The sequence below is a fragment of the Sphaeramia orbicularis genome, chromosome 21 (assembly GCF_902148855.1).
Source record: "Sphaeramia orbicularis chromosome 21, fSphaOr1.1, whole genome shotgun sequence".
Lineage (NCBI taxonomy): Eukaryota > Metazoa > Chordata > Actinopteri > Kurtiformes > Apogonidae > Sphaeramia > Sphaeramia orbicularis.
This window is the reverse complement of record NC_043977.1, coordinates 31087667-31159755: the sequence shown is the minus strand read 5'-3', so window position 1 is coordinate 31159755 and position 72089 is coordinate 31087667. Positions and strand designations below refer to the sequence as shown.

At 38.9% G+C, this 72089-nt stretch overlaps 4 protein-coding genes across 14 annotated transcripts; 3 read left to right on the top strand and 1 right to left on the bottom strand.

Annotated features, from left to right (window-relative positions):
* Positions 1–13957: 13957 nt before the first annotated feature.
* col8a1a (collagen, type VIII, alpha 1a) lies at positions 13958–16575 on the top strand. The gene is made up of 2 exons (XM_030125139.1): positions 13958–14249; positions 14639–16575. Exons 1-2 carry the CDS (start codon positions 13958–13960, stop codon positions 16573–16575), a joined length of 2229 nt encoding a protein of 742 aa, XP_029980999.1.
* Positions 16576–19111: 2536 nt separating this feature from the next.
* jagn1a (jagunal homolog 1a) lies at positions 19112–20892 on the top strand. Its single transcript, XM_030125833.1, has 3 exons — positions 19112–19196; positions 19742–19840; positions 19933–20892. The coding sequence occupies exons 2-3, from the start codon at positions 19752–19754 to the stop codon at positions 20393–20395; spliced, it is 552 nt and encodes a 183-aa protein (XP_029981693.1). The 5' UTR covers positions 19112–19196; positions 19742–19751; the 3' UTR covers positions 20396–20892.
* A 160-nt stretch (positions 20893–21052) lies between these two features.
* tfg (trafficking from ER to golgi regulator) lies at positions 21053–34039 on the top strand. 2 transcript variants are annotated; one of them, XM_030124712.1, is made up of 8 exons: positions 21053–21187; positions 23346–23559; positions 23781–23864; positions 25734–25880; positions 27793–27960; positions 28120–28266; positions 32615–32707; positions 32836–34039. In XM_030124712.1, the coding sequence occupies exons 2-8, from the start codon at positions 23376–23378 to the stop codon at positions 33234–33236; spliced, it is 1224 nt and encodes a 407-aa protein (XP_029980572.1). In that variant the 5' UTR covers positions 21053–21187; positions 23346–23375; the 3' UTR covers positions 33237–34039. The 2 variants fall into 2 exon arrangements, with proteins under 2 accessions (XP_029980572.1, XP_029980570.1); XM_030124710.1 differs by having other exon boundaries at positions 32833–34039.
* Positions 34040–34610: 571 nt separating this feature from the next.
* Positions 34611–64057, bottom strand: abi3bpa (ABI family, member 3 (NESH) binding protein a). Of its 10 annotated transcripts, none has more exons than XM_030124699.1 (23): positions 63711–64057; positions 56540–56719; positions 55748–55816; positions 55478–55610; positions 52721–52902; positions 52359–52399; positions 51687–51735; positions 50935–51000; positions 50658–50735; positions 47229–48569; positions 46784–46861; positions 46181–46369; positions 45445–45510; positions 42846–42908; positions 41818–41982; positions 41377–41466; positions 41040–41249; positions 40327–40432; positions 38457–38536; positions 37511–37540; positions 37244–37402; positions 36526–36648; positions 34611–35707 (listed from the first exon to the last, which is right to left on the bottom strand). In XM_030124699.1, the coding sequence occupies exons 1-23, from the start codon at positions 63811–63813 to the stop codon at positions 35592–35594; spliced, it is 3717 nt and encodes a 1238-aa protein (XP_029980559.1). In that variant the 5' UTR covers positions 63814–64057; the 3' UTR covers positions 34611–35591. The 10 variants fall into 10 exon arrangements, with proteins under 10 accessions (XP_029980559.1, XP_029980561.1, XP_029980562.1 ...); XM_030124701.1 differs by having other exon boundaries at positions 51687–51732; XM_030124702.1 differs by lacking the exon at positions 45445–45510.
* Positions 64058–72089: the final 8032 nt, after the last annotated feature.

Here is a 72089-nt window from a genome sequence, read left to right as displayed (position 1 = left end):
AACAAGTAGTTGAAATTTTACATATTTACCCAGTTACGATATGTATTTTATTAAGTATTTTTTGTTATGATCAGTTTCGTTTACTTTACAAAAAAAGGTGAATCTGCCACTGGGGGGTTACCTACATAGTGGCAATAAAAATAACTTTGAACTCTAAAATATTTCTACCAATGAGCAACATCATTTTGTAAGAATGAAAGAAAAGCTGAGAGTTGTAACAGAAGTAACATAATGAAAAATTACAAAGGTAACATAAATAGAAAATATTTTGGATACAATACTGGACAAACGTTACTTTTTGACATTTTTGTTGCCGTGTTCTTACAAGTGTGATTTGTGTACATGGTGTATATTTCGGATGTAGTTTGAGTTTCTAAGTTTACTGCCCTCCATTGTCTCTGTATTGGTTATCTTAACGTGACCTAGGGTCAAAAAAAAAGAAGGTCAAGGTTCACTTTCCTGGGCAGTGGGTGAAAAGTTCAAAACAGTAAAAGTCTAAAAAGAGAATTAGCTAGCATTGTAGTCATAATCTAATTTATGATTTTGTAGCTGGAGGAAATGAAAACCCAGGTAAAAATATGGCCAACCATGGTGAAAACATCCCAAAAGCACCATGTGGATGATCACGCTGTCCAACAAGCGATCTGAGTTTTATTAAGATCGTTTTGCAAAATTTTTTTGGCTAATATAGAGGTGCAGATGCACTCTGCTATGTGAACTGGCAGTGGCTGTTTATTTTAAACTTTCTTCATTGTTAGCAATGACTTTTCTATACAGTATAGTTTTGTCTAGTTTTGCTGCAGTTGTTAGTGCAGTGGGAGTTCCCTTGTGGATGTGGGATGACATTATTTGAGGTTTGCATTACACAAGTATCAGTTTGTGTGCCTTTTGTTGGGTTTATTTTGTATGTAGTTCTGGTCATTCACTGGCATTGCCTCTCAGTGGTATGCCACACTCTTCTTTTACTTTACTTTAGTTTTTTTTTCTTTTTTCTAAAGAATTGTTAGTGACCCTCATTTGCAATAAGTCAGCCTGTGGGGTTGTTACTGAGGTAATGGAAGTGTTACAGTTAACTTTATATTTGAAGAAATGGTCGTGCACCTGCTGGAAGACCAAAGACAACATGAAGGGGTTAACTCAAAGATCAGAAACTGTCAAGATGGCCACCTTTTAAGCACAGGTATTCATGCAGTTCAAGGATGCACTTTATAATAAAATGAGCAAAGACTGAAGGTGCCAGCTGCATGATTAATGACAACAGACATGTTATATAGTAAAAGCCATGTAACCTGTTAATCCATCCAAAAACTCATAAATCACTGGTACGCTGAGTTGCTCTCGGGCAGGGCTAAATTCCACAGTGCACTGTTCCTATGAGTGAGGTGACACGGATGCTTTGGGATGTTTGCTCCTGTTTGCACAGCAAATTCCAAGATTGCCTCATGGTGAAGAGGGACAGAGTTAGGAATGTGGAATCCTTACAAACTCAGATGCCATAAACTCATCTGAAAATGTGACAGAACCACGGGACAGCAACTCTTTAACTATTAACAGATTCTTAACAATGAGTTACTGTGGTGATGGCTTGATTGTTTCACTTTATGACTGTAAAATGTAAACTCACACATGCAAATATTTATAAATGCATGTTCAGTTGCCACGCTGCACCGAAGAAGAAAGGGCAGTGAGTTTCTGAGTGGATATGGTGAACCTACAGGACACAAAACGCATGCGCACAGAGTTTTATGGGTGAAGGTCACAGAAAATAGGCTGTGAAAGTTTGAGACTGAGAGCAAGCTATGGACAGTGACAAATGGCAGACTGGTTGCAGATTGCTCCGCACATCTCATGAACCAAATAAAATACTCCATTAATAATAACATGCTCCCACAAACTGATACACATGCTGTATATTCTGTCCAAATGGTGTTATGTCTGTTTAACCATCTGGGACCATTAATAAGCAGCCAAATGAGTGTTTTTGATCACCCTCTGAGTTGTGTTCCACCGGAACATTTAGACAAAAACACAAATACCCAGTCTTTCATCACATGGCTCTGGACAATGTCATACATTTCTAATGTGCATCATAAACTTTCTCAGGACCCAAAGTAGGCTTGCCAGCTTGTGGGAAAACAAAGCCTCTCTATCTACAATTCTATGTTTGGTTAAGTGTATGCAAAATATGTGGATGATGTGTGTGGAATATTTATGTTTGAGTCCCAGGTTAGGAGTTGGCTGAAGTCTGTCTTTATTTTATTCCCATAGAGTATTTCTCAAGGGGACCCACACATGCTTCTAATTCCCAAGCAGTAGCCATGTGGGAAACAAACTGCACAACTTCATTTCTTTAATGTGATAATAAGGTGCTGAGACCTCTCCCTCTCCTCAAAACTCCATAGCAAAGCAAAAAGTGGCACACCCTGTGGCATGAACCTTTCCATCATTTGTCCTGCACTGACAGTGATTCAGTCACAAAATCTACTGGAAAAAAACAAACAGAAATGGAAATTCATTTTATACTGTTGCTCATAAATAAATACATTTGAATAACATATTTGTACCACTTCTCATGAAATGATTGTGACAATGTGATTTATTCTTGATAGATGAAGTGTAATCAGTGAACCTGGTAAAAGGTGATTACAGCTGTATATAAATAGCAACAAAAAGAGGAATATGTCTGAAAAAAAAATAAAAAAAATTCCAACTTCATTGGCTATTATGAGCCAGTTCCACCTACTGTATACTGGATACCACTGGCAGATTGTCACTTAAAACCATTAACTACATCAAAGGTTTTTTTTTTTGCATATTTTATGCTAAATACTGCAATACATCCTATTTAATGATGCTTAATTTCTATAAATGCGGCCTGAACTGACCTGTAGCATTGGCAAAATATCACTTTATAAAGTTGACATGATTGTTTCACAAACCTGGGACACATTAAGTAGCTATAGCTCAAAATGTAATTTGATTTTTTTTAACCTACTGGTGAATTTCAGTCTGAGGGGAAGAAGCAAAATGAAACTAATCGACTTCATTAGGTGAAAGAACAACTGATGTGTTCAAAGAGGGACGTGTAACATGCCGTATGTTAATAACGGAGCAGAATCTGTACACAGGGTATACGTACTTTCACATGCAGCAGTGTACAACAGGTGCACGCCGGATGGTTGGAGGCATTTGCAAGGCCTATTGTAGCCTCATTAATGGTACAGGAAGAGAATTGAAGCACAAGGGCAAACACACACAGCTCATTACCCCCTGGCTAACGTGTACCTTTCACACCGCAACTCAAAGTGTGTGCCTGTCAGTGTGTATGTGTGAGTGGTGCTTTTATTGCATTTGTATGAGTTTTGTGTTTAAGTGGGTGGGTAGAGAACTATTACAACCTATGCTCCTTAAGGATTAAAACTGCATTAATAGTATTTAAACATGACATTAAAGGCTTTACTGCATATACGAGCATTATAATGAGACGGTGAGAAATGATGTTTCAAATGGCTCTGACATGAGTGTTTAATAGTATAGTATAACGGATATGGATGTGATAGACATATCTGTTGGGTTGCATACACCCATGGGAGCTAAGTTTGTGAGGATAATGAGAACATCATCACATCACCACAAAAGGCTGACAGTCTTCAGTTACTGAATCAGACTGGACCCAGTAAGCTGACTAAGCTAACACTTAGCTGTTGTAGATGGGACAGGACATCCACCCTTTTACACCTCTATGTTATTTTAGAGCTGCACGCACCCCCTGCCGCCATGTATATACACTCATACACAGACATGCACGCACGCATTTAACCACCCTTAGCCCAGAATACACTGTTAGCTTCTGTTTTCTAAAATCGTCAGAGAAACATGCACATTTACCCAAAGTCTATCACTGGGCTGTACTTTATGTGCATACTGGGTTGGGTTAGTGAGTTCTTATAGACAGGTGTTGAAACTGGCCTGGAAAGTGTCTGTCATCAAAGAACGTCAGAAACAACGTCACAGAAAATGATTAAGCAGACACTGCCTTTTTGTACTTCAACCAAAGCTGAGTAAAAATCTCTTTCTAGTGCTGTGACAAGTGTAAAAACAAGGGTGTTGTTTTTCCTCGTGCTTCTCTACAAATTCAGCTATTGAACCTGACATAACATAGCCTCAGCAGAATTAATTTTACTTTTCACTCGGGGCTGGATGTGGTTCAGCAGGTAAAACAGAAGGTTGGTGGTTTAATCCTTAGTTCCTGTTCACATGTTGAAGTGCCTTTTAGAAGGATGCTGAACCGTCAGGTTACCCACTGCGGCTGACTATACAACTGACTAACCAGTATTCTAAAGGAGCGATATTTTGCATTTTTAAATGGAATTAGGCATTTTAAAACATTTCCCTGTGGTCTACATAAACTATAAATACTATGTTTTGGTCTGAATTCTTCATTAATTCAACTCCACAGGTTCATCTTCAACCTTATTACTGAGTAATGACACCAAAAAGGTCGTTTTGAGCATTGGCCCTTTAAATGCAAATGAGCCACTTCACGCCCCACCCCCTCCAGGCTGCTGGCTGTGCTGTTCTGTCCCGTTCAACCACTTGTGTTCGTTAATACAACCAACAGCTGAACATTTTAGGTAATCGGCTTGAAGTTTGGACATATTTTCAGTATGGAGTACAACTGCTGCTGCTTACAAACAGTTATGGCGTACTCGGAGAAATGTTCGTTGGAAGTCTTGACCTTATATGTGCAAATGTCATGACGTAACTAGTTGTAAAACGTAACAAATTAAGAAGGAATTAAAACGTGTTTTAGAAATCCTCTCAATTTTTGCTGGAATGAATATAAAGATAGCTTTGCAGCACCTGGAGGGTTCAAATTCAAACTTTTGGAACTATTAGGGTCCAAATACACAAATAAATGTGCCAAAGACTAATAAAAGTGGGTTTAGCAAAATATGACCCCTCTGAAGTAGCTGTTCAGCGTTGCACCTGTGGGCTTGGTCCAGCCACAGCAAAGCACAAAGCAATGTGTTATTTTAGTTTTTAATGCTAAATATGAGTTTTAGAATCACTGTTGGCACAGGTAGCCATGCATATTTATGATTACTGCAAGCACTGTGATTTCTGCTAAAATGGACAGAATGCAGTAAAAGCATTCTGTATGCTCTATTTAATTATTCTCTAATTGTTAAAAAATGTGTTTTGACTCTTTTACTGTTTTTCCCATGTGTTTGCCAGGACAGGTGACAGGACAGGTCACCACCAGAGCTTACAGTCTCACCAGAATAATGAATTACTCTGCATTTACGACATTCAGTAGCCAGCGGATCGCTACTATAATGAGGGAAAAATTCCTCTTTATCATTGTCATCGACTGTGGGCTCTCAGCAGGGGTATGTGAGCATGTTTTGCCACTATAAATTATGGCATAACGTTTTGCTCACTTATTTACTCTCAGTCAAGTTCCCAGTCCTCCATCTCTCCCCCTACCTCTCCTTTTCCCACCCACCCCAGTGGCTCCACCCTCCACTAGATATAAGCTATGTTCACAAGGTGTGCATCTGTTATGAGCACACATCCAAGGGTTCCCTCTGTGTGGTTGTCTGTCTGCCTGCTATTCTGTCTTTGAGGCTGACTGCAGTGATTATTTCCCCATAATCGGCCAATAAAAAGGTAAGAAGTCGTGTTCTCATTGGATTCAATGTTTCAGAGGTGATGATGATGTACACTCTACCAGTATTTTGCATTATACATCTGTGAGAACACTTATACCATGGCATGTTGTACATTCTTTGAGTTAATTGTTGTTATACTGTACATCTTACATAGGTTTTTATGAATGACGGGTTTTCATTTGCATTGGAAAAACCAATGCAAGACAAAAAGGCAGCATTATTTATTACATGTGACTGTTATTACACATCATAAATGCTGAATAATTCTCTTAATTTTATCCAAATTTACAGAAATTTTGCATCTGTGCTAGCTCTTTAAGGCTGTGGGTTCACATTAGGGTACAAATATGCCTGTTAGCTATAGAGTTTGGCATCATTTCTGCACATCATCATCCTGCAGAGAAGCAAGCAGGACATGTCCTCAGCTGGGGTGGTGCAGGCTGCTGCATGTATAGAATCCATAGATAGATGCTTGCATTTAATTAGTTTTCAGGGCTCCTAAAAGCTGAAGGATTTGCAGTATAACCATCTGTTAAAGAATGCCCACACTAAAAGTAAATATGCATTCACATGTACTGTGTGCATGTGTATGTGCATCCAGAAAGCTGAAGCCAAACTGTCAGATGCATGTGATGGGGAAAAGAGCAGCAGTTTGGTGAGAAGAGCCTCCAGAGCAAACATTATCTTCTGCTCTAAACAGCTCTGTCTCTCAGGGTGTTTTATCTCACAATCTTCTTTTTCTCATATACTCATCCGTTTGATGAAACTGACAATTAAACAAAGCCACAGGGTGAATGATTTCCTGATCAGTATTTCAGAACAGTGTACAGTGTAGTGACAGTGTAGTGAGTTTCTAAGCTTCTCAAAAGTGGAGCTTGTGAAAAATTGTTGTTACTGCTGTGTGTGAAACAGGATTTGTACTGAAGAATACAATATAGACGGTGCTGTCAACTCTGATCTTCAGTGATGAGAGACCACAGATTGATGTTTGTCACTTGGATTGGCTGTGGGACCAGATTTTCTTCAAAAAACACAATGGAATATTTTCTTACCTTGTACTATACTCTACTACACTGCTAGATTCTCCTCCTTCTGTACTCCTACGTGATCATTTTCTCTTCATATTTACTCTTTTCTTGTGTTCCTATCTCTTGTTTCTCTCTTTAACTAATGGATAATATTTTGTCTTTTATTTTGTGCCTCATGCAGTTTGTATTCATGATTTTCAAAAACCTTCAATAAAATAGACAGTAAGCATTAACTACATTAATGCAATGTGTTAAATGTTTTGGTGTTTCAAATCAGATAGGTCTGACTGTGTGATGCAGATAGATAGATCTCTTTATTTTTGCAAGTTAATTTTCCTTTTCTACCTTACAGCACCATCTAATTGTTTAATTGTTTTTTGTCCTAGAATAAATGTAGTGCATTGCCCATGTGGTGACCTTACTGTGCACAACACAGAAACTGGAGACATTCAAATATACCTAGCTGGTTCTGTGCTCAACAGGTTGCCTTTCACATCAAGTCTGTGCCCCTTTGTTTGTATGTGCGTACAACATTGTTGTCCCTGCGTGGATTATTTAGCAAACTTCGGGAATGCATAGAACAAAAGGACAAAAGGAGCCTATGAAAACCAAGAATGATGGTAGGGCACAAGAGAGGAGAGGGAGCAAACACCATGGTCTTTTAGCTGCACAGCTGTGGCATCGTGGATGTGTGTGTGAGTGTGTGTGTGTGTGTGTGTGTGTGTGTGTGTGTGTGTGTGTGTGTGTGTGTGTGTGTGTGTGTGTATTGCTGTGTTTTTTTGTATGAGGTTTGTTTGAACGTGGATGTTTGCAGCGTGACTTGAAGAGGTGTTAATTTTACGAGGTGTGCTTTGTGATAAAAGCTCAGCTGAGGGAGCTGAGGAGTTACAAATGTTTTTCCCCTTCACTGAGAAACCACAACGTCAGTTGTCGAAATGGAGTGCAAGTGTATTTTTGACTTAAGTATACATTTGTAAATGATTGTGGTGCAGGGAGGAAGGCAGAGTGGTTTGCCAAACATGTTCTGTGGGATTTAAACATTAGGGTTTAGGAAAATGGACTGTTAGACGTAAAGTGAAGCCTTTCTTGGCAGAATAAGAGAATATTTAAGGTGTTAAATGCTTCTGCAATGCCCCATTTCAAACAATGATGTATGTGTACTCACATAAATATTCACTACTGTTGGTTTAGGGTTGGGGGTAAGATTTCTCAAAAACTTGACAATTCTTCACTATTTCTGTACTTCCCTTCAGTGTTTTAAGTGCCATTTTTGTGTGGAAATCAAAGTAATGTCATTGTGCATCGTGTGAAATAAGTTATATTATAATGGAAGTTAACTTTATATAAGAGAATTTATTCGTAAGGTACAAACATGGGAATACTGGTTAATGTAAGGCATTATTAATGCTTTAGACTGAACTTTAGCAGCTGCTCTGTTGAAAACATTCTGTCCGTTGATTGCTAGAATTTGTCTGGCTGTTTATTCTTTTCTGGAAATTAATACTTTGACTAAGATATTTGATTCAGTAATAACCCAGGTCCCAGTTATCGGCTGGTTAGTCAGCCATCAACTTCTTGCTCCTGTCTGCCACTGGTAATTATTACCTGTTGATCCACTAATCCTGTCAATACATGTAAATAATTGGTGTAAAATGCAGTTTGTCACCTCCACCAGACCTCCAGGAGCAACTATGGGTTCAGTGCCTTGACCCAGGACACTCCAACATTTTAAAAGGAATAGTCCAATATAGTGTACAGATGATCTCTACATACTAAGCCACACTGAGTATTAAGTGAAATACTAATCTTAACCCATAAAGACCCAAACAGCCACAGGTGACCAAAAGCATCCACTGATGGAACTGTTTAATCCCTGTTGATCCATTAATCCTATCAATCCATGTCAATAATGGGTGTAAAATGCAGTTTTTCCTCTTTTCATGGGCATCAGATGTGACCCATGTGGACGTTTAGAGGCTCCGTAGTGAATGTGGAAACACCGTCATCTTCTACAGTATTGATTCACCAGTAAAACCCATGGAGTTGGATCAATGACAGTGGATGGATACATTTGTTTTATGTTCAATTAATGATATATTTTTTTGAAAAAGACGCCTTTTCTTCAGTTTTCTCTGCTCCTGATATAATAAAACATGACTTTAATCTGAGCTTTTATGAACATCTACATGATCAATAAAATAAATATTGGAAAATACATGATTTCCACTGAAAAAAACATGAAATACAGAGGATAATATAATAAGTGGCGATAAATCACTGAAGAATGATTAAATAAATAGAAAAAATAATGTGGGAACTGCCACAGAAGAGGCACTGGGTCTTTATGGGTTAAATGAACCTTCTGCTATTGGTCAAACCATCGTCTCGCACCATGGTACCAGAGTAAGACACACTGTCTGCACCTTCGACTTCCACTGCAGTTTACAAGGTCACTGAAGAAGCTTAGGTCACTGACTTTGGATGTTTCCAGATGGAGAAAAAGGGCAGTAAGGGCAAGCAGTCAGACAGAAACAGAAAGGAGAGAAATTAGGCAGAGGGTGAAGATGGTGCAGAACAGGCATCGCTCTGTTCAAAGAGAGACAGAGGAAGACAGGGAGACAGTCAGAGGAAAGATGCCTGTATCTGACAGACTGGAGAAAGAAGAGACAGATGCGTCTGGAGGAAAGGAGACAGTATACACAGAGCTAATATTTCAATGTAAAGGAGTCACTGTGAGTATGTGTCGACATGTAAATACATCTATGTGTCTGTGCATAAAATATATTAAACAAGTCACCACACAGAGCTGTTTCTTGGTGTGACTCTTTTATGCTCAACTTAAAATGATGCATAATGTGCCGAATTTCCCTTAAATATCAATATCTCGACATATATTACAGCAAATTCAATCATTAATTTCCTCTGAATCCAATATGACTGTAGTCTGTTTGCAATAACATTACAATTGTATGATAAATAGTAGAAGTGACACAGTAATCCCAGCAAAGTATAGAAAAAATACACACATTTTAATGGGGAAAACACTTACAAACATGGACTTTTGTCTCAAGAAATACTTTTTTACATTACTTTTTGTATATAGTTGACGTTTTGAAGCCATTTCTCAGTCACGTTTAAGGTTGTTGGTTTGATAACTTTCTTGTTCCCTACATCCAGAGGCTGAACAGCTGCTCAAGTTTTAATGAGATTCTGCAGATCACAGCTTGTATAAATCGCAATAGCCAACACCTCCGCTTCCACTGGGTAAAGGTTGACTCAGCAAAAACAACAGCTCACAGACATACGATGCCCCTGAGTCTTCTCACACTGCACACCTGATGGACAATTTACTGTGTTTCGTTTATGTAAAATGTCAAAAAGATGGACATCTGGAAGTAGTTGGGGAAACATGGGTACACACACACATACAGACAGTAGACTACTTAAAGGTTTGCTTATTTTTGGGACTGTCTGGACTGAACTGGGCATGTTGAGATCTCAGTGGTGTATGACGAGCCACACGTGAATTTGGCAGCAGATGTTGAAAAATGAATGCCCAAACTGCACCTTGCCCCTCTGAACTTTGGATGTAATGGAACAAAAATCTACACAATTCTAATATATGTAACAACAATTTGTGGAACTTGATCCTGCTGTAATCCATAACCTTGTAAATATCTATAATTGTCAAAAAATTGTCTCTGTGCAGTTGTCAGTAGTATTATCAGAATATGTTTGTGTATTGCCGCCACATAAATGAAACCCTCGGCCTTTTTGCACATATGGATGGACAGATGGACGACAAACTGATGACAATACCCTGTGGCGAGGGCTGAGGGTAAAAATGGTGTGAAATGAATGAAACACTGGTAAAATCCACTTGTAAATGTAGCTCATGATTGTTGTTCCTGTTTTGTCACTGTTACACTTATTAGAAAGTCACCATTGGGGAAGCAAAGTGCTCCAGGGTGAGAAAAATGTAATTGTTTACTATGTGCTGATCACAACACAAAACTTTGCCTGTGGCCCATTTTGTAGCTCAGACTACCTGTACGGATATAGAGGAATGGATGACTCTAGTGCATAAATTTGAAAGCCTTTTATAAGTCTGTGTGTTGTGCCTACAGCCTCCTCTTTTAACTGTTTTCTCTAATAACAACTTATAACGTGGAAATTGCTGGTTAATGTTTATGTCAGAGTCTGTAATTGGCCCTACACTATAAATAAGTCACCTGGGAGGTAACACTTATGCAGAATAATGTGTGGAAGAAAAGCACACCAGGTAAAGACAGAAGGCGTTTCCATCATTCCGCAGTTGCTATGACAACGTGTTGTTATTTGACGTTGAACAGACCCTTTTTGTATGGTCCCTCTGATCTGTAGTTGCAAGGTTTGTCAGAATATTTCCACCCCTTTAAAAACACCTTTGAACACACAAACACACACCCATACCAACACTCAGCCACCACACAATGCTTCTTATGTTACCAGCAAAATTTGTTATCATTTTATAATTTTTTTTAAAAATCTTTTATATGCCTGGTTAGTATCTTAGATTTTATCATATTCAAACTTTATTACCCTCTCATGTATTAGAGGGGTAATATCTAAATCTGATATTTATTAAAGCACATCTGATGCAAGATTTGACCAGTTGTAATAATACCTCCTTTATTACGTCCTCCCTTAACCTGAGGGGAGCAGCTATGTTTGTCATGCCATTAAATACTAGGTGAAATTTTGCACCCTTTTCACAAAACTCAAAAACATTATTAGGCTCAAAGAGACCTTTACTCTGAGCACTTGCTGGAAAAAAAAAAAAAAAAAAAGTATTTATATTTTAACTTGACAAATGCCTCAGGATTAGTGAAACTCTTTCATTTGTATAATAAATGATACATTATATGCGACATTTACCTAATCACCCTTTAAGAATAAATGCTCTTTGTTTTGTTCCATAAAAACTCAGAACAAATAAATAATAACTAAAATGATGGCTTATGATATGACACTGAGAGAATAAATATACAAACTAAACTATCAGGTCTACTCCTGTATTACATAAGAATATTAGCATAAAGTTACCCACTGGATAAGATTAATCCATAGATTAGTCATTGTCAGCAGTCACATATCAACTTCATATCAGTCCTTCAAAATACTAAGAATACACCCCAGTTTATATCGGTGTAAAAATAGGTTCGATCTCTTGTTGGTAAAATTCTGTGGTATTCCTCTGGACTCTTTGGCATGTCAGGCTTCTGTCACCAGGAACGCAGGACGGGCGTCTTTCAAAGGCCAGCTCTCATCCAGGGAGACAGTGGCACGACCATGTCAAAATCACCAGTCGACTGAGAAAAGGTCAAAGGGCGGCAAAGATCTAAAGAGCCAGTGATGAAGTGGACACTAAGGATGTGGTTTAGGGTGTGAATTAGAACAGCTATCCAAAATTATGAAGATAATAAAGCTGACCTAATACAAATAGACAAACCTGAGTCTGGAGTCTAGAAGAGATGGGGACCCTATGGAGGATGGAAACCGGAGGTTTGATGGGAGATTTGTGGATGGTTGTTGTTTGTGCTTCTGGTAGGAACCCGTAGACTACTGTAGATACTATTAAAAGTATGTATACTGGGCTGTCTTTGAATATCCTTTTAATTCATAGTATAGTGTATGTATTTTCAAAGACAATTTTCATTTTCTTGGAATCTTTTTGTGTTTTATTGCAACAAAGAAAGAGCTAGAGATAAATTATGTGTATATATACAGACATACATATACATATAAACACACACCAAGGTTATAATAGTTTTGGATTTTTCATTATAGTTTAATTTTATTTGGTTTTGACTTTTTTTTCTCTAATTCAGTTAATTTTAATTAGTTTTTAGAGCAGGTTTGCTAATTTTATTAGTTTTTGTTATTTTCTAAATGCTTAGTTTTAGTTTAGTTTTAGTTTCTTTATATATTTTATCTTCTTCACCGTCGTATTCAAATAAATCCCAGACAGGACTCTGCTGCTTTCTCCCAACTTTAGTCTCCATGTTTCCAGGTAGAGTGGGGACCAGAAGACGACTAAACGACAAGCGACGAGAAGTGACGGACCGTTAAATATCATATGGTGCCAGCAGCTAAAATTACTTGAGGGAAATAAATTGATTTTATATCAATCTGACATTGACAAAGATGAAAACGAATGGAATTTTATCCAGAATTTTTATATATTTTAGTTAGTTTTATAAGCACACAATGCAGTTGCAGTTAGTTATTGTTAATTATTAATTATAGTTATTTATTTCAGTTAACGAAAATGTTTTTTTCAATTCTAGTTTTCATCATTTCGTTAGTTTTCATTAACAATAATAACCTTGACACACACACACACACACACACACACACATATATATGTGATTTAGCAATTTTTGTAAATAACTTCATTCAGCTGTCCCACAGATTGCTTATTGATTTTTAATAATTTTTCATCATATCAATATAATTTTGACTTTGTTGCACATGTTACAGCTTCAGGATGCCAGACTGCATATCCTGTAGCAGCGCAGCCATAGTACCAACTAGTCACCTAAATATTTACAGTAGACAGTCGACCCAAAGCCATCATCTTTTTTAACCAAATACAAAATAGTCAACTGTTTGCCTAAAAAGAAGTTTTTCAGTAAATATATCATGACATTAGTACAAAAAATCCCTCATATTTAGTCTGTCGCCCTCTTGTGGACATTTGTAGTACATGCACTTTACCAATCCCTTTAATGTCTGAAAGAAGTTATGATTAAAAAATAAAATAAATAAATAGATAAATAAATGTTACTATGAAATGGGTACACTGCGACCAAATAAAATGGGAATTAGGTTGCATTTTTCATAGTTTTTAGTTATTTTAACAGGTAATAATATGATGTTTTATATGATGATCATGATGAATTTTATCATTCCTGTCCTTCAATGACAGAAGTACGTAAATGACATGTGATAAAACACAAAAAGTGGAAGAGAAAACCTAGCAGAGGAACTTTGTGTAGTTTGGCTAAAGGTCCAGCAGATGGAGACAAAGTGAATTCTCTCACTGTCCACATGTTGAAAATGACTTGATGCACTTGTATTCAGCTGAGAACATTCATTATACTACACATGTCTTATGATGTTATAACACAAATGTATCTGGATCGATATAAAGTTTCAGCCATGCTTCAGGCAGCATCCTCTTTTGTCTGATTTTTATTACAGGCCGCAGCCATGCCTCCCCTCCCTGCCCCCCTCCTCCTGACCCTGCTCCAACTTGCAGTGTTCGCCTATGTTAGTGGTGGGGCGTACTATGGACACAAGCAACACCCTCAGCCATACCAGCCAATGCAGCATGTTCCACATATGGGCGTTGGCAAGGAAGGGTTTCCACAGCAACAGTTCATTGGCAAAGAGGTGCCCTACATGCAATACCCCCACTACAGGAAGGAGATGCCACAGATGCCAGTGCACAAGGGCAAGAATCCCCGCAAAGGTGGTAACTTTAAAGGTGGACAAGACAAAGGTGAGAAAATCATCAAATAGAAATCAACATATACCATTTGGAAATCTATGGTCTTTTCCAGAAGTAAACACATACACATACACATACACACACACATACACATATACATACACACACACACACACATACACACACACACACACACGCCTATACACACAAATATACATACATACACACACATGCACACACAAACACACACATACACACAATCATACACATTTGCATTTGAAAAATGTGATGTGCTTTACCAGTCAAGAAGACATATTAATGATACACTGACACCTGATGATGTTATTGTAGGATTGGTGACCTCCATTATCTGAATATCTTCAAACCAACAATGTCGCTTTTTTTGTTCAAGTTAAGTTTTTCAATCCGATTCATTACAGGTCAGACAGTCCCTAGTGGTGCAGAGGGAATTCCCCAAGGTGAACCTGGTCCTGCTGGACCACCTGGGCCAGAGGGACCTCCAGGACCTCCTGGACCTCCAGGCAATGGACAACCGGGACTTGAGGGAAGACCTGGACCACTCGGGCCACCAGGACCACCTGGAGTGGGAAAACAAGGATTGCCAGGATTACCAGGGAAGCCAGGAGCAAACGGTGAAAATGGACCACAAGGAGAAATGGGCCCCAGGGGTGAGGAAGGGCCAGCTGGACAGCCTGGACCACAGGGTCCACCAGGGCCACCTGGGCTACCAGGAATAGGTAAACCGGGGGTACCAGGATTACCAGGCCAACCAGGACCCAAAGGGGAACCAGGTCACAAAGGTCTTCCAGGACTACCAGGGTTACCAGGACCCAAAGGTGAAAAAGGGATGGGCCAGCCAGGACAACCTGGCCACAAAGGACTCCCTGGATTGCCAGGACCTGCTGGGCCCAGGGGGTTACCTGGTTTTGGAAAACCTGGACTGAATGGGGCACCGGGCCCACAAGGACCGCCTGGAGAGAAAGGCCATATTGGAGAACAAGGACCAGCAGGGCCACCTGGTGAAGGAGGACCACCTGGCCCACCAGGTTTACCTGGCCTGGGTAAGCCTGGTCAAAATGGCCTGCCAGGACAACCAGGCACACCAGGTCCAAAAGGTCATCCAGGACCACCAGGATTGCCAGGAAAACCAGGACTGCCTGGATTTGGTAAACCAGGACTCCAAGGACCAAAGGGTGATAAAGGTATGGGTGGGCCACCAGGGCCTCCTGGACCAAAAGGAGATAAGGGCCATGGAGGGCTACCTGGTATGCTTGGACCTCCTGGTCCCCATGGTCCACCAGGTCCTCCAGGCCCAAAGGGACCACCTGGAGGTTTAGGTGCACCCGGTCCTAAAGGAGACTGTGGAGAGGGAGGGCCTAAAGGGGGTGATGGAGCCAAGGGTGATGCTGGACCCCCTGGTATTTCTGGTAAGGATGGCATTCCTGGAGAGCGTGGAGAGCCAGGGCCACGAGGTCCACCAGGTCCAAATGGTGCAAAAGGAGAGGGTGGGCATAAAGGTCTTCCTGGTCCAAGTGGTCCCCCAGGACTTCCTGGGCCCAAAGGACAAAGTGGATTACCTGGTGAAATGGGTCCTCAAGGTTCTAAAGGTATCCCTGGAATGGATGGTGCTGCAGGACCAGTTGGGCCTCCTGGCCTTCCTGGGCCAAAAGGAGAAAGTGGTCCACCTGGTCCACCAGGATTGACAGGTGAGGGCATTCCAGGCCTTACTGGCCCAGTAGGACCCCCAGGGAAAGAAGGCCCATCAGGACCCCCTGGTCTACAAGGTCAGCCTGGCCCTCCTGGACCACCTGGCCCACCTGGAGTACCAGGTTACTCACCTGACATGGCTGGAGTGCTTTCTGAGATGGGTCCTGGTCTGGATGGTGTTAAGGCTGGCAGTTATGGCAAGAAGGGTAAATATGGAGGTAACGGGGCAGAAATTTTGGGTGCCAGTGGTTTGGAAATGCCAGCATTCACAGCTGTTGTAACCACACCCTTCCCACCGGTGGGCAGTCCAGTAGTCTTTGATAGGCTCTTGTACAATGGTCGCCAAAACTACAACCCCCAAACAGGGATCTTCACCTGTGACCTGCCTGGCATTTATTACTTTGCCTACCACATTCACTGCAAAGGAGCTAATGTGTGGGTGGCCTTGATGAGAAACAATGAACCAGTGATGTATACATATGATGAATACAAAAAAGGTTTCCTGGATCAAGCATCAGGGAGCGCGGTACTACCTCTACAACCTGGGGACACTGTGTATATACAGCTGCCCTCGGATCAGGCTGCAGGACTTTATGCAGGGCAGTATGTGCACTCTTCCTTCTCTGGGTATTTGTTATATCCAATGTAAACCATAAACTGCTACTTGCCTCAGACAGCAAACATTAAGTCAACAATCTGCTGATCTTTTCAGCAAAAATAAGAGGTATAACTGAAATATCTCCAGAATAATCTGAAGTATGACAGTCTGTATATACAGCTGCTTTTATACTGTACAGCCATATAGCCTCTATATTTTTTCAGAGAAGCCATAAGAATGCATTATATAATTACATACACCACATGAAGTGAGGCTATACACACAAAGAAGACAAAGCAAAGTAGAATTCTGGTAACATTTTTGCAACAGTGTCAGATTTTGTCCCTGACACTTAATGTTGTCTTAGCAAAACTGGCAGCTACCCCATGTGGCAGAGAATGTAAAATGCAGTAAAACATGAAGACATATTCATTTTTGTCGGACATTGTAATTGTTGAATGCATGCCTTTGTATAAATACAGTTGCTGTCTCTTTGCTGATGAGGCCAAGAATGACAGATCCGAATGCCATTGCTGCAATTTGGACATGTTTTGGAGTTCAAAACAGGTAGCCTGGTGATGACTGAGTTTTGGGAAACATTTTGTACACAGTACTGATTAATTAAATGATGCTAAATGTGATTTACATGTAACAGATTCTCAGCATCTTCACTGAATTACCAAAACTAAGATTGGCAAAATCCACTGAGGGAAGAACTTTGATATAGATGACATGAAGTGATTCCAGTTGAAAAAGAAGTGAGGAGTGGGAAGACTGTAAAGCAACTCAGGATGACATAAACATTTAACATGAAAACTCACTCAAGGGAGACTACAAATGTCAGAAGATCACAATTAAATTAACATATAAAATTCTATTTTTTATTACATTACCTGGATGTTACAAGTATTCTGTTATGAATTCCCCTCATTAGAGAGAGTCAGAGAGGATTAATTTAAGTTTTAATGCTCGTTTCTATCTGCTCAGCTTTAAAGAAAGGGAAATCCATCCATGTAATTACCGTAAGGGGTACATGTGCTGTACAGGTTTACATGTGTACTAGTGCTGTGAAGAAACCAAGTTTGTACTGAAACATAGTGGGAAAAATGCATTTTGCCCAAAACTATGAAACCACTCCTTACACTACAATAAATATTACCCACATGACATTAATAAAACACTTTCTGCTGTCAATGCAAAACTAATTTGAATCGTGATGGCAGTTTGACTATGCACCGATGAATTTGTGGATTGTTAAGTCTGAAAGAAATGCTGTAAAAACCTTAAATGAAAAACACAGTGGGTCACATTTGGTTCTTGGTTTACGTTCTGCTTTCAAAGTCTCACTAATGCTTCAAAAGAGAAAAAACTCCCATTTCGCATCCTCCGTTTAATTCATCCGGTATGTCTAGCTGCCAGGTTTGTGAGAAATGTGTCACAGATAATGGATTCGGAGGGAGTACTTAAAACAAACTGTCACTGCAATTCATGACAACAGTTATGTTAATAATTTATTTTTTTGACTGCTGTCCACATGTATACAATGAAATGACATCAAGCATGCAAAGTATTAAAGGAAAATAAATATATATTTCTCCTTTTAGTCATGGTGCTAATATTTTTACTGTAACCAAAGATCTTATGTCGTAATGTTTTACATTTGTTATTACTGTCTATGTTGGGTTTTTTTGTTTTTTTTTGTTTTGTTTTTTGTTTTTTAAATAAAAACTGTTTGATTAAATAATTGTAATGCTCCTTTCTAAGTTCACAGAAAAGCATATAATAACTGTTTTATTGAAGCTAGTTCTGGAAAAAAAATACAATAGAAAAAAATTATAACATTGTAGAATCATCTGTCCTGGGTGAGTCATTAAGAGCTTTATTCTTGAAGAACCAGATTGCTTGAGGACTTTTCACCCTGCATGAAAGTGACATATGGAAATGGTGAGTGTAAAATGTTGCATTGAAGTTTTTCTCTATGTTTTCTTAAATGTTTTATGACTCTAGAGTTTGAGTTTCAGAACTTAAGATGCAAGATCCTATTACCATATAATGTCATTACTAACAAATACACTCTCAAGGGTAAAGACAGATGGACCTCGAAGCCACAAAACTCTACAGGTAATTTACTAATTATGTATCAAAATCTAGTTTAAGATTCATTATCTTAGTTTTTACTTACATGTTGCCTCTACTGTGTTTTTTGTTTTGTTTTGTTTTGTTTTGGGGTTTTTTGTTTGTTTGTTTTTTAGAAAGACATATTAAATATTCTAATTGTTTGTTTGATTATTATTTTGTATTTAACCATGTGTTTTCAAGGATGCAGTGAATTTAAATTGATGTTTTAATCCAAGATTAATCACCATTTATCACCATTTATCAGACCCAGAATGAAGTCCATTTTAATGTTGCTTTGGGTTCCTGATTTAATCCACACTCAAACTTTATAGGCAAAGATAATGCACATATTAAATATTAAAAGTCATAACCTACTTTGAGCTCAAACTCGGAAGAGGCGTCAGCAGGATGGATGGTTGGGAAAGATGCTGATGCTGGGATGGGTGGGCTCTCAGTTGAGATTGTGCGCATGCGCACTGCCTCCAAATCTTCTACATCTGTTTGCGTTGCTTCGTTTTAAACAAACCAGGCCATACAGGCGAAAATACACAACGGTAAGCACCGTTACTTATTTAATTATTACGTACCATACTAAGCTATCACTGTTGATACCCAAACGACATTTACGTCTATAGATTACCTTGTAGAAGTTAACGTTGAATTCGGTTAGCGATAGCAATAAAAGCTAAGGTGCTGCTTCGCTTGTTATTATTGAGTTTACATTATCATTTACTTGTTTTTCACGTCCCTAAGGAATTTTTTGTAGTTTACAGTTGCCCCATTTATCAGTGTTTTCAGAACAAGCGACAAGAAGGCTAAAAGTGTCGAGTGATGTGTCAAATATAACTGGTTAGCTGTTAGCTGTTGAACAAAAAGACATGAAGCTTCATGTTTCCTGAATTTGCAGTTTTCTCAGTGATAAGATTGGTTTGAACATTTTTGGATTTTGCGCTGCTAGACAGAAATTCTAATAACTGAAAACAGAAAGTAAGTAAAAGAAATGTATCATATATGTAATAACTGATATAAACATTGATGGTTGCAGCCTGTGATTTGGCAGATTTGCTTTTAGTTCATGATTTGTTTTTTGTGTTAAAAGATCATACATCATGACATTCCGTGGAGGCTCCAGACCCACTAGTATAAATGGAAATGACTACAAATACAAAGAAAGGATCGTCCCACATTACCAGATGAGGTAAGTAACCTGCATACTTTTCTGTTAAAGTGGTCATTTAGTATAAGTATTTTCACTAGATCTCTAAACCATTTTATTCACTCTGTTCACAGTGTGGCCCTAAAGTCAGAAGTTCGGAAGTTTAACCTCGTCCATCTCTTAATCTGGCTGCTGGTGGCAGCACAGGTGGCTGTCAGTCATTTCAACTTGGTGTCACCTGACACAGTGTCAGCACCGTACCATTGGGAGTATCCCTACCTACTCAGCCTCCTCCCTCTACTCTGCAGCAGCCTGTCACTTCCAAAGAACAATATCAGTTACCTCGTCATATCCATGATAAGCTCAGGGCTGTTCTCTGTGGCACCTCTCATTTATGGTGGAATGGAAATGTTCCCTGTGGCGCAGCAGCTCTACCGCCATGGAAAGGCCTACCGCTTCATTTTTGGCTTCTCTGCAGTGACTGTTACATATTTAGTCATGGTGATTGCTGTACAGGTGCACGCTTGGCAGTTATATTACATGAAAAAGCTGCTTGACTCATGGTTTAATGCTACGCAGGAAAAGAAGAAGAAGTAATGGAATGTAAACATCTATGTTTTTGTCTTACCATATATATTCTTCTTATTCATCTTTATTTATTAATTTATTGTTTAATAACATCTTAGCAGTCCAATGTTCTCTGGCGCCATTGCAAAACCCTTATGTGACTCTCCTAAGTAATCTGAGGTGGCACCTTAAACAATTTCTAAACATTAACATGACAGTCAATAGTAGGCTAACCTCTACGTCTGTACTGATCTGTTATTTAGTATGACTGTTGTCATCACTAAAAAAAATGATGCAAAGATCTGAACAGATGCATAGATGTGCATATTTGTGCAGCAGTGGGGCCATGAACCTTGTATCATCCAAAATACACACTGTTTCTTTTTGCTGGAGTATGTAATAAAGAAAGTGTGTTTTCTTTGCTGAAGATGTGAGAATGTAATATCCTTTATTGTTAAGTCTACCTCTGACAACGTTTTTTTTTTTTTTTCAGAATGCATCAAATAAAAATAACAGTGGTCACTCCAGTTACTGTCTGTCGTGTGCCATTCAGCATCAGAGAGGACCCTAAGTCTATGCACACAGCACCGTTAACAGAATAACATCATTTGACCTTTAACCTAGTCATCAGCGATGATTGTCAACTTTGTGCTCAATTTACTGCGCTTGCGTGCTTTGAATGCCACGTACAAGTTGACGTTGACAGTCTGGAGGACACTTCCTGATGCTGGTACCCAGGTCTAGCTAGGCTAGCTAACAGAATTGATTTTCACGGTTTGGGGAAACCTGTGAAATACAGCGTGGTCACGTCGTCTGATTCAGGTGAATGACAAGTTTGTGTTCATTGTCCAGATACACTGTACATAGGTTTCAACCATCCGGCAAGGATTCTATGTCATCACTGTTTTACTGTTGTGAGCTAGCATGCTAACTATGTTAGCTAGCGTTAGCTGGCTAATGTTATGAACGCTGTCCGGGAGTTATGCTACGCTAGCTCGTCCAAACAGGTGTTGGCTCTGATCCGTAGTAACTTTAAAAATTATCCCCAACTAACGGAATGTGCTTTTCTAAGAGTACGCTTTACAATTTGCTAGCCATGAGTTAGCGTATCTAGCTCACAATGCCTATCAAATAATGCTAACGAAAGCGCTTTCCAGATTAAGTGGCACTGTTAGTCGATACAATGAAACTTATCAAAATTGCTAAATGAGAGCTATTACAATGATCCTATTTCTTTACCTTTCTAATTTATTATATTGATATATTTGACACTGGCAGTGGTTAAATGGCCGAACACACGATAGCACATAGTCAATAGATGATATTCATACGCAGCTGACAGATGACTCTGCGATTCCCATTTGTTGGGCGTGTTTTTACAATCATCCTTAATTATCCACCAGTGTTGTTGAAACAGTTTGATTTGTAACTGCCAAGTGCTAATTTGAAAGAGCAAACATCCACAGAGATGAATTGGCTGATGTCCTCATTTATCTTAGCTTTATGCTAAATGTTAGCTACCACACAATCCCTAGCATCCAGCTAATTATGCATCTGGCCTGGCCAAGCAAAGCCGTAGCATTTCTGGAATTAAATGTTATGTTTCAGCAAACTACGTCACCAGGTAATGTAGTTGCTAATCCACACAGATGATGATCCATCAGATTGTTTAAACCAACTTCACCCAATGTCAGCAATAAGCAGTGCTGGGAGAAGTATTCAGATTCTTTACTTAAGTAAAAGTACTACTGTCATACTGTTACAAAGTACCTCACTGTAAGTAAAAGTGGCACATTCAAAACTGTAAATATACAGCCATCATTAGCAGCTAAACTGAAAGTATGAAAGGAAAAGTAGTGATTAGCCTATACAGTGAAATGGTCAATGAAAAATAGTTATTTTCCATTAATGTGTTTGTTGTATTTTACTGCTGTAGATTTTAAGGATGAGCACATCAAGCTGTTTTACTTCTATTACTACTCCAGGCTAGTTCAGTCTACAGCAATGCATGAAATCCTGTTTGCCCATCACATGTTTGTAGCGTTGCTGTCTTGTAAAATCCCCTGTATCTCTGAGAAGTCACCCTTTTTAAAGAAAGAAAAATCAGCCTAAACTGACCTGATTTGGGGTAATGTCTTTTCAAGTTGATCAAAGTAAGTTTTAAAGAGTTATAAAATATAAAATATTCAAAATCAACAAATTTGTAGATGCATGGTTTTTATTAGACAAGAAGAGTACGGTTATAACCTGAATATTAAAACTGAACTAAAGCAGCATCAACAGGGTACTATTAGAAACCTATAATGGGCTCTATGCACAGCCCCACTACTTCCTGAACTTCAGGTGGGTCCTTTATTTCCCGTCTTTCATTATTGGACACACTGATTAATCCAGGTGTGCCTAATTAATCAGTAGTCGCAACAAGAAGTAGCAGGCACACCTGGATTAATCAGTGTGTCCAATAATGAAAGACGGGAAATAAAGGACCCACCTGAAGTTCAGGAAGTAGTGGGGCTGTGCATAGAGTCCATTGGAAATGCTCAGGTATAAAAAACTTTACAACAAATTTTACTCTGTACTCAAGTACAATATTTTAGGAAAAGTACTCAGTTGCATTCCACAAGTGAACATAATGTACACATAGAAACACTGGTTAGTCTAAAGATGCATGACTAAGGTTAAATTCCACTAATCAATACGCTTGTCAAATGTCTCCTGGAAAGCCAGCCTGTTGAACTCTGAGACTTTGAAGACTTATCAGAATTTGCAATTACAACCCTAGATTTGTGGACATAGTTGTGACCTTTACTTTTGTTATCAAACCTTGGAATCAAAGTCCACAAGACTGACTGTACCATAGAATGGTCTTTGACTCCTCACTGTGAGATCTTTGACCCTTAGACTCTGCAAATAAACTACAACTGTGTCCAACTGTGCAACTGTGTTAATTGTCAATTACAAATTCTGTGACCTTGATCAGTGGTGGGAGCAGAAGAGGTCGGACGACACCATGAACGGCCAGCTGGACCTGAGCGGGAAGCTGATCATCAAAGCCCAGCTGGGCGATGACATCCGACGCATCCCTATCCATAATGAAGACATAACTTATGATGAGCTGGTGCTGATGATGCAACGCGTCTTTCGGGGAAAGCTGCAGAGTAACGATGAAGTTACCATCAAATATAAGGATGAAGGTAGGACACAGGCTCTGGCTCAGATCCTCTATATCTTAGTTGCTTTCAAGAGTAAATTTGTTGGTGTTGATAGTGCATTTATATCTGGAAAATGTATTTGAAGGTAAATTATTATACTGATCATTTGACCATGTAATTTCAATCAATGAATAAATCAGTATTTTTATATTAATATTTTTGTCATAGAGTGATTTTTCTGGTGTCTGTCTCTTTTGCCATAGATGATGACCTAATCACCATATTTGACAGCTCTGACCTCTCCTTTGCAATCCAGTGCAGTAGGATACTCAAACTGACTTTATTTGGTAAGACACTGAATTTTTTTCTTCCTATGACTCCTTGTCTATATGTTGTCTTGACTTTCTTTACTTTACTGCATTTTACTTGAGGGAGCCAGATTTGTAGGTTCATTTATAGCAACTGGTCACTGGAGGGCAGTCCAGCTTTCGCTTTGCACAGAAACCCTCATTTCCTTTTGCTCATTGAGCATTGTTTGCACTCATGTCTGACTAATTTTGGGTGGAATTTCTGTGTGTTTTAGTACTGGTTGAACAGGCACACAATGTTACGAAGAGACAAATGTATATTTACTAAAGACCTTTCTGCTAGCTAGAATAATTCCTGATTTTAATCTTCAGTATGTACCAGCCCAATAAAGTCCTCAAATATTTAACTATGTCATATAACTTGCATAAAGGCCATAAAATGATTCTTATTTTCCAAAAAACGAGTTGAACTCATCCTCACATTTCACCATGAGTTTTATGAATTATATTGTGCTTTTTCTTTGGTTAAAGATCTGAGTTGATAGAAACCTTTTCGTCATATTGTCTTTGTTTTGTTTAGATTTCTCAGTAATGTGATCTGAGACTTGTCTTTTTTTTATCAGACCAAGAGAAATTAGAGATTTTTTTGTGTGTGTGTCAAAATGGGGAATAATATTTGTATGGATGATATTGCCAATATTTCTGTAGAAGTGTGTTTCTTGTTAATAATGATTATTTATTGCATTAATTTTCACGTAAATTGCATTAATTTTAAGTCAGGGGTATGTCCTGTAGATTTTGTTGTATGTTTTTTTTTTCACATTCACAGATTCTCACAGTAATAATTGCACACTGTAAAACACAAAATATTGTTTTTGCCAATTTTTCAGACACATTAAGATTTGTCACATAACTTGACAAGGTTAGAAGTACAATAATACACTAGTACAAAAGTACACTCAAAGTTAGAAATACAGCACACGTAGTATGCATGCACTGACATTACATAAATCTGTAATGATAACATGATGTTTCCTGTGCTCTGCTGTAAGTCCTTATGTTGCTGCTATTATTAGCCACAGAGCTGTAAGATGTTTTTTTTTTTTTTTTCTCTCTCTCTCATTGTAAAAACATATTTTACTTCCTCACAATCAAAGCTGGGCTCTGGCTCGTCATCACATGCCTTGACCTCACGTGGAACTTGTATTCTCAGACATGTGTTAAGATTCAGTGAGTGAGATTCTCTGGAATCTGAGAAGCCTTGTGTTTGAGCGCAGGGCCTCATGACCCCATGCATCTTTATTCAGCATTATCCAGGCCAACAGAGAAACTTCTATGAGGAAGGAATGTTTACCATCCTCCATTTCTCCTCCATCAGTTTGTAATGATAAAAATAAGTGTTTCAAGTTGTGGCGATGCAGAGCACATGGGGTCACTATTGCCGACTTCAGCATAAATGACTTGAGTAGGCGCAGTACAAAGCTGGATGACAAATCAGTATCCTCTTGCCAGTTTTTTTATCTTCATTTCTTTGTTTATTAAATGCCTTGGTTGGCAAGCAAACATGATGATGAATTTGGCAGGCCCTCTGTTTGTAGTTGTGAATGGCTTTGTAGATGTAGTCATGTGAGAGAGGATGCCTGTAATCCCTGATAATTAAATTGTAGCACTAAATGAATTGGATTGTATCATCATTCACACTTCAGTCTGAATTAATAACTTTTACAGACAAACAACTTCAAATTGTAATCATTTTTATATGTAAAAACATTTCATTATAAGCATTTTTATGTGAGGCCTCTTTTATTAGCTGTTAACCATTATTCTTTGTTTTTTTTAAACAATATTATTGTTTTCAGTTTATTTACACTCAAACCATGTCCAATCTCCTCTTACTTTTGCCTCCAGTGAACGGTCAGCCTCGGCCTTTGGAATCAAGTCAGGTGAAGTATCTTCGAAGGGAGCTCATTGAGCTCAGGAATAAAGTCAACACCCTCCTGGACAGTTTGGAGCCTCCAGCAGAGCCCGGTCTATCTGCTACAGCACCAGACAGTGGTAAGAGCCCATGTAATTAGGCATTCCCAGTGTTTTCCCACAGTTTGTTCATAAACATTAGTATTAAAGCATTACTACATGAGAAAATATGACCTATCTAGTGATGAAAAGGAGATTTGTACAAAAAAGTACTGTACTTTCCAGAATATGAGGCGCACCTGACTATAAGCCGCGGCTGACTTTAAGTTGCACCTCACTATAAGCTGCAGGTGTCCACGTCACGACATGAGATATTTACACAGAAAGATGTTAAACAGAAAGATTATTGAAATATTTATTACCTCCGCCAAGGAGGTTATGTTTTTGCCAGGGTTCGTTTGTCTGTCCGTTAGTGTGAAACATAACTCAAAAAGTTATGGACAGATTTTGATGAAATTTTCAGGGTTTGTTGGAAATGGGATAAGGAAGAAATGATTAAATTTTGGTGGTGATCGGGGGTGGGGGGGCCCACGGGGGGGCCACTGATCAGCCTTGGCGGAGGTCTGCGCTCTCCAAGTGCTTCTAGTTTTCATACCTTAACTGCTTTTTTCCAAACAGTGCCTGTAGCATGGCAGTAAAACGGCAGGAACACAGCTTTTTAAAAAACCCAGAAAAGTCATTGATCTCTATCTTCATCTTCCTTCTGCTCATTAAACCGCTGCAGTCATCTTCTTCAGTGTTGGAGCTGAACAGCCTCAGCTCCGTCACACACATTCTCAGTCTCTCCTCCGTTGTTGCTCAGTGGCACTTCCGTGCTACAGCTCTATTTCCTTCTTAGACAGATGCATCGATTGGTTTTAACTTCAAAGCTGCATCATATGCATTTCTTCGTGTGTTTTCCATGATGAGGGTTTGTGCATGACACGCAAAATGATTGTTAAAAAAGTTAAGATTAAAACAACTTCTCTCCGCATCATCTCTTCCACCTGTCTGTCTCACTTTTGCGCTTCCTTCTAGAGCACCCCCTGGTGGCCATTAGCCCGTATAAATCTATACTCAAGCTGCATCGCTGTATAAGCCGCGGGGTTCAAAACGAGAAAAAAATAGCAGCTTTTAGTCCGGAAAGTACAGTAATCGTAAAATTGTTGATGAAATACGTACCATAGATAAGATTAACTTTCTAGACCAATAACATTTTGACCTTTTTAGTTAAAGGGATACATGATATTTCAGTTTGTCCTGGCTTTTTAGTTTTCTAGATCACAAAGCATCTGTTAAGTCTCTCACATCTACCGATAGAGTTTACACAGTCTTCTTAACAAGCAACACTTGTTTCTGTCCCACAAACTCTGTGCCAGAATAATAAGATCTGTATTCCACAAGGATACTGGCACCAGACTGAGACAGTTTATAGAAATCTGTCATTGCTGGAATGATTTAATAAGCTATTTTCATACAAAGATTTGTCTGCTTTAATAATATACTGCATACATACCAGTTCTGTCCAGTTTAAGTGTGGTCACTTACTCCCACACATGATGCACTTTTTAAGCACAAAGCCCCTCCCAAGTCATCATAACTGTAACCAAAATATTCACTTATGGAGCATGCATAGCGTACTGTAGTTTTCACTAAGATCGCAGCGTCTGATTTGAAAAATTTTGTGCACTGGTGGAGTATGTAGTTGTTTATTGTTGAGCGTCTTTGCAGAAATGCACTAATTAAAGGGATTGGGGTGTCTGTAGTGTGAAAATCTGGCACCCTGCTGGGCAAACAGCTGGAATTGTTTTGAGAACAAGAATAATCAAATTGTTTTATGAGACTTTGGCAGTGTTCATTCTGCTGTTTGTGAACAATATTCTCATTTCTCTTGTAATACATGTTTTCGTTTATAGTGTAATAAAATCAAACGTCTGTTTACAATAGGCTCCAACTAGTACAAAAGTCTCTCCTCTTTTATCCCGCTTTATAAACATTATTCTGATGTTTACAGAATCAGTGGACGGGCGTGAAGGCAAAGTGGTGGCAGCAGACCCCTCCATGAAACAAGCCACCCCAGTCAGTGCAGCCAGTATGTCAGCCTTCGACCCATTAAAAAACCAGGACGAGGTCAACAAGAATGTCATCTCCGCTTTTGGCCTGAGTGAGGACCAGGCCCCAGGTACTAAACAGCATCACAAATGATTGAGGTTGCTAAATTGAGCATTATTATAAGCTCGGTTATTCTGTTGTATGGTTTTATTATGGTTTCACTTGCATTGCTGTGGTGCATGTATGATATCACTGTACTATACGTCTGTCTCTTGTGTTGTCTGAGTAGCTCCCCCACCAGCTGCACCAGAGGAACGCTCAGGAACACCTGACAGCATCGCTTCCTCTTCATCTGCAGCCCCACAGCCAGGAGTGCCCCCCCAGACACAGGCCCCTTACCCTGGAGTACAGCAGGGACCCCCAGCTGGCATGGATGGTGAGACACATGCACACACAGCTAAATGCATACTTAATAAAAGCCAAAAGAAATTGATTTAATGTGTCCTCACAAAAAGCCCAGATGTGCACAAACATAATGGGTGAACACACAGACATAATGAGGCAAAGGCACATGTTTAAGAAGTAATACATTGTGGAATGGTGTCCTTATGGTCATGGTTAGACTCTACAGTGTGGGCGGTTAAGCAATTAAACATTCTTTTACAGTGAAGCTTTAGTCCCCCCCACTAGTATTTGTTGAGTAAGCAAGCTGTTACCATGCGATACTGGTCCAGGGTAATCTGCATTTCAAGGAGTAGTTCTTCCTGGGATGTTATGAGTTTAAGACAGGATCACTAAAAATGTGTGTCACACTGTTCATCTAGTATTTGCGACTGTAATGAATGTAGCATCATATTGATCTTTTCTGTGTTCACTCTTTAAACAGTTGCTCATTTATGTGTGATGAAACAGGTCTGTAGATGATAGGCTCAGAAAATTATTGTACATTTCATCATGAACCTTCAGAAACGTGGTGTTTTAACTTTTAGCCTGTCTACAATTGTAAGTATTTTAAATTAGAAAATACTAAATGTATTTTGGGTCCTTCGGTTTACATGGTCTTTTGCAATCGGGGTCATTCTGTTACAGCAGCAGCTTTTACTGAAAGAGAAATGTCATAGCTCAGCAGGACTTTGATCAACACTGTATACACAAGGTTTTCCATGAAGTTGACATATTTTTGACAAGATGCTTGGTCACAGTTTTTACAATGCTGGCGATCTGTCTTGTGGAAAGGAAAACAAGAGCTTGATAAACATTATCTTAAGAAATCAGTCTTTACCAGTTTTTCTCAGCACAGTATCACCTCTGAGACTGAATCTGGTGGACAAATGATCTTTAATACCAATCTTCTTTGTCCACTAAATTTATCATTAGGGAGATCTTTGGCTTGTCTTTATTTCTTGTAAAGAGAGGTCCAGACAGGTGCAGCCACAGAGGCGAAGCATCTCGTACTGTTTACCACATTCCTATAAGAGGGCTTGATTGTTTTCAGCTTGTGGTTTGGCTCAGACCATGTGAAGGCCACTGGAGCAATGGAGATGCGCTCTTTTTCACAAGACCCAAATCTTACTCAGAGCTCAGAGCAGTCACTGTGCAGACTTCTTACCCCACCTGCAATATTAAAGATCAGTGCACATGTTGTTTGACGACTTCCATTTAACTGGTGGTTTGTGGTTTGGCTTGGCTTGGCCAGCGTTGCAGGTTTTATCCACGGGGCCTAGTATGAGTTTGGTTGGTTCAGAGGGAAGACCATTTCTTCCATAACACAAGGATTAGGAGAAACAACAGACAATATAGGGATGACCTCATTGAAAATCTTGGTAATCTTTGTGAGGTCTTCATGGGTATACAAATTTCCACCATGTTAAATTCACTGAAATGAAAATAGGCAAGTTTTTGTGGAATTAATATTCCCTGGATGTTCCCTGTAATGCTAGATAAAGTACTGGCTCTATGTCCAAGCCCAGCGTGATAATGAAGAATTCTTCCTGTCTTCATCCATTATTTCCATTTGGTTTTCCTTCTGATCTCGCTCCTCACTTTCAACACTGCAGATGGTTGGCACACGGACATGTTAAGTCAGATCATGCCCAGCCTGTTGTCCTGTCCAACCTCTTCCTCAATCTTTGTCCTTTCTTTCTTTCTTTCTTCTCATCTTTGGTTGCAGAGTTTGTATACAGTACAACAGCTTCCAAACAAATCAAAACATTGCATGAGATATTATTAAAGCAAAACTACAGATTACCATTTGCACCTGAACATGGGTGGTCTTTTTTAGAGATGGCCTTAAGCTAACTTTTACTGCAAAAAAAGGTTACTTGTTGCTTCTAATAAGATCCATAAGCAGATGGTAAAGATTTCAACCTTCTGTCTTTAAGATACTGATAAGCCTTTGGCAGTAATTTACCTCTATGTAAAGACGAAAGACCCTATAAACATGAGCATATGTTGCAGCTTTCCAGACAGTTGCCTGAAGCGCTTTATCAGATGGGCAGATGTGTGTTTGGTGTAAAATGTTTATTTAAAAATAGGACGCCTTTGTCAGGATGTCTTCTCAAGGCACGCTTAGAGGTCAGCAGAACCACAGCCAAAGACTTTGTTCCAACGAACACCATTTTTCTAACTTGGGATTTCTTCTCTCCTCAAGCAGTGCAGCTCTGTCCTTAGGAAAACCCCCAGTCACTTCTTTATGCTGTGAGTCAGAAGGCTGATGGCTGACCTGTTGACACTGGGGAGAAATGAAAAACCCATCCCTCCATCACTCTTATATAACACTCATGATAGATTACAGACCGAGGAGAACTAAAGAACTGCCAATTTCACAGACATGCATTCTCGCACAATAAAGACCATGTTAAAGGTGCTTTCAGTGAGATAACAGATGGTTGCCACATCACCGCAATGACTATAAAAAGTTACTGTAGGTACGCTGTGTGTTGCTAGATATTTACTTGACCGGTCTGTGCAAAACTAACATAAGGTAATGTGACCATACTCTGAGCTCATATTGTCATCCCATTTAAGGTTTTCCACAATGTTGGCTCTCCCACTGTGGAAAATAAGCACCAGTTTTACCAGCTCTTGAAAAACTGGTAGACCTTGGTGTGGCCCTCCCATTTATTATCCTTCAGCTGTTTGTGGTTGTCATTTGTTGTCAGACCTCTTTATATGCCAGGCAGGAGATGTGGGGGTAAGATTTGGCCCTTGTTAAGAGTAACTGCTCCTTTGCCAAGTCTTTGCACATTTGCTGAACTTTAAGATGGGGAACAAATTTTATACAGACAGAAGAAAGTTTCTATGTTGGTTGGAAACATAAAGGACCCGCAATGACTTTTCTCAAGTAAGAGAGTGCTGATTACTCTTCATGTTACTTATATATGTAATGTCATGCAGGGCAATGTTTGAGAGATTTACTCTTAAAGATATGTCATTCTCTACAATGACAGCCTCCCGAATATTCCCCTCTTATAAATGTGACTATTCCAGTATATCTAATACAGATGGTGTAAACTGTATGCTCCAAATTAGGCCAGTTAATGCAGGGGATCTGCCAATATAGTTCAGGCTTTAGGGGTATTCTTTTACACAAGCATTCAGAATACATGTCACAACCTCTTAACTGTTCACCATCAGCTCTGTTTGTTGTCAAAAAACCATCCAACAAGACTGGGATGAAAGAAAAGCCCATGTATATGTTTGAAAGAAGAAACAAAAGTACTTGTAAACACTTAGGTTTTTTTATGTGTGCAAATAGGACACTGCTATAGGACATGGTGAGGGGAGTTCTGTGTTAATCAGAGTAAGCACATCTGCATATAAATGGGAATGTTAGTGGAATATTCATTTTCATGACACATGTAAATGGTTTAGTAGCAATACTTCATCCTCAGTGAGATAACTGAATGAGTTGTAGAGGTGATGATATGCAACCGACAAATGCTTTGTCTTGATGTCGGAAAATTGAATTAAGGTTCTCTGGATGTCTTTCAGCCACATCGTAAGAATCATTATCCCCTTCATTATTTTTACCCAAGAGGTTTTACTATCACTCTAGTTTTATCTGTCACTGGGATTACGCACAAACTATCACACTGATTTGGATGAAACTTGGTGGGTCATGGGTCAAGGATGAAGCCCTTAAATTCTGGAGCCAATTCATCAAAAGCAGCTGAAGCTGGGCTTTTTAACTTTCTGTGATGTTGGAGAAGCCCAGGATAGCTTGTAACTGATAAGTAAAAAACTGACCAGTGCCACCAGCTGAATAAACCCTGCTGTGACCATGACACTCATTAAACTAACCTGCGGCACCATTTGGCGAAAAGTGGGTCATGATTTGAAGTTTGATTGTGGTATAATATTTAGCAAAAACAAGAAAAAGAGTGGATTAAAAGTCTTGATGGAGGTCTGCGCTACAGAACTAGTGTCCTGGATTTGTAGCGTGCATGTGTTTATTCAGGCACCTGCACTTCTCTCTCCGTGTTGGAGCAATTCCTGACTGTTATTGTGCCATAGAGAGTTTTTTGTGGGCACCAGGCTTTTAGCATTAAATAGTTGTTGCAAAGTGGTTGCAGCTGTTTTCATTGAGGCAGTTGTGTTATTTTACCCAGATGTACAGGTGTTTCTGTGAAGTCACAGATGGAATGGATAGTGACTGATTAACAATTTGGGATTATCCATCAACAATATTATCAACTATCAGTATTTGATATTCCTGATAATTTCTTTTGGCTTCTGTTGTGTTCGTTTCTCTACACTCATAATGCGTCTCCTTGTGTTTTCAGGCCAGGTGTACCAGCAGTACCAGGCGCCAGGTGGGTACCCACCTCAGCAGCCAGGTGCCCCACCGCAGCAGCAGTACGGTATGCAGTACCCTGGTAAGAGTAAAATCTGTCAGTTTAGAAAGAAAAAAAGAGGTAGCTGCTGAGTTGTGAAACAAAGCGGTTCCATTTCTACTGGGCATGCATTTAAGACCCCCCCCCCCCCCCCCTCCCTCTCTCAGCAGGATACAGCCCTCAGCCTGGAGCCCCTCAACCTGGCCCACCACAGCCTCAGCAGCAGCAGTTTCAGAACTACGCACCTCCCTCCTCCCAGGCTCCTGTCCCTGGTCCAGCCCCTGCCCCAGCTTTCCAGGGGGGCCAGCAGCAGCCCCATCCGCCTCAGGGAGCCCAGCAGTATCCACCAGGAGCCTTCCCTTCCCAAAACTATACCTCCCAGGCCTCACAGCCTGCCAACTACAGCCTGCCGCCCAACTCCCAGCCTGGCTCAGGGTACCAGTCTCGCCCCGGATACACCCCGCCTCCAGGCAACACCGTCACCCCTCCACCCGGAGCTGCTAACCCATACGCCCGCAACCGCCCCCCGTACGGCCAGGGCTACACTCAGCCTGGCCCTGGATACCGGTAAAAGAGGATAGGGGATGTTTCCGATCCTCACACACCCCCAAGTCCTCCCCCTCTATGTGGCTCCAACTGTTGGGAGTGGGTGCAGGATACAAGGTCTACTGCTCTGCACCCCCCTCGCCCTCCCCACTCATTCATATATCAAGCCCAAATAAGAAACAAGCAACCCTTCCAGTCTGATGGTTAGTGTTCGTATGCTGTCTCAACATGCCACTCTGTTCTGGCCCTGGTGTATGTTCCTTCTGTTTTTTCTGATGATTAATTTCCACTGTCTTCTCTACCCTCTTGTAACTGTCACAGTAAAAATGTAACCAGTCTGTATGCACACACCTGGGAGACCAAAACAGGCTGTTGCACAAATATTTTTCATTTCCCCATGGTAACACTTCATTTTGTGAGCAAGATCCGCATCTGCAGTGAATAACATCTCCACAGTCATGATGGATAAAACGTCCATAGATGCATTAATTAGACACCAAAATGAAATGTTACACCTTTAGCTTTTTGTTGTTGTTTCTATTTACTTCTTTTGATCAATTTTATCACCATGTCGGTATTAATGATGTATCAATCGATCTGCCCCATGTTGGGAACACTAAGTGATGGCTCATGGGAAATGTAGTTCCCAGTGTCAAGAAGGATTCCTTTGTTTAGTTAAATCACCTCCAGTAAGGCTTGCTATTGTTCTCTTTATCTTATCACTGGTTTTTACTAATATATCAAATCAAATTCCACCTTGAAGTGAGATTAGTTGTTTATGTATAAACTGTAACATTTTTCTGGAACCTAATAAATAATCGAGACCCAGTTGGACTACTTTTTCTTTTTACTTTTGTTCTGATATTGTTGCTTTTGGCTATGTTGTCTTACTGTCTTTCTCTTAACACACTCTCTCTGTTTGTGGTTTCTGAGTTCATGTCTGTGTTAAGTTTGGCTTCTCTCTTCCCTTTCTCCCAAACCCGGATTTGGAAAAACTGTGGTAATGCTGGTATTTTGTTTTCCTGCCTGAGGGTTGTGGTTGGCTGGGACATGTGGCATGGGAGTTTGTGGTTGGTCTTTCATGTCAAGCTGTCTTACTAAGTGAGAGGAACTGAGCACATAGGGTTTATTAAAGATAATTTATAAAAGTGTTCTAGCGTTGCCCTTTGTGTAGTTGGTACCAAATTGTAATCACTTTTTGTGCATACATACCCACTGTAGCCAGTTTGCAGTCGGAACACTTCTAGGGATTGATGAAGTCAGTTTATGATTACCTTTGGAGTTGAACTCTGCATTGCGTCCTTTATTCTTCTGATTCATCCCCTTTTTTTTCATTTTAAACAAAATCAGTGTGCCATTAAATATACATTTTTCAGTATAAAAGGCAAAGAGCAATGAATAAGTAAAAATCATTATTTATTGCTGGAAAATACATATAAAAATGTAGCAGGCTGATTTGTTTCAAAAGACAAAGCTATATATACACTTTGCATATTGTTTAAAGTAAAGAACAAGTTGTCATTTCCATATTGAAACCAATTTTGTATTCATTTATCTTTTCAATATACATTTTATTCTGTTCCATAATACACAACAAGGCTTCAAGGGCATTAAAAATAGAATTCTCAGTTCAGAGTGACCCCATGCAACTTCAGGGCTACAACTTTTTTTTTTTTTTTTTTTTATATTATAGTGCATCCTTTTGGGTAACACTGTTATCTGTCCTGAAAAATAAACTTGAAAAATACCATCGAAGGCTGATGGTACACAATACTGTACTTTACACCATATACATATATGCAAAAAGGCTTAATACTGTGCAAACTGCAACTTCTAATAATCCCAGTTCTGCATGTCTGTGTGTACTTGTATGATTGAATTTTACATAATACAAAATGTACACTCAAAGTATGATGCATGTTCTTTCTGTATACGACTTAACAGCGTGCGTGTTCACTGCCATGCAAGCACTGAGAAACATTTTTACTTTCTCATCTCCAAAGCTTGAGCTCACACAATATTCAGTACCAATCCTTTGATAAATAATATCATACAAGTTATTACACTTTGGGAGCCAGCTTCCCAACGTTTTGTCTGATTATATTCAACATTTTGGTTCAAACTCCTGCATTCGTTTGTTCATTGTGACGTGTTTGATAAATAGAAGAACAAAGTTGCAAATATCCTCAACAGACTTTTGTGACACCTAAAAGTCCTGTACTGGTTTATACCTGGGTGAATAAACCAACTGACAGAACTACTGTGACCACAGGGACATGAAAGAGAGGCCAACCCCCCATCAGGCCTTTGGAGACGGCTTTTATTCCTTTCCAACATGGAGGTCTTCCTTCGTCTTAGGTGGCTCTGTGGGGTCACGCTTTTACCACTTTCCCGGGATGGGCGTTCCACACTCATACCAGCCTACATAAGTAATATGCGATTTCCCTCCGATTTCTCCAAAGTGAACAGGTTCCTGTCGCAGTGCTCTGAAGTATCCTAACGTAAAGACACAGAGGAGAAAATTAGTCTGGTAGAAAAAGAACACCAGTGATTGGTTAATGGTTATAGGTCAGGGGCGTCAAACTCACTGTAGTTCATGGGCCACATTCAGGCCAATTTGATCTCATGTGGGCCACACCAGTAAAATAACAGCGATAATTATTAACCTATTACTAATAGCCTATAAATAAGGACACCTCCAAATTCTTCACTTTCTTTTAGTGAAATAAACATATGACTTAATAACTTATAAATTATGACCATATTTACATTTACAAACTATCCTTCCACAAAAAATGTGAATAACCTGAAAAAAATTAAATTTCTGGAGAAAAATAAGTGTTATTTTAACAATATTATGCATCAACTTATCATTTATACATGTGCATGACAGATCAGCTCTACAAAGGCACCAAACATTCAGTAACAGACAGAATATTGTTAAAATTGCACTTTTTTTTTTGCGCAATTTTCTTTAGACATTTGGAGAAGTTCATATTTGTTCAGGTTATTCACATTTTACAGTTAAAGGATTTTTTGCAAATGTAAATCTTTTCCCTTGCAGGGTCGTTTTTTTTCACATTATACCAAGAAGATAATTTGGACTCATTATTTATGTTATTATGCTATTATTTTACTTGAGAACACATTGGTCTGTATATGGAATCTGAACTAAAATCATTTTAACATGCTTGATTGTTAATATCTTCAGTTTATTTTTTGCACTTTGTAAACTCATCCCATGGGTCAGATTGGACCCTTTGCCAGGCCATGGATCACACGTTTGACATTCGTGTTATAGGTAATAAACTTACCTGACCGACTTGGTAGTTGGTCAGCAAACATCTGTGTGCCAGTCCGTCCATCCAGGAAGGAGTCAACAAACTGACAATGGTCCTCACCATGCCCCGTCTGATCTCCAATATTGTAGAACTTCCCTACAAACCAGATAAAGAAAGTTAAACCTTAACCCACAGAGACCCAAACAGCCACTGGTGACCAAAACCATCTACTGATCTAAACTGTTTAATACCTGTTGATCCACTAACCCTATCAATACATGTAAATAATTGGTGTAAAATACAGTTTGTCATCTTTTCATTTTCATCAGATATGACCCATTTGGATATTCAGAGGCTCCATAGTCACCATGGAAACATTGTCATCTTCTGCAACATTGATTCACCAGTAAAACCCATGGAGTTTGATAAATTATGTTTTATGTTCAAATAATATATTTTGTTGAAAAAGTCACTTTTTCTTCAGTTTTCTCTGTTTTTAAAATAATAAAACACAACTTTAATCTGAAATTTTATGAACATCTACATGATCAGAAAATTAAATATAGTAAAATACATGATTTATATTGAAAATACAGAGGATAATATGATGACAAATGGTGATAAATCAATTAAGAATGATTAAATAGACAGAAAAATTCATTTTTCACTGCCACAGAAGAAGCACTGGGTCTTTATGGGTTAAAAGGTGCTCGTATATAGTGCTGAATCCCATGTATGCCTTTGTATTTACCATTGAGTGTGTCACTTAGGTAGATCTTGTATCTCAGGGAGTTGCAGAGCTGGATGCCCACAAACTTTCGATACCAAGTTCTCTTTACAAACTGTTTTCCATTGCATTCGGAATAAGCATCAGCTTTAAAAGGGAACTGAGTCCAGATGGCATCTTTGCCTGTGAGAAAATCACGAAAAGCAAAGATTCAATACACTGGATATAAAATACAGGAGCATAATCCAAAAAAAGATTAACATTAAAAACAGAGAAAAGGATGATATTCACCTGCAACATATTCACTGACACGAGGATCCGCTACGAACATGAAAGAAAGTTGCAATGAATAATATAATCAGAACATAAGCATTAATCCAGAGTCATGACTCAAAACATATCTTCTTGTAGAACAACCCCGATTTGTAGCAGAGCCAATTTGGCAGAGTATTCAGATTGTTTAGCCTCAGAAGGCTGTGTTTTGATTGCACAAGGGCAAGAGGCCAGTTAAGAAAAGCATTTCCCTCTCTGTGTTGTCATTTAGAGTTTAAAAACACTAACATTTGACCCACTTAAGGCAATTCTTCAGCTGCACAACAACTGGTGCAATTTAGCCTTTTTTAATTTTTTTTATTTTTTTTTTGGAGAGCCTAATCAGCACATGGGTGATGTTCGTTAAAAATTAGGCTCACAGGACGCCTGGTGAGCTGACAGGACACTTAATCACTTAGACCCAGTGCCATGTTGAAATGATTAAAGTAATAACCACTTAACTGCACACCTTCTAAGAGTCTAAACAACGCTAATCACAGTCTGATAATTAGCCTCCAATACAGTGGCATTAACACGCTGGTAATTAGTCTTTCATGTAAAAATAAAGTCATCAGGGTTGATCAGGGATTTGTAAAACAATTTTCTTTTTTGTCAGCAACCACAAAGTAAAAGGACATAAAGGTCTGCTTACTGAAAACAGCACCAGTGCTGTGCTAACAAAAATAAACTTCCTCCTCCGTCAGTCTACCCCAGGGCAGCTGTGGCTACAAATATAGTTTACCACCACCACAGTGTGAATGTGTGAGTGAATGAATAATGGATCCACTGTACGCGCTTTGAGTATGCGTTCATAGAAAAGCGCTATATAAATCTAATCCATTATTATTATTATTATTATTATTATTATTATTATTATTATTATTATTATTATTATTATTATCATTATTAAACTGGTAAAACTTGCCTGATTCTGTGCTAAAAGACACAGGATCACTGGAGGGTCCCGTTCCCAGCTCATTCTTTGGTGTTACCTTGAATTCATAACTGGAATGACAAAAAAAAAATACATACTAAGAGCCAGAACTCTGAGTCATATACACAAGAAAGAAATAAAAGGACAATTTAAAACTGTGAGGAGTTGTCCAGTCTGAATTACTCCACTCTGAGATATTTTCATGCCCTTGACAGCGCAGCACTGTATGGGTCACACTCTCTCACACACACAGCTGATGGTTATTCCACGTGTTGCATTCAGATGTCCTGGCAATCGTAGCCTAGCAAACCCAACCCAGAGGACGGCTCTGGTGAGTCTGGAGACTCCAGATGCTAAGATCCAATTAAAAACTCAGTGACCCACTCCACCCAGATTTCCTCAGTGTTTGATGAATGTTTAGAGTTTGACACAAATACAGTGTTTTTAAGTAAATGTCCAGAGACGAAAAAGATTCTTTGACATCTGACGACTAGTTTGAAAGCCAGTGAAATATTATTTATTTTAAAACACTCTGTACTGTCACACACAATATGTGATTTGTCATAGTTTTAAGGCATCCAGCAACAATATGCTTTGGGAGTTGTTCATGGGTGTGAGTGTGTGTTGATCTGCGATGTGGGAACAGGGTGATCCCATGTGGACATTTCCCTGTTGCAAAAAAATATCATCTCCTGAATAAAGCTCCAAAAAATAATGTTGTTGGTCATTTTTCACACATGTTTTCATCTTAAGTGTTTTACATCACTGCTCAAAATATTGAAAAGTGCTGTGTCTTTGTGAAGGACTATATCATGCACTCAGAAAAAAGTAATTTAACCAACTTTTAATTGTTTTAGACATGTGGTAATACGTGGTTGCCCCTGACTATAACACGGTAAGACTATATACTATGTTCTCAAATTGTGTCATATAACATTTCTGTACTATCTTTACAGGTAGTCAGTGGGCTCTGGTGCTGATACTACAGTATGTGCTTACATTTCACAGTTTTTTTTGTGTGCGTAGATAATTGCTGAGGCATTAACAGGTTTTTGAGGTTGTTTCTAATGCTTTTTTTTATGTGGTCATCAATAGCATCTGGTTGTAGAGCGAGAGGACTCCACTATGTGGTCCGAAAATTGACATTTCAAACAGTTTTTTTATATGTTTCTGAAGTGTTAAAGGTAATTGCTATGGCAGTAATAGGGCTCCCTAGAGTGTTTAAGGGTTTTTAATGGTTTTTACTGTGGTTTGGAGTAGAGAGGCTGTACTATGTTATCTGAAAATGGTGATTTCTGACAGATTGTGGTAGAAGTGATTTAAATGATTGGAAAAAATTATTGGCATGATGATAAATAATACATCCCTGAGGTATTTTAAGTTCATTTTATGGGTTTTCAAGCAGTTAGTTCCTCCAGAGGTGCAATAGTAAACCTATGATATGTGTTCCAAAAATTATTATTTTTGACAAGTTTTGGTGTATTTCATCATTGTGTATATAAGTGATATGAAATTGGATCATAGATGCCATCACCCTTGTTAGCAAAGTGTGCAAAATGAAAAACCCTATCTGAATAAATTCCATCCGCTGCATAGAGTTTACATACTTATTACTTCAAAATAGACACTGCAGTATGGAGAGAAAGACACTAATGGATAAAATGGTGCTATAAAACCAGAAAAGTCACAGTTGTAGTTGAGACATCCAGCAAAAGAGTTCTTTAGGAGGCATTGATATGTTTGTCAGTAGATGGAAAGGAAGATGGGAGTCCTTCTTCAGGGCCAACATATCACAGACTAGCAACACACGATAATAAATGTCTGGCTACAGTCTATTATTCCATAAATAAGAGCTGCATACCTGCTCTCTGGTTTGAGATTTTCCACAGCTGTATGTGTCTGATTGGTTGTTAGTACTGACACTTCCTTCCCATTTGGTCCTTTAGTGGTAGATACAACTTCATACTCTAGAGAAAGATCAGGCAGAACGATTCCAACTGTGCTTTTAGAAACACACACTTTCAAATAACCACACCTTAAAAGAAAAAGAGCTGTAATAAGTAGTGCTTACAAACCGAATGCCATTTATCTTCTACTAAATAATCACATAAAGAGTTAATTTGCACTTTTATGTAAAACAGTCATATTGCCCCATTAGACGGACTATACAGAATAATAAAAGTCATATATAAGTCAATAGCTTAACCTCCTAAGACCCAGCTATGGGTTTTCTGTCCACATTTGTGGACAAGAGTTTCACAACTTTATACAAAAAAAAAAAAGAAAAAGAAAACTATCCACCACAAAGGACATTCCATAAAAATTTTAAAATCTGCTTCTGAAAAAACTGTTGCATCATGATGTTTCCAATATAGGCACTTATTTAATAAAAAACAAAAAAAGCTTGTACTTTGCTGACATTTCCTGAGTCGTAGGAGGTTAACTTAGCCACAATTATTAAGGACTTAGAACGCTGCTTTCTACGACACATCCTCATGCTTTTCTTTTAAATCTGCACTCTATTTGTATAAAAAAAAAAGAAGCCAAACTCTGTGCTGAATGTACATGCCATACCTCTGGTTTCATTGTCAGATTTCTGCCAGTCCAGAATGACAAAAGACGGGCAGCCCTCCACTGTGACCACAGTGACGTTGGAGGGCGGGATACGAGGAGGTCCGGTCACATTCAGGTCATTGTTCTCCTCATCGGGGAAATAAGCGAGGGAGGAGGTAATAGAGCACGGCTCATCTGGCTTTTTATCCGTCTTGTAGATCACATGGGGAGCTGTACAAAGGAGTGGAGTTCTTTATTAATACATTGTAAAACCAGCTGCTGTAGATTATGTTACTGATAAAGCAGTTATATCTTCAGTGGATATTGAAAAAAAAAAACTTAAAAATGAGGGTCTTACCTACAAATCGCTTCTTGCCCATGACGTCTACATCTGATGTTGGTAAAGGCCTGAATATGGAGGAGTTTTCACCCAGGTCAAAGCGGCTGGCTGAAAAGGACACAGAGGAGAGGTGGTGGGGTTAGTGTGAGGAGCCAGCAGACTCTGGCAGTGATCTGGGGCAACTTTTTCCAGCTGTGGCCTTGGTCAAAGACTAGCCAGACCAGCACCCGGCTTAAACTGGCCTGAAGTTGCACTTGATATTCTTAACTTTTTTTTTTATTCTCACTTTGTTTTACACACCTGTAAGCAGGATCACTTCTGATTATTATCATATGCGTGATTTGACTCTGATTCAAAAACTTGTCTGTGCATCATGTTCTCAATTTTACATCCTGGTATGAAAACACTTATAAGCTGTAACATTTTCCTAACAAATATCAAAATTGGTGTTACTCATACTGTTTACTAGTGGGGCGGTGGTGGTGGTTGTCGGTTTGTACTCTTGTTTCTCTGTGACTGGGGAGGTGGTCGTCGGTTTGTACTCTTGCTTAGGTTTCACTGTGACCAGAGAGAATGGCTTCAAGATGGACTCCTTGTCTCCTTGTTTCAGGTCCATGGGTTTATCTGAGGACAGAGAGGAGGAGGAGTAGGAGAGCTCAGTTCACCGTCATCATCTGACTCACAGTCATACACAGTTGTGATCCATCTGCTCTGGCCATCCTCACTGAGCAACTCTATGGCCTTTTCCTGGCTGCAGAAAGATCAGAGATTGCTTGTGTAATAGCGCTTGTGCTCTTTTAAAGAGAGCAAAGGTCTGCCAGAATACACTAGATGAAACCAAGGATGCCCAAATGCTCTAGCTTTATGAACATACTTTGTGCAAATAATAATACTGATGTGGAGTCAGAAAAAAAGGAGATAAAATACATAGTGGGAAATAAGCTTATACCAAAAATTAATATCTGTGACAAGCTGTGATGTTAAGGCTTGCTTTGCAGATTAGTGGATTTGGTGCATGTCTGACAAACACTGTCTCAAGCTGCAGACATCACATAGTCTCAGCTGTCCATGTTGTTTCCACTGAGTGTTGATGACAGAGCAGCCATGCAGCTAGGGTAGGCTTGACCTCGTAGATAAACTAAAGCTGAATAAATCTGATTCATATGAGTGATAAAGAAACAACTGGCTTTCACGATAACAAAATCTGTTTAGCGAGGTATACTACAAGAAAACTTCTGCGAGAAGAAAAACTCTAATTTACTAATTTGATTTAGCTTCACTTTCACATTTTTACATAAATGCTTGTCTTGTTTTGTCGCTAATTTCCATAATATTGTTAGTAAAAAGTGCACGAAAAGGACAAAACAAACTTTCAGAAGCACTGGCTTAAAGAAGCTTTGATTTAAGTCTTGGTGTGAGACATTTACAGTATAAAGGACAAGGTGCAGCAATGAACACTAAAGTGCAAACACTGCTGTTGCACTCACCATGGTCACTGTGTTTCCTGACCAAGTTGGGTCTCTTGTTGACAGGAGAAGAGGGATGCAGAGCTGCAAAGAATCATGGGAAACAGAGTCCACAAAATGAAAAATCACAACTGACAAGAGGCAACAGGTGGACAGCACCGAAGAATAGATACAAAACAGTGTAGTTCATTTAATAGTGCAATAAATCGTAAATGATAGATTGGAAAACAGGGAGTGCAGAAGACTGCGATAAAAATGGGCCCTGGAAAATAAGTAGACATAATACAAACAACAAAAAAGCACACACAAGCCAAGCAGATTGCATGTGAAAAGCTGATAAGTCATTTGTAAAATGTGGCCACAGATTTCTACATCAGTCTGTGACTAATGTAAACCACATCAAGACTTAATAACCTTGAATGTTCACTCACTGAATCCCAAACTGAACAGCACCAGGTTTTATAACTTTTTGAAACATTCAAATTGCACAAAATAAAGAAATTCTTGCACCACAGATACAGTGTAATAAAGTTCAACTACGCAATAAAGAGTAGATTACATTCCATCTAATCCACTCTGATGAATACAGATTACAAATTGGCTGGAGATGGCTGCATAAATTTAGCTCATTTAATCATAAAAAGTGCAAGGCTTTGTAACAAAAACATCTTAGCAACAATCTGTCAAATACAGATTTCTAAATGTGGGGGTCTTTCCATGATTTAATGTCCCCACTGTACTAAATCTTTGTTGTGATATCTTTGAGGAGTTGGAGATGCTGTGGGAGGTTTAACACATGACATTTCCTGTACATGTTTCAAATCACAGCTGCTTAGTGATTCAGTTCATTTGCCGTTTATTATTCTCTTATCTCAGACTTTCATTAATGGTCTTTCTCTCGACACGAATTTGTAATTGTATAAGCTAGCCATGTCAAGGCTAAAACACCTCAAAAACATTTGTCTTGGAATTGTTTCCTCCTTCAATGTTGCTGGATGGAGCTGACCTCCCCCTGGTCTGCATAAATTACTGATTTCTGGCATGTAAACCCAAAAGAAACATGTTGAATCAAGCAAGACAAACTGAAACAACATCTGCCAACATCTGTACAAAGAAGAGAAGCATGCATTCTAGGAGTACTTATGACTCTCACATGGCTAATGATCAACATATGCTCATACATTAAGACGCACAAGATGGCAATGTAGTAATTTAAATGACAGTCTGAGGCAAGAAAAAGTGACTCAATCTCAAAATCTCAAAACAGTGATGTCACGTCTAACCTGTCAGGGAACTAAAAAGCAGATCAGCTGTGATGTAATGTAAAGACGTGAGTTTATAGCATATGTCTAAAATGCATACATGTTTTGGATGCCATTCTATTGTTTCTAGTGAGGATGTGTTTGGGCTTTTTCGTCACACTGTACATCTCACAAAAAGCAAGCTGAATCTACCAATAGTGCTGGACCCAAATCTGTTCACTAATACAGCAGCGATGCAAGTGCTGTTTTCTGTCAAGTAAACTCGTCTGCAACGTGAAGACATTTAAATACGTGCAGTGAAAAAAAAGAGATTCGTTTTCGGCTCATATTAGCATTCCCACTGAAACACATACCGGTGTCTCACATCTCTGGTATTGTTGCTTTGGCAACGTACACTCCTTTTTTTACGGACGAGAACAAACCCAAGTTGAAATGCCAACATCAGACTGAGTTACATGAAAATATCTTACATTAATTCTACACAAAGTGCACACTGATGCTCCAGCTGTTGTTTACTCGGGTTGTTTGCTGTGTTTGACGTAATAATCCTAACTCAGTTCTATGTCATTCACTTCCTTCAGGGAGGCAGCGAAAGAGGCAAGGTGTAGGTTACATCTTTTTGCAGAAGGTACAAACAGTGATTAAGAGCTTTGTTTTTGAATGTGTGTGGGTTGGCAGGGCGATTCTTTCTGTAGAGTTGCTTCCAGAGAGCCTTGCGACTCCTTGAAGACCTCTGAAACTGTCCAAGTTTCCAGAAATAACACACACCAGCTGTGACATGGGACTGAAGCACAACCTTTCTTCCCAACTCCAAACAAGGAGAGAGCGGAGCGTCACCGTTAATACATGTGGTCCAGACATGGCTTGTGTTACTACTTGAGATGGATTTGATTACTCTAATTAACAGAGCTTGCCTGGCAGACTGGAAAAATGTGATTGACCGAAAAAAAAAAAAATAATAAAAGAGGGCAAATCACATTCACCTTTCACAACAGGCAGGCTCAAGCTATTCTCAAACTAATTCAAACCGGTTCCTCATTAAAGGTCCATATGTGCCGTAGACTAAATAATACAGTATGGATGTGACAGGAATGTGCCAAAAATCTGGTGGCACAAAGAAAATTCAAGACGGCTTCAGTCTCAGTCAAGTACAAGCTACTGGAGCTGTACGTAAGGGACAACACAGACCATGACCAGACACAAAACATCACAATGACAAACAAGTCGAGAATCATACAGCGTGAGAGGATTGTGACAAAAGCACAGATCAGTGGGACTTTGTGGGACGGGACATAACAGTGTCTCTTGGGTTAGTGCACGAGGAACACTGACAGCTGATTATCTTGGTCTGTCTTTACCAGGTTCCTCTTTGGGCCCAACGACAGGTTTAGGAATAGCATTGCCCCTATGATGCGCCCCACCAGCTGTTGAAAGGGAAAAAAAAGGTTTGTTATCAAATGTTTTCTATCATGGTCATAAACCTACCAGCAGAGAAAGAAAGTCAGAACAAAATAATTGGTTTTTCTCATAGTAATTATAATTCACTCTCTTTCCAGTGACAATCCAGCTCATTTTTTTATCTGGTTTAACAGATGTTCTGGATATACAAATAATTTTTCCTCTTTTGTCTATAACTCTTAGATGAGTACCATTCTGGATGTGCAGGAAAGGAGAAAAGGCAGATGTACTGTCTGTGCAATGCTAGGTTTGGCAGAGTTGGTGTAAAATGTGGTGCATCCTGGCCGGTGCCGTGGCCAGATTTCCCACTCGGCTAGCTAGAAGGATCATAAATTATATGAACAATCCTGACCTCAGAAATGCCACTGCTGCTTGAAGTAAATGTGTGAAATACACACCAAAAGAGAAGGCCACAGAGCATGGGCAACATATGGGCTGTAAGAAAAAGTAAAGCAGAAGATAGAAGGAAGAGGAGCCAAAAGCATTTAAATGTCTATTGTGTGCATTGAAGCTGAGTTTGTCCGGCTTTGTTGAAGCACTTCTGAAAAAGAGTGTTGATAAAAGAGAATGACCTGAGATAGCTGCAAGGTAAGAGGCAATTGAAGAAAGGGGAGAGGAAGTTGTGTACACCATTACCCCCAGGTGTGCTGGAGCTGCGAGAAGAGGTGAATGTCTTGGATGGAGAAAATGTTCTGTCACCATTACGGGTGGGATTAGGAGGAACCCGGGTGCGTGAATGTATGATTTTTCTTCCTGCTGGAGGAAATGATGAGCTAATGGAAGAACGCGGGGCTGCAGCAGTTGATGATCTGAGGATGCCAGTACCTAGATGAAAAGAAAGGCAATCGGGAAGGTTAAGGATGATCCTTAGACCTTTGACAGCTTTACCCTTAATGGAACGAATGATAGGACACACCACTGAAAAAAAGGTAGAAGAGTGGAAAATGAATGAAATGACAGAGAGGCTTACATGAAAATTTAAGAACAGGAATTAGTCAGACCACTGTGGGAAGTGTGTAGGACTGTAGGATGTAGAAGTGACTATGATTGGCTGAGAATGGAGACGTATAGATGGAGGCAGTGATAATGATGGTGGTAGAGAGCAGAGGGATGGAAATGGAGATGAGGAAGCGGTGGCATCATCAAATGATTTGAAGTACGACTTAAAGCACTGGACTCTGTGATTTGACAAAAGCAGAGATGGTAATGGGACAAACTTTATGACGTCATGATGTTTACCCTGATTGTTACTACTGGCCTTCTCTGCAGCCAGGACAGGTCTTGGTAGAGGCTTGCCCTCTTCTGGTGGACTAGGAGCTGCATGAAAGAAAACTCACTATTTATTCTATGATAATATGGACTGTATCTATATTTATTCACATTTAAAAGGGACACATTTTAATTATTTTGGTATTCTAATTAATTCAAATGCATAAAGATGATCTCCGATCAAAACCTTAAGCAAAGTTTGCCAATAAGATTATTTTAAAGGAAGAGAATATCAACTGCTCACTAGGATTACTCAAGTTTTGCATAAAGCATGCACCAAATTTCTGTAAAGAATTTTGTTATACAACATATGCTTCCGAATTAGCAAAAATTGTTACAAAAATATGCCCCTTTTAAGGTGTATTTGATATAATGGTCGATTGTGGATTACTTATGGGAAAAGTGGGATCTTTACCCGTAGGGGCTGCATGCCTTGGGGTGACCGTGGTAGGATTGCTCCTGGTCTGAGGCTGAAGCCCAGGTGGAAGTTGTGGTTGGGGTTTAGGTGCAGGGTTCGGCTTAGGTAGAGGGACAGGTAGGGACTGGAGGGACGGAGGCTGGGCCTTTGGCAGAAGATGTGTTGGTAAGGTGGGTTGAGATTCAGATACTGGTGGGGCCTTAATTTTATGTAAATGATCCTGTGGCTGAGGAAGTTTAGGCTGGTGCTTGGTCTTGTGTTGATGGTGAGTCTTTGGTGGTTTTTTGGGTTGAGACTGAGGACGGACTTTGGGTTGGATCTTTGATTGGTGTTGCGTCTTGGGTTTTGGTACGGAATCATTTACCTTTGACTTCGGTGTTGGCTGCGCCTTTGAATGGCGCACAGTGTTTAGATTAGGCGGGGTAGGTGGTTTAGATCTGCGATTGGACTTTGGTTGAGGTTGTGTTTGTGGCTGACCTGTAGATTGATATTGTGGTTTATGCTGTGGCTGAATATGAGTGTCTGTTAGTGCTTGATGTGTCTGAGTTGTGCGCTGGGGTGTTGGTTTTGTTGTCTGAGTTTGTATCACAGGTGTAACATGAGGAGTTGGTTGAATTTGAGGTGATAGTTGGGTCTGGGTCTTTAGTTGAGGTTTTGTTCGAGATGGGGGTTGCTGTTTGGGTAGGGGGGGGGGTTGAGGCTGTGGTTCAAATGAGATCTGGGGTGTAGGTTGGGGATTTGGTTGGTGACGGGGTTTTGGCTGAGAATTAAACTGTGACTGGATTATAGTAGCTGGCTGTGATGTTTCATGTGGAAGAAGATGAGGGTGGGTCTGTGGCATGGGTTTGGGTGTTGATGTGGTCTCAGCTATGTGAGGAGATGTTGTTAGGGGTTGTGGCTGTAGTTTCCTTGGGATTATAGGTTTTGATGTTTGTTGAGGTTGCAGTTTAGGATGGGTTTGGGTGGTTGATTGTGATTGAGGTTGGGTTTGTGGCACAGGCAAAGATGTAAATCTGATCGGTAGTGGTTGGGTTGTTGATTGGATCTTTGGGGATTGTGGTTCAGTTTGGAAATGTGTTTTTGGATGAGGCTGAGTCTTTCGTGGGGGCTTTGGTCGAGGTTGCTGGGTTTGTCGTGTTGGTTGAGGTACTTTACGTTGTGGCTTTGGTTTTCGTTGACTGAGAGAATGGCCAAGTCTCTCTACATTTTTCTGGGTGGTTGACACAGAAGCCAGCATGGGGGCCTTAGTGGTTGAGAAGTTATGTTGTGGAATGAACTTGGGAGCTAAAGGGACTGCCAGTAAAGGAGGCAAGACAGATCTGGAAAGGTCTTCTCCTCCTGTGTTTTGTGAGAGAGAAAGACATGGCCATGACCAAAACAAAGCACAACAAAGTGTAATTTCCATATATAAAATTATTTTTGAAAATTTCTCTTACAAAAACATATTTTCATCATCTAGAAATTAATGAAAGTAAGACATAGAGACATTTATAGAACAGCTGAAAATGTTCTTCAACAGACATGCCAAACAGCCACTGGATAGAGAACCAGCTAACCTTGGGCTCAAGCACAAGTTACACAATAACTCCTACCTGGCACGTGTTTGATAAAAGGGCTCCAGTTTCAAAGACAGACAGCCCATATGGAAATACTTGAAATGTAACAACCATGTTACTACCAACAGACTGAACTACCAGGTCAAGGGGGGCGTTGAGTGACAGCCATCCAAATCCATTGGCTGTGCATCTAAGAGGCTATGGGTGTAATAGTTGTTGATTGATGCTGTGGGATTTTGATCGAATGTTCCGAATAGACTTTTCAATCTGATCAGATGTTCTCAGGAAAAGAGAGGAAGAGAAAAACAGAAGAAATCCGAAAAACAGAGCAGAAAAGTAAGACAAGTGATAAATAGCATGTCATTTCAAGCCCTTGACAACAAATACTCCACTTTATGACCATGTTAAAATCTCTTTTATGAGCATATCAGAATAGATTAACTTTCATCTACACTTCTGCCTTAAATATCTAATATGCAATAATTCACTTGTCCCTCTGGTACATGGACAATATTACCAAGCAATTATTTATAAACTGTGTGAGTTCTGGGACTAGATATTTGGAAAAATGGAACAACATCAGGAGTGGAGTACCATAATCACCAGTCTAGAATTATAATCATTCATTTATTCATTATCTGAACCTGCTTTATCCTCACTAGGGTAACGGGGGTCGCTTGGAGCCTATCCCAGCTACTTACGGGCAGAGGCGGGGTACACCCTGGACATTTTCCCCGTTCATCACAGGGCTGACATAATATAAAATACATAATATAATCTGAATAATAATATTAAGGCAGATGACAAACAGGAAGAAAATGCCAAGGCACTCATTAAAATGCCTTTATTCTCATGGCATGGTCATATATAGACCTTAAAAAACACTTCAAAGCATTTCGGCTTCAAGCCTTCATCAGAAAGGCAATAAAGGCATTTTAATGCTTAAAGAGAGCGCCTTGGAGTTTTCTTCCTGTTTGTCATCTACTTTATGAATCCCTTTTTCAAAAGAGCACCTCAAACAAACTCTTTTTTGGGTCTTAGAAGCATTACTTCCCATAATTTTTAAATAATATTAAGGCTTGAATTTTATCAAAGATGGATGGAGCCGCACAGTAACATAGTATTTATGAAGGGAAAAGGCGCAGAAGAATTAAGGTAAAATATACTGTATGTACATAGCATCGAAAAGAAAAGTGTGAAAAAGGGGCGTAGAAGAATGTTGTAATAGAAGAACAATAAAAGAAAAATACAGAGGGGGTTGATCCTGTGGGACAGAAATGTCTTGTGCATGCACTTCTGTCATGCAGACTTCACACCTTCATCTGTGCTGCATTGGAAGCAAAAGCCTCAGGTCAACAACAAAAAGGAAGAGGAGTAAGTTTGATGAGTCTGGTCTGGACTGAAGAAAGAACTGGCCATAATGGGATTAAAAATAGAGACCATATTGCCTAAGTGGGGACTATTAGGATATATTTGATTTGATATGTATGCTTTGCTGAACAGGATGTTCTTGCAGTGCATAGGGGCAGGTGACCTAAGGTTATTATGATAAATTGTGTTTGAATGTGCAGAGTTGTCTAACATTATCACATGTCCCTCACTGAACAAAAAAATCCTTAAATCCCCTTTTCCTAATATGCCATGCTGCCAGGCCACCTACCTCCACAAAGCAACACGCTGACACCATCGTCTTTTCCACAGGGAGGGGGTAACTACTGTACTTACTGAGAACATGCCACTCATGCAACTTTTACAGAGGACTTCATAAAGCTCTGAGTTTCCCTCTTACAGTCTGCCAAATCTATGATTGCACGCAGCCCGAATTAGAGCCATGAAGCTTTTACAATAATAATGGTAATTCACTGTTTACCAAATGGGCGTTTGGTGACAACAGGCACCGCGGGTCCAGGTGTTGACAGAAAATCCTGCCTAGTAGTTGTGGTTGGAGCTGAGAAATATAGTTTTATGTTAGAAGATCTGGGAAGAAAAAATGTTATGTCCTGTAGAATATATAACAATTGGGGCATAAAGTGCACAGTAAATGAAGATTTCTTGTAGGATAGAGATAGAGAAGTCAAGTTGTTTGACCAAATGTGTGGTCAAAAGTTCTTTCTGGCCTGTGAACTTAAGGTCAGAAAAGTCATTACCAAGAGTTGTCTTTGGGACTATGTTCCGGGAGAGGGGCACTCTGCCCTGGGTCCTGTTAGGGGAGGCTGACAAGGACAAGGGAGAAGAGATTAAAGACTATAAGTAAACACATGAGATGCATAGTCCTGAAAAAGAAATATATGATTATGGTAATTTCGCAATGGCAAATATTTCTTCTATTTAATGTTAGCAGGTCACAATAGTTACAGGGCGGTATATCAACATTTCTAATATCTACACCCAAAGCCTGGTATCATTAAAGGTAGTAAACTAGATGTGTTGAGGTATCACATATTACAGTCTAACACAAGAGCTCAATAGGATTCTTTGAAATACCAATAGTTGGATAAATAATCACAAATTAGCTCCACAATTACACATAATGCACCCTGCAACCACCAGAAGCTTGTTCTATCCTTTTACAGGACAAAGCGTAAAGGAATATTTTCTCTTATCAGAAAATAATGCAGACAATATAACTTTACGTGAATACCCCATTTCTAAAATAGCTTTATGATTCTGGCCACCAAATGAAAAACATTCTGAAATTAAAAAATGAGACCGAATTAAAAAGCAAAATGATAAATCAAAGGTCTTGTTAAAATTCTTCTAGTGCTGAGTCTTAAAGCATGGGTCAGTAAGAAGGGCTGAAACACACATTTCTAAGCAGCCATAAATCAAAGGATCTTATAAAAATTCTGCTGCTGTAATAAATGAGGCTCGGCGGGTTTGACCAATGGCTGTGGCTTACCGTGACGATGAGCAAAGGGTAAGGAGTGTTGGCCCGTCGTTAAAGGCTTCTAGTGGTTAAAAGACATGAAGAGAGAGGGAAGAATTTGTCATTGTCAGCTGTCACATAATATATACTTAATGACACTTTCTCTACGATTGTTAACCTGTCCTGGTGAGAAGCTTGTTAAGTTTCCTCTTGATAGTGCACGTTTTGTGGCTGATCCTTTTACATCTGTACGTCTAATTGCAATACATGGCATGTGGTACAATGGTACAACACTATCAGAAAACCAGTGCCACCTCTCCGAAGTAATTTCCACACTGTTTTCTTTCCTTCCCTTCTTTTCAATCGCATCTCCTCCCCCTTCAATAGTTACTAAGCCACATACTGCTCTGTTGGCTTGGCCTGTCCTGGCTGCACTGACGCTGTTTCCATTCAGTAGTTGGATGGAAAATTAATGAGGCAAACAACCCAGGGAATACTCACTGAAGTGCACAACATGAACTTATAAAAAATACTGGCAGTTTCATATACACACCCTATTCCCAAAAATATTCATTTTGACCAGAGGAAGCGTACCTGTGCAGTGTCACAGTTGTTATGACAGCTATTTCATTGAGCATCCACATATTAATACAATAAGATTATAATATTCTCTAAGAAATTAGCAGGAGCATGTCCAACACTTACCACAGGGGTGATTGGGCGTTTAATTGGTTTTCTTGCCTTCTCTTGAAACATAAGAAAAAAGCAGTAAAAAAAAAAAAGTCAGTACGGTGAAATTAATAGGAAGTGAGAGAGCAAAATAAAACCACATTTCAAACATACTTTGTCTCATCTTAGATAATTAAATAAGAGTTCTTCAGAAGTGGGTTAGTAAACCACAACATGGTTTTGATTCGGTAACACTGATCGGTATCTTCCACAGGGAGAGGCTCATATGCACACAATTCCACTTAAAGCAGCCTCTGACATCATGTGTTTACACGGACATAAAAGCCAATGTTGACAGCGAGTGTGACAATAGCAGTGACATCAAGGACAAAGCATACCCTCCATGCTGACGTTGTGAATGACCGGCTGGCTCCAGTGTCCATCACCGTCCTTAGAGTTGGGCTGAACACCAAACTCATACACCGTGTTGGGTTTCAGATTGTCAATGACTGTGTCACTCGTTGGGCAGGTCTGATAATTCCACTTCCTGCTCCTCTCACGATAACGAACCGTGTAGTGTCTGGGCCATGGGAGAAGCAGAACAGAATATGCAGACAAACACTACCAAAGTTTTTAACCTCAAAACAAAATCTTGGTCTCTCAAATGTGGAAACATTTTTCATGAACTGTCACAACCTCTAAATGTTTCACTGATTTGAGATGAACAAACCAGATATGCAGAAAATAATCCTTTTCATCTATCTGAAGCAGGTGGATGAGGAAAAATTATTCAGCTTCAATTATTCAGCAAGTAGTAGATATTACTCAAAGATTCAACGTGCTACTTTGGTATTTGTGCTAATAATATGTGAGGAAATTTTAGTGTTGTAGTTCTTCAGTGTGGTGGAAATTAGATCATTTTGATCATTTGTGCACTGTTGGGTAGACTGGTAGCATAGAACTGTATCACATTATATAAACATATTGTTTTCAGCATCATCAGTGTCAAATAAATGTTATAGGGCAGTGGTTCTCTAACTTTTTACAGTGGAGTACCCCCTGAAATATACTTTTTCAGCGAAGTACCCCCAACTCTCACTTCAGCATTTTTGATTTAAATGCCTAAAAAATTAGGCAAAATTTGTTCCTGTGCCAAAGGTGTCTATATATTTTCAAAACTTCGGAAACAAACAACATATATATAACTGTAATATATAAAAAAGAAACCTTTTGTGTGCAAAATATAAACTGAAAAGTGACATCTTTCATCGATAAGAAAAATAAATAAATTGGTCATTAATTAATAAATTAATAAATTATTTTTCATCAACAAAAAATAATTACTAAGCTTACCCCCTGGGCTCCTTCCAAGTGCCCCTGGGGGTACACGTACCCCACTTTGGGAACCCCTGTTATAGGAGAATCTAATCTAATGGACAGGAAGAATAAAACGGAAATCCATGTATGGGAATGGCTCACCTGGTACCACAGTGACCTGAGCGTAATACTTAGCCCATTCACCGTCTTTCTCCCCATCTTTCCTGTCCTACTATTGTCACATCTGCACATTTTTTCCTGGTCTCATGTCTTAGTGTTAATTCTTCTTCTTTTTTTTAACTTTTAGGTCCTGTTCTGTTTTCCACCAGTTCATTGTGTGGTTCCTCATGTCGCCTTCGTACCAGCATTATTCTTCCTGGTTATAGCTCGTTGTGATTTGGACACTATTCTCATGCTTCTATTTACGGATTTTGGATTTTAGTACCTCAGCCTGAGCGTCCTCTCTCTGTATTTGGACCTAGCTCTCGTGTTTTTGTTTAGATTTTAGATTTTGGGTATTTTTGGACATTAGTTGGCTCTTAAATCTGAGTTGGGTATTGTGAGTCCAGTCCTTACCATGTGACATCTACAGTGCTCATCATCTCATATAAAGGCAGAAATGCCCAAGTACATTTGTCCTTAAGTCTAGTACTTGAGTAAATATACTGAATTCTATTTACATCACATCATTTCTATGCACATTACCCCAATTGGTGACCCAGTAAACAAATTTGCATGACCCACTTGAGGTTAGACAAGAAAGTGTAAAGTATTCATAATCTCTGAGGTAAATGTTATTATTTAATTAGATTTTTTTTCTTCTTGGTGCTGAACAAATACATAATGGGTATCAGCAGTATTTACATACCATTCAGTACGACTCAGAATTTAATACATATTGGGTGAATAGTGCATATTAAATCTTAAAGAGTAGTAGAAATCCACCCTATGAGACTATTTCAAAATCTTGGTTTCCTACTGGTTAAGTAAAGACTAATGAGGAAATATAATAATTACACTGTGTAAGTATAGGACTGTACGTCCCCCCTACTGCATTATGTGTAGCTGTTAAAATTTCCCTTTTTATGTTTAGTTTATGTTCTTATAGTTAATCTTTGGTATTTTCTCTTTCATACAGTCGCGGAAAAAATTATTAGACCATCAGAAGTAATCAAAAACAGTGGTTATGCAATCAAGTACTCACTCCTGTGTGTATCATGTGACTAAAACAGACAAAAAAAAAAACATGGAATGCCTAAAAGTACTGTTTTTGGCAGTACAATGCCATAGATATTGATGTAAGAACTGAAGTGATTTTGGTTATTATCAAGAAAACCATGGAAAAAGGCTAGATATCAGCTCTTAAATTAAACTCTTATGAGCTATTTTTGTTGTTATCATTATATTTGTCCAAACAAATGTACTTTTAGTTGTACCAGGCATTAAAATGAACAAGAAATTGAAGAAAACAAGGGGTGGTCTAATAATTTTTTCCACAACTGCATTTGTGTCTTGTAAACTAGTTAAACAGAAAAAGGGAAAACGGGAAGGGAAAAATGACAGTAATATATGACATTAAATATTAAACATTAAATTCTGTGTGGGTGAACTCGCTAAACACCTGTTTCCACATTCTGTGCTGTGTTCACAATTAGTAACCTGAGACTCTTAAGGGAATCATATACCGTTCATGCAGTTATACCAGAGTTTCTGGAATAAGAGAAGGTGGAAAATGTGTGGTTTTCTCTTTTTTAGCACATTAGTGGATCTAACAATCCATGAAAGTGGTTGTTCTGTGGCATCATATATACTTTATGTGTGATGTTATGTAAACTTACCCATCCTCAAGACAGTCATTCATCACATTGCTCTCATAGGGGGTTTTCAGCAGAGTCCCCCAGGAAAGCAGAACTGAAGTGGGTGTCACTGACCCAATCACCAAGTGTAGAGGCTTCTCCAGTTCCACTTTACCTGAGGAAGTTATATGAGTTTGTTTGTTTGTTTTTTTTTCCAATATATGTCCACCAAACAGCCCAAGTGTAAACAAATCATGTCACTTTCACCATGTCACCTGAAAAATGTGAATATCTTGTCTATAAACCCAATACCTGTGCACTGCTTTTTCACCTCATTGACTGGGATGGGCTGGACTGCAATAAGGTACTTCGGCTCAGCATCTAAAAGCATAAAAACAAACCTGAGTTTAGGTAGATTGTAGCACAAAGGTTGAAAGAAGTAGCTGAATGGAAAAGGATGACTTTCAGAAGCAGCTTCATAATAACACCACATCCTTGATCAAAATCTACAGGGACATAGATTAAGTGTGGGAGAACCACAGAGACAGATTCAGTAGATTATTATAACTGTTTTAAAGATACAGAAGAAAAGATTTAAGCATCTAAATATGTAATTAATAACAAAGTAAACATAGATACTGTATGTGAGTTGCAAACTGTGAATCTAGTATTACCTGAAATAAATGGATTTTATCATTTAGCCTAACAATACTGACCTTATGAGCAGACATCATTTTATCCTTAAAAACATCAATATATGCATTTGATTCCTTATGTCACAGGTGTCAAACATATGGCCCGTGGTCCAAAACCGGCCCACAAAAGGAACCAATCTGTAATGCACATGTGTAAATGATAAACTGAAACATAATATTGTTAAAATTGCACTTTAAAAATTTCAGGTTGTTCTTGTTATTCAAATGTTTAAGGAAAATTTGAAGATGTAAACATTTTCACAATTTAATTTGACTTTTTTCACTGTTATTTTACAAGTCCGGCCCACTTCAGATCACATTGAGCTGTATGTGGCCCCTAAACTAAACTGAGTTTGACACCCCTGCCTTATGTCATTGTATAAAAACACTCATGAACTGCCCTTCTTACCAAACTCCGTCTCGTAGGGCTGTCCATTCTCAGGCAGCTGGATGAACTGTTTGGAGAACATGCTGCTACCATAACCCAGGATGTAACCTTCCAGCTTGGTGTCAGCATTAGGACGCAAAAACTTCAGCACAATAGTGTCTCCAGTCGCGTTGATGCGGACTTTCATGTTCTGACGTCTCACTGGGGAGGCAGGAAAAGATGTAATTATTCCATTGGATTGACTTTAAAAGTAACTGTGTGTGATGTTTTTAACAAAAATGACAGGAAATGAAAACACATATACATACATATTATAAGTAACAGAGTAATTGTGTAAGTAGTCATAATAGCGCCATAAATTGCAGTATTTACAACTCTTCAACTAACCTCCCTATTAGACATGTCTATTAAAAGCACATATTACAGTTCGCATAGTCACAGCAATGCATCTATTTTAACAACCTGTCCCTTTCCAGATTCAACACTTAAATTCATTCATTCATTTTGCACACATGCTGCACGCTTAAGGTGTCTACTGAGGTGTAAGTTTTACTGCAAGTTTTTACTGAAAGCCGAGTGGTGATTTTATTAAGCCAGCCTAATAACACTCCTTACTGTGTGCCTTTAATCTGGGTAAGTGCGGCCCTTTTTTTTCAACAAGGCAAACATTAAGGATTCAGCATGTAAAAGTACCATAAAATGTATATATTGAGTCTTATACCTGAGGTTTATGTGGGCCAGTGATATGTTTATACTCTTGGAAGTGGCCTTAAAATGTTTTTAACGATATTGTAAAAAAAAAAAACATTAAACACCAGTCAGAATTGCCTTCAAAATTCCAACATAATCACCTTCATATGGTCATGGAACTCATATCAGGCTATATCAGGATACTATAGGATGTAAAATATCATTGACAAAAATGACAATCATACCCTAAAAATGACACAAGTGAAGGATATACTCTACACAGGTATGATCATTTCTGTGGGTAACACAATATAAAGTGCAGTTACTGTAATTGAACATGCAATACTACATATAACATGCAATAATTTGTTTACATTTCGGTCATTTCTCCACCTCTTCCATGGTTACTTATTTATTATTATCTGCCCTTTTCTCTGTTTTTTCTATTTCTATTTTAAATGTGTGCATTTTTTTTATGTTCATTTAACCCATAAAGACCCAAACATCCACTGGCGACCAAAATCATTCACAAGTATAAAATGTTTGATATGTGCTGATCCACTTATTCTACTAATAAATGTAAATAATTTGTGTAAAATACAGTTTGTCATCTTTTCATGGTCATCAGATATGACCCATTTGGACGTTCAGAGGCTCCGTAGCTACCATGGAAACACCGTCATCTTCTACAACATTGATGCACCAGTAAAACCCATGGACTTTGATCAATGACAGTGGATGGAGACATTTATTTTATGTTCAGTTAATGATACACTTTGCAGAAAAAAATAATGTATTTTTTCAGTTTTCTCTGTTTTGGATATAATAACCCTCAATTTCAATCTGAGTTTTTATGAACATCTACATCATCAATACATTAAATATAAGAAAATACCTGATTTTCACTTAGAAATGCAAAATACAGAGGACAATATTGGAGTAAATGGTGATAAATCACTTAAGAAAGGTTAAAAATAGAGAAAAAATTCTTTTGGGAACTGCCACAAAAGTTGCACTGGGTCCTTATGGGTTAATTTCACTATGGATCCCGTGGATTGCAATTTTGATCATCACCCCAGTGTTGAATGACAATAAAAAATCTTGAATGGGCTTTGCTGTACTGGTAACATCAGCAAATATCACTTGTTTATTCAAGTCGAAGAAGAGTACATGTTCTGAACAAGCACAAGGAAAAATGATTCAATTTTGGTGATGATTGGGGAGGGGGGTGACTGATCTGCCTTGGCGGAGGTCTGCGCTCTCAGAGTGCTTTTCTAGTTCAATTTGAAATCAGCCTATGGTGCAAAATAAAATGTAATCATTCATTTCTATGAAAGGCATCAGAAATAAAGTTAGGGGCCTGCTTTGAAAATGTATGGAGTTGAAGATAATGGAGAAGGTATTATATAATATATGAAATGTAAGGAGAAAAGTAAAAAGATATGAGGAATATAAATATGCGAGGACTGTACAGATACCAGAAATATCTGCACTCGTAAAGTATAGAAGTAACTCTCCTCTTCTTAGTCTTAAGGTACAATAATATCAATGTAAGTGGTTGTTTAACAGATTTTAACACTTCAGGATACAAGAAGCAGACATTCCAGACAAGAAAAAATAGTCATTCATGTATCATTTAAGAGTTTTTAGGATGTCATATTTGCATTTTGTTGATGCTATATAAGTGTTATGATCATCATTTGCATTCTTCAAATCAAACCTAGTGAGCTTTCAAGCAGCTCAAGGATACTACAGTAACAAAAACTCAAATCTGGACATGCTAGCAATTACAACACACATGGTAAACAGCATCAGAAAAGGGCGATTACCACAGCTGGATGACTCATGACTGACAGATGGCCTGCTCACATGTAAAACACTAAATAAGCCCACCGGCGCAGACTTCCATGATAAATGTGACATGTCTGTCAAATGAAGTCCATTTCTGATGATTTGCTGTTCTGCCTTCACTATATTAAGCGTGTTTTAATTCAATCATGGGTACATTCTCTAATCACATTAAAATTAAATGGTATGGGTAATCTCGATCATATTTTCGTCTACTCTTTTTCCATCATTTTTATTCCATAATGGAAATGACAAATGAGTCTATGTGGGCTTGAAATTCCACCTCTCATAGTCTAAACGGCTTAAAAACTGGATTATGGCTTGTACTATGCACTCCTCGCACATGTCCTTGGCTCATATTTCAGTGTTAAATGAAATAGTGGAACTTTGCATGAGGAGTAATGCCAACAGCTGGCAGATGCCAAAACAGACACTAAGAGTGAAGGAGAGGGAAGCCCTGTCGTTAAAAACCCCCTAATTCTTTTCAAGCTACGTCTTTCCTATCAAAACTGCATTTGTTTTGGTTCGCCTATCAATATTTCTGATAAAACAAGAGCGAAACCAACTCAGAGGGAGAGCTCTCTCAATGTATGAAACATTAGGAAACTTCTGGCAGTGTGTTTTAAATTCTGGTACAAGCATAAGCTGGCTCCATCCCACAACAATCCTTCCAAAGCCCAACCATTTGGCCCACACACTGCTCAGGGACTGTTAAGACTTATCAGTATTTCCAGAGTAAAATGAATAAAGCTTTAGGAACGAGTCCAGTCAAAGTCTTAATAATCAATCAACTATAGTACAAAGGAAAACTATTGACATTTAGCTAGCCAGAAAAATTGCTAAGCCGCAAAGTCTTATTGTTTGTGTATATGTATCCTACAGCGAGTCTTTTCCGACAAATAGTGAGGATAATGATTGATTATTTGAGCAGAAATTCTTCCTGAGGGTAGCTTTACTGATGACTCTGACCCTGTCAAGATCATGAGATCAGTGATTTATTACCTCAACAAATGATATATAACTACACTCTAATTAAATCCATAATCTTATCCATAATATCCATGATATCTATCATAGGCATAAATTTACAACAGCATTAATTATCAGAGCATGACAATAAATAACTTTTACATTACTCGTTTTTCCTTATTGTTATCCTCATATGTACATTATTAAATTGGTAACTGTCTCTGGAGTTTTATCATCCAGTTCAGGTTGAATGGTTAACCTCACAAGCCACCGTGAAGCTTGTCAGGTATTGGGGTACTAAATGTATAAATATGGGTGTATTTTCCATTTTTCTAACATTAAATTCCAACTGGCATTGAGCTCTTCTTGCTAATAAACTTTTGTTGGCTTAGAGTAAGTGCACAGTGCATACTTTTTATTATACCCATGCACCCATGAGGTACTTTTATTTACTATTAAACAGAATATAATTATGCCACAGCAAACAATGGATCTATACTCATGTATGACATATTATCGTCAGTGCAATGCCCACACACTGTACTGTAAATCTCACTGTGAATACTTACACTGTCATTAAATAAATATTATGACATAAGCTGTCAATCCCTCTCATGCAATCAATCAGCAATTAAAAGTTAATCCATCATAACGCTGGGAGAAAGCCAAAAATATGCAAGATAATTGCAAACAATGCCACATCATTCAATAAACAGTTCACCATTGTATTCCTCTTGTTTTGAGTGTGTAATCCTTCTGGCCAGAAAAGGAGAAACACCCTTAAACTGGAAACACAAACTTGGCTCATGGCAGCGGCTCTCTTGGATCCTCAGCAGTGATGGATGATCCTCCGGGAAAGGGAGTAGGTTAATGGGGTTGTCAGCAAAACACACTCACTTCACTTTCAACTGCAGTGCAACAGGATATTTTTAAGTGGATTTGTTGTCTGAGAATAAATGTTAAACAGCACGGACTTGTGCATATAAAATATGTGCAGTTTTGGCATCCGTTTCCACATGCACTTTACTTCCTGACATTATCTAACGAAACAAATCATCACCCTTGGCAGCTCCCTTATGCTCCACTGTCTCTGTCTTATCTTCTTTCAAATGAGGAGGTGGACTGCATGAAAGCAAGCACTGTGAGAATAAATACACTGAGATCATCTCAAGACTTTTCCATTGAGCCTGATGTGTAAACTAATGAACTATAAATACCCAAAGCCTAAAAAAAAAAGCTTGCAGCATGACTACAAGGATTGTTTTGTTTTCAAAATATGCAATGGAAAAGAACTTTTTTTTTTCTTTGTTGAAATTAATGTGCTAGTTTTGGTGGATGCAGTGACAGAATAATGAAGTCATGTCAGTTTGTCTTGAGTCACAACCGCTGAACATCACAACTGGGCTCCACAGACTGTAAATCCCCCTAAACCAAATGAGGCTATAACTCCTCATAGTTAGTACAGTGTATTTCCCCACAAACCCTATGTATCACACACTTCTGCAATTATAGAATCAATTAAACTGACTCTCCTTCAACATCACATACAGTTCTGCCTTCGCGTGCATGCTGCCTTAAGTCTTAAGAGTGATTTTATGCAGCTCTGGCGTACAGTATTTTGGCCTCTCAGGTTTCGGTCCTGGAAGAGCTGAGGTAGAATGGAGATTTGGTTTCCAGTGATGTGAGACAGAGACAGATGTTTTATGGACTTTGGTAAAACAGTCACCTTCATTTAAGGCAATGAAGTGTGAAAACACCTGAGGCCAGTGCCAGCCAGAGCAAAGAGAGTCTGAAATAAGTGAATTGGTGAGAAAATGACATTTGGACTGACCTATACTGGCTTTAATGGGGAATACCCAGAGTCTGCAGACCATCTACAGCAGGGTCCTCTTTGATCCTTTCCTGTTCTGGCTCAGATGAGGGAGACCAGCACTCCTCACCTTGCAGCCCATGGACAGAGCCATGTCTGGGATCGAACTCCCACATTTTTCTCCACCTTGGCCGCTTCCACACTGATCTCTCCGTTCTCCCACTATATATATCCACTTGTCAGACTCAACTCGGCTACAGCTGTTTTCCATTCCCCTGTGGCTCTGCTTCATTCCATCCTTCACCTTCTTCGCTCAATCTCTGCCTTCCTATATGTGTCACCAGCCATCTTTCCACCGACCTGATCCTCCTCCTTTCTAACTTCCTAAAAATGTTTTGATTTCATCTATCTTGTTCTCTGTTTTCTTCTACTTTTTCCCCCTCTTCCCACATTTCCCTTCCATTAATCTGTACATGCCAGTGGACATGTTTTGTCTGGCTCAGTAGTAGTTTCCTGAGCTGCATATTGTTCTAGACTGGGTTAGCTCTAAGTGTTTTTATATCAAAAACATTAACAGTGCATAGACATGTCATCAGTGTATTATCATATCAATGCCACAAGAAGTCAAACACACTTCAACATTCAACATTTTCATCCAAAATCACTATCCAAGAAGAACATAGATACAGGCAGTTAGGTTTGTTCCAAAAGTAAAAACACACACCTTCTTTCATCTGACTTCCAACGCTGCACACTGAAAACTGTCTGTAAGCGAAGTTCAGCCAGCAAGCTACAAAACAGAAGAAACCTTTTCTCCTGTATTTACCTCTTAATAATGATTCCAGTCTTCTCACCTCAAAGCACTTTTACAAACATTAACGTTTTCAGAGGGAATCCAAGTTTATCTCAAAGAAAATACACTGAGTGGGAAGGAAAATCTGAAATTTAAAGGCAGGAATATAGTGTGTATCCATGTGAGTGTTTGCGTGTAGGATAATGACAGAATATGGAAAAAAGCTTGGGGAAAATGTGCTATTTTCTGAGAATACTGTGAGAAATCAAACAGAGGAGTCTCACTAGTATTCACTAGAAATCCCTTATTAAAGAGTCTGGTTTTAGGGTTTTTTATGGCCTGTTGGCAAACACACACTGCATGCTGGAGCAGAGATTTAAAGATCTGACACTGCGTTTGTTCAAAGTGGAAAGAATATACCCCAAAGAGTAATTAGGATTTTCCCTGAACATGATAACATTTGTGTGACCTAAAGCCATGACTGAATCATCATATATTTATTATTGGGCAATTGCACTGTTTTTAAGGGTTGTATTGTGCTGCAGAAGAGAAACAATGTATACAAAGCAGTTAGTGAGAACAACTTGCCAATTACATTTTATATAAAGCTGTCAGGTGGCTCTAAAGGAAAGTTTATTTGGCTTTGATGTGGGTTCAACACAACAGCACTGTGTTGATGCCAACGTCTTCTACATGGCTCTTGGATCAGAATCCCACATGGATCCCTTGACAATTACAACTGAACTCTGTTTGAGCTGCCAGTTTTACTGGGTTCATGCACATTTGGAAACCAGAGGTGATTGTAATAAGCTCTGTAGTAAAGGGCTGTCTCTAAAAAGTTATCTTTAAACAGACTTTGCGGCTGTTGTTTCTTAATAAGACAGAAATCGCTTTTACAAACTGACATCACTCTGAAACATAGACAATCACTCTGTTCATACACAGAAAAAGCAGCAAAACCCAAGGTTCTGCCTTGTTAACTTCCACAGACAAAGAGAAAAGGATAAGGAAAAAAGAGCTCACACAGCAAAACAATTGTTTACAAAAATCACTTTACATGCAAAACTGCAGGTATGACTTACCTCTGCTCCTGCTGGGAGTGGAGGGACCAGACAGAACTATACCAGCAATGAAGAGAAGGATGAACAGAAAGCTGTTGGAGTGCTGCATACTCATCCTCATCATCTCTACTGTGGCCGGTTCAGGTGCAACAAACTTCAGAGGTCTGAATGAGTTCAGGATTCTCACAAGAGGAGGAAGACACAAGGAAATAAGACGGAGTCACTGAGTGTTGGCTCACTGATGAAACAACTCTTTGACAACAGGTTAAATGTATTTGTGCTGCAGCTGCAGGAGTCACACTGCGGATGTTTGTGGAGAAGCTGGGCTACTTCTCTGAGATGGAGGCTCTTTGGACTAGTGCAGCTCAGTGGACTGGACCTCTGGATGCAGAACTCTGCTCCAGCACCATCTATACCTCTAAAGTAGAGGGAGGGGACTGATGGAGCTGGACACACCCACTCTCCTTACCCTCCCCCTGATTCCCTCTTCATTCTCTACCTCACACTCCTTTTCTCAGAGTAAAGAGATACATTTTTCCCGCCCTCTCTGATTTCTGTTTTTATTCTGTGCTCTTTTTTTTCACCACTTAGTCTGGCACATTCACAACAATTCTGCTTTTCATCTGTGTGGGTCGTTTAACGCTTTTCGTTGTGTCTTTCGCTTTGACTACCTGCTTATTCAGCTCGGCCATGTTTCTGTCATCTGGGTCCATGTGTGTGTTGGACTCAGTGATAATTCAATCCCTCTGTTTTCCTCTAATTACTTGGGTATCCTAACAGTTCAGTACAAACCTACTTTGGCTTATAGTGCCTGCTGCATCCCCCACTCTTTACTCATCAACACGTCACTCTGTATACATTTGTACATGCAACCAAGTATTTATTGAGGACATTCATTTCATGTTATCCAGAAGATGTATTCAAACCCTTTTACTTGTGAAAAGTACTCCAAATAAAGGATTCTGCATTTACAACCTTATGTAAGTAAAAGTATGTAGGTAAAATGAACAAAAATTAAAAATAAAATGTTGTCAGTGTTTTACTATTAGACATGGTGTGGTTCCATTCTACATGTTTTAATCTTAGTGCTGTAGATATGTAAGGTTATATATAGTGCTGGGTGGCTGCGAGAACAACATAGCTTCAAACTCAAGCTGCAAATGCATTTTCCAACTAATTCAAGGTTTTAAGAAAGTCTTCCAGAGCCAAATTCTGTAGGGAAAGGATTGTGAAAAAAACTCACTTCCCTTCTGCAGCCACATTAAAACATTAAATCTAATATTGATGTTCAGACATTGTTTCATGCTGTTAAGGAAGTGAAGTCACTGAGTAGAAGCACCACGTCCAGGTCACATAGAACAGAATCTGTTAAGCGATTAGTAATTACAGCTGTCAATCATGTATTTAACCCGCCCACCCATCTGAAAACACTTGTGATAGACAGAATCATGACATCCTTTTTTCAGAAAAAGTGTAAGTATATCAGAATTTGGTTTACCTTGGCATGTTTTGACTACCGTCTGCAGTCTTCCTCGGAAAAAAAGACTAGTTTAATAGTATCAAAAACAAGCCCAAATGAACCTAATCAAACCATCATGTAGTATATTTTCTACAAACACAAGTAAGGAGTAGATGCACGAGTCTTGTTTCCTTTTAGAAAACTTGAATTAAAACACGCTTAAAAGTAATAATAGAATTTTAAAGCATTATAAAAAGCTGTAGTTAAAGGTTATTTTCCTTGTATTTTACCCACCCTAATACACATACACAGTACCTAGCATAGTGTAACACACAATTTTTCGCGCAATTAGCTTAGAAGTTTGTCCCTTGGCGCTTGCGGTTGAGCTACCGTAAAGTATGTTGATTGTGTGTCGTAAAAAGAAAAACAGTTAAACAGGACTCTCGTTGCAGTTATACCCGGTGTCGATTGTGTTTTATTTATCACAACCACCTGTATCCAGTGGACCTTCCCTCAGTTACATTAGCATTAGCATTAGCCATTACTATTAGCACATAGCAGTGGGCTGTCAACATTGTGGTCAGTGGCACAGACTTAACAGAATTAACCTCTTATATATGTACCTGTTTTAATGGCAGAGGAAACCCATGTGGCGCTGAGAGGTCAAGGAAACTCAACACGGAAAATAAAGAGTATAATTAACCCTCATTAATAAAATATCATAAATATATTAAACCCTAATTATACAAACTTTCAAAATCGGCAAATTTGGACATAGATGGTTTTCACTGGACAGTAAAAGGATGAAAAAGTGTTGGCAGACAAATGTCATATGTAGTGAACATAAATGGGAACATTAAATAAAAATGCTGAAATAGTATATTACATTTGGTAAAAAGGCATTAAAGGTATTTGTATATTCCACCACTGATTTCATTTATGGAATCATTATGTCTGTTTCTACCTTGAATCTTTATATTATGTAAAATTAACCCGTAAAGACCCAAGCATCTATCACCAACCTAAAGCATCTACTCATCTAAACTGTTTAATACCTGTTGATCCACTAATTCTATCAATACATGTAAATAATTTGTGTAAAATGCAGTTTGTCATGTTTTCATAGTCATCAGATACGACCTATTTGGATGTTCAGAGGCTCCGTAGTTACCATGGAAACACCGTCAACTTCTTCAGCATTGATTCCCCAGTAAAACCCATGCGGTTTGATCAATGACAGTGAATGAAAATGCTTGGTTTATGTTCAGTTAAAGACGTATTTACCTGTAAAAGTCACTTTTTTGATACAATAACTCAACTTTAATCTGAACTTTTATGAACATCTTCATCCCCAATAAATTAAATATAGGAAAATGTATGATTTGTATTGATGAAATGCAAAATACAGAGGATAATGTTATAATACATGCTGATAAATCACTTAAGAAAGGTTAGATATAGAGAAAATTTCATTTTGGAACTGACACACAAGTAGCACTGGGTCTTTATGGGTAAAGTCCATTTATTAGTGTTAAAGTTTCAGACCACACAGAGTAAATAACCTTCCCCATAATGTCATACAAACACAAAACACACTCTACTCAAGAGAATTTGAAGAGTAATTGGAACAGTCATATAAGCCATGTGCATCCAAAAAGTTATGAGTATACGGAAAAGGCTTCCATTATATCCCATGGAAACAATGTCTCTCATCATCCTATCTATAAATATATTTGCTGCCAGCGACAAAAAAACACGTAAGCTTCACATGCAACACAGACCATCTAACAAAAACCTACCATAGTGGGACAAGACTGCAGTGATACGGTAAAGGCAAACACATGGTGACAGTTTTTATGAGCCCTCTTTGAAGTCACAGTCACACTATATATTGGTATTTATTGTTTACTTCTGCATCTGTTTGTCCACTAGGTTGTACATGTTTCCTGGAGCCAGTTTTAGTCCCGGTCAGCCAAGAGTCTCCGCCAGAACCAGGCCTCAAGGACAAGAAGTGTGTACAAGTGTGCTCACATGTGCCTGTGTGTATTCCAGCATCTCCACCCTCCAGTGCACTTGATTATATCCCACATGTCATCGCACGAGACAGGAAATGATGTCGCCTGCCAGAGGAGGTGTGTCTACCAAGGAAGTCCCTAAACAGATTGGAGTGGAACCCCGGCCTATCATCACGCCAGAACACATTAAAGATGCATTCATCATATTCTGCAGTCTGTGATAAAAGAGTTTGGAAAGTGATGAGATTGACCTCGCTTGAACTGCAGATGGGAATTTTTGAAGTGTAACTGACATTCAAGTGTGGGAGGTGTTTTTAGTTCATTTGCTCATCTCCAGTTCATCTTGCATCATCTTCCTCTTTCCCCAAATTCTACAGCAGTGTTTCCCAAACCTTTTTTTCCCTGTAAATCCACTTTTTTAAAATAACAATCACAACTCAGCCACAAGAGGCTTTTTTTATAAATCCTTGGGGAATTGAATTTGCGTGTAAATGAACATCGCTGAGTATTTTTACGGCTATTTCTACCTTATTACCAACTTTTTCAACCTGTGGGTCATGCACAAAAAAATGGTTTGCAGATTCATTCTGAATGGGTTGTGTAAGTGAGGTACCATAACTTCTGATCTGAAGTCAGAATTTCTCCAGCATATCAGGATTTTGAGTTATGTAAAGGTCTAAAAATCATATATGAATGCACCAGAGCCTTTTATCATGTATTCACAATCTGAACAAAGTATGTGCGAAGATGGTCAAATTTACTTATACACATGAACATCAACCCCAGTGAGGAATAAACCATAGTAGTAGCAAAGCTCATTAACAGGCGTGACCTTTTTTTTTTTGTGCTTGCAGGTTGTGACAGTTTCCTGCTGGGTATGGTTAGTAATCGCCTTCATGTTAGGTTTGAAGCTCCTTGATACCCTGCTTCCAGTTCAGAAATATCCTGATGAAATTGTTCATCATTGTCATCTTGTCTTCAACTAGCTGATCATAATTTAGGGCATCAGGTTTTTCAGTTTGCAGCACTATTAGATGAGATGAGATTAGATTAGATTTGAAGAAAAAGTGTGCATGCATAAAGATAGTGCAAAAAACAATATAAAACAAGTGGTGCCTTGCATCAATACAGCTGATGTCATGTCTGTGCGTGTGCTGAAAGCATTACAGCATGTGAACCAGTTCTAAGGGACTCCCTAGCCCAAAATGAGCATAGTAGGTCCTCTTTAATGTATGCATAGTGATTTTTTAATCAATAATATTAAGAGTTTGATCTTTTATAATTGTTAGTTTCCCCTGCTCTATCTCGTCTCTTGATGCCTTTTCATCTCATTTTTTCTTCTAGTATAATGTCCTAAAATATAATTTTTTTTGCTCTCTGTCATAACCAGCCTTTAGCTCCATGACTGATTAAATGAGTGTCAGTGTGTGTGTCTCCCTTAAGGACTTCAGAATTCTGTCTTCAGTCTCACATCACTGCACGAACAGCGATCTAACAGCAGGGAAACCGGGAACTTTTATTTCTTCAGTTCTTGAACCAAAAAGGGCAACAACAAAGTATGAAAGCAGCATGAGATTTTTTTTGGACTTAAGATCTCCTGCTGCTCTATCACGTAGTGACAAAGCGCTCAAGGGTTAAAACAAGTCTATGATCAAAAAACATCTGACTTCAATGCTTTCAAGTACTGGGACCTCCCCATCTCTCCAAATCAGCCAACAGTTACTCAGAGATGAATAGAATAAATGTTGAACTTCGATTATTACTCACAAATAATTGCGTATGTTATGTTTCTTCAAACATGAGAATTGTGTTACAGAGTTAATAATCACAAAAAAATCTTGTCATGATTTTAAAATAAAGTTGGATATCATTGCTGCGGAAACCTCGTTTTTGGTCCTTTTCTTTTTTGTCATAAAACGATTCTCTTGGTCAGTCTTCACGGTTTTAGAAAGATTAAACCGATGAAAAGTGCTGAAAACAGCTTCATTCAAACTTCATTTATTTAGAATATACATAATTTTTCCAGTTTCCTGAAAAATAACTTTTAGATATAAGAGGTTTCCACTCGACAGTGATGAAATGAGAGATTTTACTATGAAATGCATCTACAGGACTTTAAAATGAGACAATTTACAGTTTCTTAAAGCTTGTAGTGACTGAACATACACAGAGGCTTTTGAGGTCTTCAGGCTGTCCTCACTTTAGCAAACAAAAAGAGGGACTAGTTTCATACTTTGATTGCTAATTGTTATTTTCATGCACTGATTAATTTCCTCAATCCTTCATAGCAAATTTAATTGACAACTCAAAATCTCTTTCTATCTTGAAATCGTGGCTCTTTAATCATCCTTTCCATTTTCTGGTTTATTCTCCTTTTGCTGTCTTTGCCCTTTCATGGCTCTTCTTTCCTCTCTCTGGGTTTTTGAAGGATGAGGAGGACAGATGAGAACAGCTGAGGCACATTGTTCTTGCTCTGCTTTTGTCATCACAGATTTGCCATTCTTTTCTTTCTTTTTATAGTTTTTCAACACATCATCAGCTCCACCAACATGCACCATCCAGACAGAAATGTGTGTCAGTGGACGGGTGGAGAAGGGTGAAGTGGATCTCACAAACTCACCTGGATTTACAAGTTCAGATACTCACCAACACATATCAGTTTGTGTAAAGTAGATGATTTCCTGGAAACAGCAATAATTTCTCTTCATCTGGACAATGTGCTCCTTAAAGAGGCATGATCCGTAGCTTAAGTGGAAAATGTTTCTTCGGTTTGCAGTGAATTTTGGTCTTTTCTAAAGCAAGGTCAACCAAGGCCTCACCGGAATCTCAATCAATATAAAACAGACATGTTAAAATTTTAAGGTTGTGCCTTTTTGTTCTCAACTTCTTCCCTCCAGTTGGTGCAGGCGATTGGAAAACATTTGCCACTGAGGCCAAGAGGAGAAGGTCTTTCACAGCTCAGTCGAGTGTGCAAGTTTCCTCACTTGGACTGGTTGTGATTTTGAGTATGGAAAAAGACAATGATTTAGATTTTTTCCACTCATTTTTTCCAAAGGCTGTTTCATCTGCTGATGCCATGAAAGAAATAGCTTATTAAGTTGCAGTGTTCCATACCAGGTCAGAGTAGTTTGAGGATAATAATGTTGCAGACATTAAACAACACATACTCATACTCTTCATACTTCACCTTCACCAATCACTACATCACACCGTAGGAATCAGCTTCCTCTGTTATCACTATTCTCTCACATTTCTTTATTATAATGTCAATACTGATACATGTATTGAATGAAAGCCTTGCTCCATTTTTGGAAATTTATTATGTGCCTGTCAGGGTGTGTGGTAGTGCAGTAAGTCTGGTTTTTCTGCCAGATAAACGGGTTCTGCATTCTGTAGAAAAGTGGAAAATATGATGTATGGAATGAAATATTCGCACAGTTCCTCAGGTCATAATCTTATTCAGTCACACTTATTCATAAAGTACTGCACATATGTACAAGCTTTGGTTCTCTTGTGTATACTTGCACTTTATCATACAGATCACTCTGTCATTTTGTCTGATAATAATGTTTTGACATGAATCTTAAAATCGCAGCAGTACCTGGATCAGTCCTGAGGATGACTTCACTGATGATTACTGTAACAGTTGTTGTGGTTGTTGCTCAACAGCTACAGAATGCCTCACATCCTCCCCCATAGACGAGGTGACTAACACACGTGTGTCCTTCCACACATGCTGAGGTTATTTAAAAGTGAAAAAAACAACCTATTTAACATGGCAGCTGTTGATCGGTATGTTCAGGATCTTCACATTTACACCACAAGACAATTCCCATTGGCATGGGTCACAAAAATAAAACAACCACAATATAATGATTTTTGATGGACAGACAGCTGTTATTGCCAACTCCCATGTGGCAATATGTAATTTTTTTCTGGAAAGCCATGGGGGACAGCAGTGCTATGGATGATAGAGCGCAAGGATTTAGGGGGACCAGAGGACAGAAAAGAAGAGACAACTGAGAAGAAAAAATATAATTCAAGCACTCAGAGTGAATGACCAAAGGCTCAATGTGTTTCTCATTTTGTGTGCCTTTTTTTGTGCCTGTGTGTGTGCTCACTGTGCCTGTGTAATATGCAGACTTTATGTATGCGAGTGCACTTCTCAGGATGGATCCTCCATCTGAAAGATAAATAACCACATTACATGGGAGGATCAGGCATGCAGCTTAGAGCTGACAGCAGATAGGATAGTAGACAAATCCACAGGAATAAAGCACGAATCTGGCAGCAGAAAAACACACAGATGTCGGTGTCATAAAAGTCTCACTTTTTTTTTTTTTTTTACTTTTTTTTTGCTCTGCTACTGCTCTGTTATTTCACTCCCAATAGTTTTAAAAAAAAAACCTGCAAATGGGATGTACAGTGGAAGCAGATTGTCTTCATAATACATAAGCACTTCCTATTGTAAAAAGAAGATAATTTCCTAAATAAATGCTCTCTTTCTAGAAGTTATTCTGTCTGTTAAATATAATGTTTCAGCCAGGAAATGATCAGTTTAGTGTAAAAGGAGAAAGCACCTCTAAATCTGATGAATAAATAAGTGGTAGTTTCTGAGTGGACCATAGTCGGGTGGTCTAACATCCTTTAAATTTGTTTAGCCCAGTCTCAAAAACCCAACTGGTACCTATGGGCTGTCCCAGATGAAAAACGACAAAATGCATCAACATTGTTGGTTGTGGCTTAAAACAAAAACAGAGGTCCTATGTCAAACCGCGACAGAAGTCAACAGATCTTGGGACCAGAGACAATAAGGGAAAGTTGGAAAAATGCAGAACGATCATCTCACAGTGTTAAAACTGTTGTGATGTCTGTCTTCACAACAACAATAAGAATTTACCATAAAACAGCAAATTGATCAATTGT

Coding starts and splice junctions, on each gene's coding strand:
- col8a1a (XM_030125139.1), top strand. CDS start 13,958: ATGCCTCCCCTCCCTGCCCCCCTCCTCCTGACCCTGCTCCAACTTGCA. Junction 14,250..14,638: donor TAAAGGTGGACAAGACAAAG/GTGAGAAAATCA, acceptor GATTCATTACAG/GTCAGACAGTCCCTAGTGGT.
- tfg (XM_030124710.1), top strand. CDS start 23,376: ATGAACGGCCAGCTGGACCTGAGCGGGAAGCTGATCATCAAAGCCCAG. Junction 23,865..25,733: donor ACTCAAACTGACTTTATTTG/GTAAGACACTGA, acceptor TTTTGCCTCCAG/TGAACGGTCAGCCTCGGCCT. Junction 25,881..27,792: donor TGCTACAGCACCAGACAGTG/GTAAGAGCCCAT, acceptor TGATGTTTACAG/AATCAGTGGACGGGCGTGAA.
- jagn1a (XM_030125833.1), top strand. CDS start 19,752: ATGACATTCCGTGGAGGCTCCAGACCCACTAGTATAAATGGAAATGAC. Junction 19,841..19,932: donor GTCCCACATTACCAGATGAG/GTAAGTAACCTG, acceptor CTCTGTTCACAG/TGTGGCCCTAAAGTCAGAAG.
- abi3bpa (XM_030124699.1), bottom strand. CDS start 63,813: ATGATGAGGATGAGTATGCAGCACTCCAACAGCTTTCTGTTCATCCTT. Junction 55,817..56,539: donor GCCCTACGAGACGGAGTTTG/GTAAGAAGGGCA, acceptor TTATGCTTTTAG/ATGCTGAGCCGAAGTACCTT. Junction 41,983..42,845: donor CAGGAAACACAGTGACCATG/GTGAGTGCAACA, acceptor CTCTGTCCTCAG/ATAAACCCATGGACCTGAAA.